General features: G+C 40.5%; 2 protein-coding genes across 2 annotated transcripts; both read left to right on the top strand.

The window, feature by feature from the left end:
* The first annotated feature begins 22,984 nt into the window (after window positions 1–22,984).
* Window positions 22,985–57,866, top strand: LPCAT2 (lysophosphatidylcholine acyltransferase 2). Its single transcript, XM_087740106.1, has 14 exons — window positions 22,985–23,301; window positions 30,692–30,831; window positions 31,880–32,097; window positions 33,431–33,543; window positions 36,702–36,762; window positions 37,786–37,844; window positions 39,150–39,184; window positions 41,511–41,565; window positions 44,840–44,922; window positions 45,478–45,603; window positions 46,750–46,903; window positions 53,915–54,013; window positions 55,820–55,961; window positions 56,235–57,866. The coding sequence occupies exons 1-14, from the start codon at window positions 23,194–23,196 to the stop codon at window positions 56,480–56,482; spliced, it is 1,641 nt and encodes a 546-aa protein (XP_087596232.1). The 5' UTR covers window positions 22,985–23,193; the 3' UTR covers window positions 56,483–57,866.
* On the top strand, window positions 46,942–53,882 carry CAPNS2 (calpain small subunit 2). The gene is made up of 2 exons (XM_087740107.1): window positions 46,942–51,708; window positions 53,065–53,882. Exon 1 carries the CDS (start codon window positions 48,369–48,371, stop codon window positions 49,227–49,229), a length of 861 nt encoding a protein of 286 aa, XP_087596233.1. The 5' UTR covers window positions 46,942–48,368; the 3' UTR covers window positions 49,230–51,708; window positions 53,065–53,882.
* Window positions 57,867–58,251: the final 385 nt, after the last annotated feature.

Genomic DNA, 58,251 nt, shown 5'->3' with positions numbered 1-58,251 from the left:
GTCACGTCATACAGTCAGTTAAGCCACGGAGCCATTATTTCTTCTGTGGTTGTACTTGTAATAGGCAATTCTGGCCACTGCCTCTCTCCATTGCTCTCCTTTTCAAGTCCCTTACTTTGACTTACGCAGAATCCCACCAGAGCAGAGTTCGCTGCTACAGGACAGCAGCTGACCATCCTATTAGGCAAACCAAGTTGAAGCAATTTACCGAGAGGCAAGTCCTGCATGCAAAAGAAAGACAATCAGTCTGTTCTCTTTCTGTGGTCAATGCACTAACTGTTGGACCTAGTCCTCTAAAGAGAGAGAGAGATTTCTCACTATTTGAAGACTTGGCAAGACAAAACGTGCAGCAGAAACCAGAGAAATGAGGTAGAACACGGTGAGATATTTGCTCTACCTAGATCTCGCAGAAAATCTGTTACAGGCATAGGAAATCGATAGCACATCAGGATTTAGGACATATTTTCCTGAAATATGTAGGAGCCAAAAAATTGCAGATAAGCCTGAACTAGACCAAGGTAACCACCTCCTGGTTAACTGCATAAAGCATTTTTAAGAAGGCCCAGCAGGTGCCTAGCCACATCATTTGGCCAGGTTGTTTTTGGCAAGTTTTATACATAATCATGCACACTGAGATTGCATTAAACTGAAGACTTCAAAACAAGGTTACTTTACATCCTTTTTGAAACTATTTTCTCTTCAGGGTAAGTTGATGCTTATCGCAATAGGGTCATGCTTTCAGCAAGTACTCTTCACTTTGTCTTTCTGGAAGATAATCAAGCATTTAATTAAAAAAAAAGGCAAATTTAAACCCTAAAAATTTACAAAATCCTCGTATGAAACTGCAAACAAATGAAGTTGTTCAAGAAGTGACAACTGCAGACCTTCACATTTCTTATTCAGGATCTGAATCTGTATTTCTTCTTCACGCAGGAATCCCCACTGACTTTTGTGGGTAAGAATGTAGTAAAGAGCTGATTCACTATTCCCAATGTTTTGGATCGAGGTGTGCACACTTCCCGACAAAGATGACAGCATTATGCACCAGCAGATTTTAGCAGGGAAATAAAGAATAAAATCTCAAACTTAAAGCAATATTAACATTTCATCTTAGGCCCCTTACCTAGTATCTCTCCAATCATAGACATAAGTATGCACTCGTACACCAACCCAATTTGACAGATGCTCGCAGATGGCATTCTTATCAGGTTACCTTCAGTACAATAAATGCAATTGATTTTTCCACTGTGTTAGCAATTCTTCACATTAAATTATTGAAAGCCACACTCACCAATACATCCAGAAAGCTATTAAATATGGATTGCTTATAATGCTATGAAATCTTTAGCCTCCCATGAAATAGACACTGCAGTGGATTTTAACCTGTTGAAGGCTTTCGGCATGCTACAGCTAATAATCGAACCATGCAAAAGCACTTCATCCGTTTTCACAAGAAACTATGACAGGAAACACAACTACACAGGCAGGGTAAAACTGCAGGCAAACGCTTGTCCAGACAGAGTGGGAAGCTTGCCCGGCCAATCTGACATCCCTTTGTGGTTTTATCTATACCATTATTTTTCCAACTGCTAGCTCCTTAGCTGACACCCTTCAGTAAAAGCAGCAACAAGAGAAGTTCTGGGCACATTTTTTTCAGTTGTGACGTACTAACCCTCCACAACATAAAAGAAACTTTTTTTTTTTCCCCCTCCCTGAGACCAAGTTTTCCACCAAGACAGGCCCCTGCATTTAGGACTGTACGTCAGTTCAGTTTTCGGGGGCGGAGGGGGCGGGGGGGGGGGGGGGGGGGGGGGCAGACCACAAAAAAAACAAACCAGAAAAAAAAGGGGGGAAAAAAAAAAAACCACAACAAAAAAGAACACCGCCTGCAAAGGTGGCCCAGAAAACTGGGCAAAGAAGCCTCCATAAGCTGATGATGCCAACAGCCTGAGCACTGTGGGTTCCCCAGGCTGCACATGGACAAGGATCCCATTTTGGTAGCTCTTCTGCTTTCACAGAGAAGAAGGAAACCCACCATTTTTGAGAAAAGGATTCCATACACTTGTTCCCAACCCTTCCTAAGAGAACAATGGCTCTGTGCCACCATTCTTCCAAGCCACACAGATGCCTGCAAGCAGGCTCAGAGTTACGGTACACCTAGTACCCAAGACTGTCTTGGTCCAGTCATGGCCTCCACCAGTGCTACACCGACTAGAGGGAATCACACAATGGGCAACCCAAAGGAAAAAAAAAAAAAAAAAAAAAAAGCTGTGTAACTAATTCTGCTGCTCAACCACCATCAGAAAAGCACCTTGAACACCAGCTAAGCAAGACTGCTGACTGGTACTGCGCAATTAACTTTCCCAATGGATAGCTTTTCTCCTGTGACCTTCTTGGAAAGCTTAAAAATAGGAACGTCCCAGCACCCTTTGCACAAGTGTGACAAAATACATTGGAGACACAGTGCTACAGACAGCGCTAAATAAAAACTATTTGCACCCACTAAATAAGTTCGGAGAACTTATTTGCACTAATTGACAGAATGCATGACTCCAACATTTAAGCCTGGATTCAATTAGGTGGAAAATCCCATAACTAGATTCAGGAATGTGAAAAGTTCCTGAAAACGCAGGAAAGAATACTCCTAAAATTGAAAGCGGTGTGGATTCTGAAACCTCACAGGGCCTCTGTGCGTGAAAAATGAAAATATTTCTTTTTAAATAATTCTAGTCCTTGAAAAGTTCTGCTCCATAAATTCTAGCCATGCAAAACTGGATGTGGTCTCTGAAAATTAAAACTAACATCATAATAAATATTGCTAAAACATATTATGTTCCTACGGCACACTGGCAGCTTTTAGTGTTCCTGAGAAAACTGTGTCTATTCAAAGGTCGTTACACACAGGCAGTGAAGTCCTGAATTCATGGGGAATTTTTCTTTTAGGAAGTTGAAGTGGTCTAGAGTGAAGGGAACACATGCTTTATCACCTTTTTAAACTTCACAGGTAAACACCAAGCCTAATTCACCTTCCTCCTCTCTCTTCAGAATATTTAATTCTTCCTCATTAGTATTGTAATCACTACCGGCAAAGGCCATGCTCCATGGAACCTGAAGGGCTTAAGAACACACATGTTACAACATCCATTTAGGTGTTCATTTTTGAAATTAACTTCAGCTTTTTTCATGTGTTGAACTGGCCCTAGTTTCTCTACTTAAAAAATTACAGACAAAGTATGAATCATTATCTTTAAGTGTACCATGAATCCTAACTAAATGCTTTGCTATATAGGCGCAAAGACCTCTCAAAGCCATAAAAGAATCCAGACTCCCAGCTCCATATCCCTTCCTCAGCACAACACAGCCCCATAGGAGAACCACCTTCCCACATTTCCTAATCAAAATTTTATGAGAAAAGAGGCCCTCTTTGCTTTCACACTCTTTGTGGGAATACATTCCAGTTTTTCAAAACTGAAAAATCACCAAAAATGGACCAATGAGAAATGCACTGTTGTTTTCAGGTATATCTGGAATGCCACGATTAGCAAACTATTCAGAATTTCTATTCCATTTTCTCATTGAGGAGATGCATGAGTAAAATTAACTGCAGCAGGTAAAGAAGTAGCTCCTAGAAACAAAGACGCTGTTTTACTACCTGTATCTTCATAGAAGATGTAGTTCCCTTGCTTGCCAATGCTAAAATTCTTAAGAATTATACTTGAATAATGGAGTATGACCTGAATAACTGTTGCATAGAGCTGAGCTGCTGTAGGCACCACATGGCACACTGTGCAAATGCCAGAGGAGCCTCTGCAGAAGTTATGGTGGAAATAATGTAACCAAAGTTCATGAGACTTACACAGTCCTACTTTCTCCTAAGTTTAGAAATAGGCTGCATCCTCACTAGACCCCTACATACAATCCCAAGGTAGGCAGCTTATTCAGAAGGGCATTTATGAAATGTGGATGTAAACTAGAAGTGTTCCTGAAGTTCAAGGAGAGAAAAGCCTCTGCAGTGCCAAGAAGTGGCTTTACAATAATTGATGGGTTTAGAGCAAACCAAGGGAGAGTTATTGCAGTTGACAGAGCATTGCTTCTAGTTTGATTTTATTTCCAGCGTCAGCAAACAGGCTGTCATAGACAAACATGTGAAAAGAAAGAGCAATTCTGAAATACTTCACTTTAGGTAAGGTTTTCAGATAAACTGGACTATCGAGTCCAGTAACCGGACAAACAATGCCACTTGCAGGCTAAAATGAATCACTGCACCAGCCACCCTATAGAGCTCGTTCAGTGAGAACTAATGAAAAGAGCCTTCATCAAGTCCAAACCCACTCCTCCCCCACAGCAAAATCATGGCCCCAGAACAAGCCTGTGTACCAAAGGCAGCACAGAAAATAGCTGTATCCCTCTGAGTCCTCGATGCAGAGCAAGAGACTGCCAAGCAGGAGGCTTGCAGGATTTTGTTCTCTGTGTGTCAGTTATTTTGGGGTAATACCAAGCTATTGAAAAAGATAAAGGGTATTTAAACATCAAAAGGAAAGCATGTTTTGTTGGGAATAAGTGTGAAAATGCATTTACAAAGGCATTTCTTTCAAGAGAGGGAGAACTGTTGTGCCCTCCTCCATGACTCTCATATATATTCTGCTATATATACACTCTGCTATATATACACTCTGCTATATATACACTCTGCTATATATACACTCTGTACTCATTTAGGGGAAGCTTTTTCCTTGAGTTTGTCTGTCCCTCCCTCCTCCCCATGTCTCTCATTTTAGTGACCATCCCTTCAAGCCAAAGGAGGAAAGTCATCCAAAGCCGCACAGCCTTCGGCCAGGAGAGGGTGGGGAGGGACTGAGACCGGTTCAAGGCATTTCCTCATTGTAGGAGGCAAGTCCCCCACAGCAATTCCTGCCAGTCTGAAGAGCAAGATCGCCTTTATAGCAGCACAGTGTGCTGCCAGTAAACCTCTGCTCTGGCCCACATCTCAGCAGTGTCCCAGCCATGCACTACTTATATTCCAACCCATTATCTGTACTTTTTTTCCAGACATGCACATTGTTAAATTCTTTGTTCTTTAAACTGATACCACCTGAATGCAATTTTAACAGGTCACCTTACTGCAATTCTCTAGTATAACTCAACACATGAAACTGTTTATTTAACTCTACAATTTCCTTCGCAAAGTCATTTTTAGAGAGTTTGGCATGTGACTAGCATGACAACTTCTCAGCCCAGAGAATGGGAAATTAGGCAGGCCTTGTCTCTACGAATAAAAGGTGTGGCACAACTATGGCATCGTAGTGAAAATATAGTCTGAAATATCCTTGTGTGCTTGAGAATTTAGTAAATACAGTGAGAAATCCTGCTAATTAGGAGCAATGATTGCTGCACACTCACATCCCTGTCTTTGGAGAATGACAGAGGAGGAAGGGTTAATCCAGTCTCAGACTAACAATGAAACTACAGAGCTACCGGCCAATAACTTCACACGTATAGAGGCCATAAGTGAGGATGACCATAGAAAAAGAGCAAGGAAAGTGGTAGAGTAAATGGATATCTGAGATAAGCAGCCACATGGTTCATCTCCACAGAGATCACAGCTCTGTTTCACCCTTGGGAAGCCAGGACTGATCTTGTCTCCCCCTTGTCATCCCACCCTGTACATCACTCAGCACTCGCTGTCGGATCCTGGGGGGGCAGCAACATAAAGCTACGCTTTGAGTGCAAAAATTATTCTTCTCGACCAAACAGCTTTCACAGCTGCTACTGCACTTCGGCAGATACCAAAGCTTCAAGCATTATGGAAATATTAACAAAGTATTGACAGTATAAAATAAATATTTAAGCACCTCAAAACTCTTGAGATTAACTACCTTGTTATTAGAGGGGCAAAGAAGAAGTCTTCCTTCTGCTATTATCTGCAAGGGGGAGCGGGGGGGATCACCAGAAGAGGAATAATCAAAGACAAGGTAACAGATAAATTGCTACTATAGACAGAACTACTGAATTCCATTCCAGCACTTGGGCATGTTTCATACAACTATGGAGAGTTATCAGGATATAAAATCAATTCAAAACATAGACCATGCTCCTGGCAGGCTCTTTACTGCAGCAGATGTTTGTCAATAAACAGAAATTTAACTGTGCCTTTATGGCATTTCATTATCTGGAGCTGAAGAATACCACTAAATACTTCACATTTATATAGATTAATCTGTTCTCCCTTACTGTCTACTATCCATCACGATCTAACTTGTATTGGCAAGACCTCCCAACTTCCCTGATGGGATGGGTGTATACTATTAACATGACAAGGTTTTATCTGTATCACAGAACTGGTGGCTATTCACAAACACATTTTTAGTTTATCAAAATGCAAGGTTCTCTTGTTTATTAGGGGAAAAGAAACATTGACCTAGAATTAAACACAACAGTACTGCATTATGGATAAAGGAGGGACGTTCTTTTCTTCCTTCCTATTTGCATGGCACTTTAAAACAACTCAGTCTTCATGCTGAATTTGGGGAAGGAAGGGTTAAATTGAAGACACCCCCCCCCCCCCAAAGTGCTTTAGAACAGTAGATACCCATTTCAACCTAAACGTGGTACATAAAATTCTGATTGTGTAGAGGCTCAGTATTGCTTTTGTAGCTTTTACTCTTGAAGAAACGTTGTGATAATTTAGCTTGATCTCCTTAAATGTCCCCTCAAATTTCAGGCACTGATTACTACATCTATCACAGTCACTTTCAGATAGGCAACAACCCTTGATTTAAAGGCTATAAACAACGGAAAAATTACCACATCCAATGACTGTCTTTTTAAGTAGTTCTGTTTCCACAATGCTATGAATGACAGCTTATTTTTCATCCAGCACGAAGGATATGAGGAAACCACAGGACATGACTGGGTTCCAAATCATGCTGTTTATGAACTATGTGCAAACATACAAACCCTGGTAGCCGAGTGTCTATCCAAAGCCCTGTATCAGACCTCCAGGGCCCAAGAATTACGCTGTTTATACATGTGCACAAGAATTTCATATCCAATATAAAATATGCTTTCAATGAATTTGTCCATAACGCTCTTTACTCTTCAAGATTATTGACTGCAGATGTGTTTTTAAAATGCGCTTCACATTAGTTTGTTGATGGCAACTTTGTTTTGTAATATTCATTAACCCAGGCTAACCCTGGTGCCCTAAGCAGAAGCTAGAACTACTTGGTCTTCCTGGAACCAAAGCATTTGACAAGGTTAACTTTACATTTTCACAAGTTAAATTAGAATAAATTAAATAATGCAGCTATTAATATTTAATTTAAAAAAAAAAAGTGTTCTCACATTATTGCTGTGTCCATCTTTTCAGGCAAAGACACGAATGAGGTCTCGACTTGTCAACCTCCAGTGAGACTCAGAGTCAAGGAAATGGTTCCTCATTAGAGGAAGCAGTAAAAAGATGCTCTTGGCTTTCATCAACTTGCAGTATTGCATGTGATGGACAGGTAGTGGAATAAATAACTTTAAAACAGACAGACTGTCAATTACTCCATATTAATCCCTGTTCATTTTATCAGTTATCATTTGCCCGCAGCAAAGACTACTTCTAACCTTTCCAAGGCTTCTGACCAAAGCAATACAATGAATGAGAAATAAATACAGCTTACATACAAATTGATTTACACTTTCTTATAATTATTTGGGAAGTCAGCAGCATTTTCTTTCCAAAGTCTCTACACCAGATTTACTCTAACAACAACAACAACAACAAGCTTTTTTCAATTAACTGCATTATAGCCAAGCAACAGAGACAGACAAGTAATTTCCTGAAGAGCTGAGCACACAGTCTACTGGCATGGGTTTCGTCGGTCTAAATATTTTCAATCAAAGCAGCTCTGTATGCAATTAAAAATAAAATCAGAATAAATCTAAATATTTTAATATCAGGCAACATCCATTCTAAAAAAAAAAAAACCATCACATGTTCTTAAAAGTCAACTGGATGGCAACAGGAAACCACAAAAAAAAACTCACTAGAATTCAGACCGTGGGATTGCGTTTCTTGGCATACATAATTTTTGTAATTAAAACCTATTAGTCTTGCATCTTTATACCAAGGAGCAGTTCAAGAGCTTTAAGTAATAACAACAACACTTTCTACATCAAGGCACATTATAAACATGAGCTAATTAATTCGTGGGGCACTTCTGGGAACTGGGGAGTTTGCTGTGGAGCTGAGGAGTCTGAGCTTCCACAGGAAGAGGCACCAGGTCCAGAACGCCACCTTCTCTGAAGAGCTGCAGAGCAACCACAGGCATCTGCTAATCCCTCCCCCTTGAAGGCTTGCATGCCGAGCAACAGGCACGGCAGGGTAGACGAAAGCACGACCGTACTCCTCGTAATTATGGAGCTTCTTAATTTTGGTGCAATTATGGGCAGCTAGTGGTAGACTACTAGTGCTAGCCCAAAAGCCAGCAGCTTTCCAATCCAGCAGCACTAAAGAATATAGCTAGTGTCATGACTCTGCCTTTGCAGAATGTGTAAAAACACTCAAATACAATCTCCCTTTCAGAAAGACAAGGTCAGAGCAATCAGCATTCAGAGTTATTGATAGAAATTGTAAGAATATTTATTGGACTTCTCTCCAGAAAACACGATAGGCACTTCTGCACCTGCGGCAGTTTGTTCTAGCTTATTAGATAAGACGTTCCCAAATGGATAAGGCAATCAACCCAGCACGCAACGGTGTGGCCCAACATAGCAATCAGCTTTTTCTTTATTTCAGTAAGACTTCAACCCATGCCGTACCAAGGATCTGCTCAGTGGCATTTGATTAGACCACTGTGTCACAGGACATCGGTAATTCTTCACATTGCTTTTTCTCTTTAATGAAGCACAACAAGCTGGAACGTTGTTGCACAATTGTGCATGCTAAAATCCCTGGCCTTTTATCTAGAAGTTCCTTAAACATGTTTATTCTCCCCTCAGAAGCATTTAAACTTGGCCACAAATCTCATGCCTAACCATGCTATAACATAGCCTCTTCATTTTAAGCTATCCAAGTATATTCAGAGGTCTTGACATATAATTCAACTTATTCATGCAAAGACAGAATGTTTACTTTGAGATAGAGAACAGGAAGACGAAATCTCAAAAAATAATCAAGGAATTCTCCAGTGTTTCCATTCTTCCTTCATTAAACTACTTTCTTCTATGACATTATTTCTAAGGGAGATGTGCCTTAGGTCTGCACGAAAGCAAGCTACTTTCACGGATAAGCATTGTGATCACCCGTTTTAGCCACAGTGAAACAGATCTCCTAAACTAGCTTGAGAGCCGATCCAACCTCACTGAATGAATCACCAGCAGACTTAAGACGACAGCAACTCTAGCCTTTTTCTAGCCCATGCAAAACTAAGCAATCACCATGGCACTCAATATAATACAGGTAGCAATATTATTATTATACTACTCCCTTACAATGTTCCTCCTTGGAAAGGAGGAGAAAGAGAGAGCTCTGCATGACAGAGAACAGTTGTCTCACCTGAGAAACTACACAAAAGCTCTGAGATGTTATGTGGAGGAGAATAGTTCAAAAGCATAAGCAGAATATAATACTGAAGTGGAGGATCTGCCTTTCATTCTGAAAATATTATCCAAGTGATATTTCTGCAAAGGATGGAGTAACAAACTGGGCATGTTACACTCTATCCTTTTTACTTGTCTTCCCCTTGGTCCTAAATTGTATCAAGAGATACAAATGAAACTTGTTGAAATGACGACCAAGGAAAACCAGTTACATTTGCAAACATTTGTAAAAACAATTACAGATACGTTTTCAAACTTTCAAGGCTCTAGGCCTGATTTCTTGGGAAACTAAAACTGGTGACCAGGAGAGTTAGTAGAATTACTGAGGAAAACTTCAGACAAGGACAACACTGGCCTTGCATTTAGGAAAGGAAGTCCTTTGACACCAGAGCTGCTAGCACTGAAACACAACTGGCAGCAAAGCATTAACACCTCCAGCATCCAACTCCAATGCATTAATAGTTACACTAACCCTTGCCAACCTCTGAGCAGCATTCTAAGAGATACTTCAGGGTAAAGTCAATAAAAACGCTAAAAGGAAGAGGTGAATAAAAAGCATTCTTACGGAAAAATTTAAATGCTTTCTACTAAGGAGTGATAAGCACTCAGAGATAAATCTTGTGCCATACCATATCTGCTAAGAGTGAAGCTATAAAATCTGGAGCAAGACACAAAACAAGAAAGAGGCAAAATGAGCTTATTAGCGCCCTTTTGAAGGTTTTGGCTTCCTCACTTCTCTCTTCGAAACTTGAACATATGTAAAAACATTGTGAAAATCAGTTCTCTGAGGCATTCTTGCTCTATGGCCACAAATGGCAATCCAACAAGCACAGAGAGAGGTTTCAGAGATTTTATTCCATATCTCACGGCCTAAACTGTGTTTTAGCCTGCTTGTAGGATTTACCACTGCGGTGAGAATACATTTTTTAAAGAAAAGGCAAACACTGCTATTTACATAGAAAACACATTTCCCTGCCTACTGAAACACAAGCTCTTAAGAAAAGCACTTACTGAAATTTAATTATAATAAAGCAGTGGTTCAGTAGATTTCAGATATTCATGGCAGCACATTTTCCTTCAGAGGTTCTTTGTTTTGCTTTATCATTCTTGACATTTCATATAGCATATTATGAGCTTTTGCAGAGGAACAGCACTTTTACCAAAGCAGCAAATTGCAGGGGTGGGGGAGGCCGATGCTAAACATTATTAAAAGATCTTCCTTTCCAAAATAAGAAATGAATGCAAAGGCATAAAATCATCTGGAAGCACAAATCCTTTAGAAAAACATCAGAAATAAATAAGGGATATTCTCATTTTTAATAAGAAAGTCACCTGTGCACCTGTCTGTTAGCTCTGCTTACTATATGGGTCTTCAATGGTCAGATGAAACACTGCACCGTGATTTAACAAGACAGTACATATAGTTTAGAAAACTTTCCAGATTTCTGTCATTTATACGTGAAAAGACTCCAGCTGACATGGCTAGAGCACGGTTTTCCAAGACAAATTCCAAGGAGTTCTAAGCCCCCATACCAAAATCAAAATCAGATTTCATTTAAAATACAGATGTTAATATTCTCTTTTGTAGCAACACTGAGATTAACGTTACTTTTAAATCCTGATAATGGCAGCTTCTGGAAATGATTTGTTGCTCTGCCTCTCTGGCCCATTTGGTGACTGCTTTGATATATAAATTGTTAGCAGATCTATACACTCTGAAATTCTTCAGAGCAAAAGCCATGCTTCTTGTTTGACTTCATAACTGTCAGAACTATCTCCCAAATATCAATACATTTTAAACTAGATTTATGTTGGGGTAAAGCTCCACAAATCTCCACCAGGTCTTTTTTGGTTTGTTTTTGTGGAGTTTTTTCCTGTCTTTATTTTTATTGGTTTCTCCCCATCTACTGTCACTTTTCGATTTGCACAACAGCGGTGCACTGTATTTATTTGTAACTTCTTTCATGGATCCTATGATCCATTTTAACGGCACACATCCTTTCAAATTATCTTCCTTTGTTCAATTAACATACTTTATCGTATGTTCACTTTCTGCCAAAAATCCCTAGGCTATTCAAACATTCTTCACTCTGCATGTCTTGTTTGCAGACACCAATGAAGCTAGCAGTTTCCTTAAAATTTCAAATTAATAAAACCCTGAGTAATTAGTTGACATCAAGTGTCTATAATGAACCATTGGACTACCAGGGTGCGGACTGGCACCGCATAATTTAGCCTTCCAAAAATCCCAGATCCTTAGTTTTGGAAACTCTTGTATTTACCTAATGCTTCCTGATAAAGTGGCCTGATCTTCTTCCTGCTGAAATTAGTGACAGAATTGCCACTGACCTCAATAAGAACAAGGTTCCAACACCACTATGCCAAGGCTTTATTATTTCCAATTGTTTTGGTACAAATCACAGGCATTTAGAAATGTGTCTCCACCTCAAAATTAAATCCTTTGGGTGTGCAGCAGTAGATAAAACCACTTTGCACTGCGATAGCACTTTCTGTTTCAACGCATTTTACAATTGATTATGCCTTTCAATCCCTTCAGTAAGATAACTGCATCGTACTGCAGACTGGAAAACAAGCACAGAGTTGCTGTCATTTGTCCAGTGAAGCATGGGTGGAATTCCAACACCCGGCCCCTGCGGGTCCATGCCCCTCTGCTGCTGGGAGGAAGTAAGCTCACAAGTCTCTGTAACTAATCACCATTTCTCTTTATGAGAACTGAGCTACAGCTCCATAATCCTTTGTTAACATCCGCATCTGTGATCTGATTCCACAGAAGAAAAAGAGGTTATTTTTTTACTGTTCAAGGCCCAATACCAGTCTGTTGAACCTGCCTCACATACCAGTGTCCAAAAGCTTCTCCAAGCCAGCTGGGTAGAGCTTAGGCAGTGTTTCTAATCCTAAAGCACATTTCCCGACTCAAACCTTCTTTGAAATAAGGAGTTCCAACGCTTGGGCAAAGCACCTGTATTCAGCATCTGAAATTTCCCTGTTACATGCATGCTCTTCCTCAGAGCTTCCCTTGCCTTTTGGCTTGCCATGAACTTTGACTATAGTCAGCAGAAAAAGCAGGATGTTTATTCTTAATGCACAACTAGCAACAGATCCCTGAAAATCATCAAGTTATATCAAGCCTTTTCCCTAGTGTTCACTCCTTTTTTGCAAGACTGTCGTTGCTTCCACTCTTCCTACCCTTTTCTTCTAAAAAAATATTTCTTTTAACCTCTACTCCAACACTCAGTATGTCTCTCATAGCAAAATTCTAGGCTAGTCCCTATATCATATCAACCTTATCTGTGAGTACCTGTGTAGAAGAGACACTGCTGTGGTCTTCATGGGTCTTGACTGCCAAACAGCGTGAACACTTGGTTTTGCTTTAAATTACCCAGCTTTCTCACGATCGGCAATAAATCTGCAGCATTTGAAAAGACGGTGTCATTCAGGGCAGATTACATTAGTGTTAATTGAGCTCACACACCTGAATTTTGCTGCTCTCCTTACAATCTTGCAGCCACACCTGTCTTACTAACAGCATTAGGATGCCTTCAGTGGTAGCACTTAAAAAGGCATCCAGACATTTGTTTGAGCAAAGCAGCCATCTGTTAACATGACAGAATGGATGAGCTTTGGTCATGTCCAGACTTACATTAGCACACAGGCTAAAATGGACTTCATGGTTTGACACAACCCACCCTGTGTCCTGGGCTTCCCACTGTTTTTGTTCAGTCAGTAATACCACAATCTTCAGCTTTCTACTGCTAACACAAGTTCTTGATGATTTTCTCATCTTGTCCACTGTAAGAAGCCCATAGACTTCAACAAAATTATGTAAGTTGGAACACATCTTCCTGCAGTTGCTAGATAAAAAAGGTTTACTGCGTGCCTTTCTTTCCCCCCTTAATTGTAGTTACCAGTGTCTTACTTTCCTCAGATACCTAAACTGAGTCACAGTCAGTGAGTTGGTTGTAAATGCCTCACTTGCTCTTGCTTTTTTGCTCTCAACTCCTCTTTATTTCTTGCAAATATATAAAAAGAATTGGCCCGTCTGCATGCTGGCTCTCCTACTATTGTGGTGTACTTAAAACTTTAAACAATATGACAAAAATACGACTCGAGTATCTTTCTGACATATGGATGGAGTTCTGGAGGGTGCATAGTTGTGGTAAGAAGGGTTTGTTTTCCTTAGCTGGATACACACGAGTTATACATTACAGTGAGGCATATCATATTTACAATTGAATTTGCCCTATTAAGACTTTCATACCCTCGGATGCATAGCAGAACTGGGGCTGCATCTGCCAAATAAGTTAGGAGACGTTAATGAAGCACACAGAACTCTGCTGCTGTCTGGAGAAAAGCTGATGCTAAACCAACAGACACAGTCATATGGTTTTGTTATATAATTTTGGTCTTAACTAAAATAGCCAAAATGCCTGACTGTACTGAGAAAATCTCTGTAAAGGAGCTTGTGTTTAAAGTGGAGCTCCCAACCGAGGAACTGCTGACTGTGGCAAGACACCTATTAAAACCCTTTGGCTTTGGAGTTGAGAAAAAACAGTGAAGAGGCCATAGACCTTGTCCGGTGATTAGGAAAGGAACAGGGCAGACTTCAATTTCACTTAAATAGAGCAAGCAAGATAAAGCTTTTCTCCCAAAAACTCCAATCTCCATCTCTTCCAAGCTGCGCTTGTTGCCCAGTCACGCTCCTGTTTGCATTGCAGTTGCCAGCAGCACAGGAGAACTGGTGCTATGGCTCAAGGACAACCTTGCCCTTGCACTGGTGCAGCCCCTGCAGAAAACAGTGGTGAGGAGGGGGTGGAGGTGAATTGTGAAGGTTGTTACAGGCAAGGTAATATCAAAATAAATAAGCTAAAGGTAGCCCTGCTTTCTAACAGCTCCCTCCTACCACAGGCCTGAGGTAATCACAGACTGGGCAAGGGGCCAGGCAAGACTGAATCTCTGCAACCAAAGACTGCTGAAGTTGTTGAAAGACAATATAAAGGTGTTTTTGTCTCAGCCACCTGAGACAGCCCCAGAACTCCATTCAGACTGTAGAAAGAGCCTCAAGAATCACGGACTTGTCTTATTATTTAAGGGATATATTGGAAGTCACATCATTTGAGGCTCTTAAACTCAGTTGGACACTGCATTAACACCTTGAGCAAATGCTTCAGTGCGTTGCTAGAGACTTTGGGCATTTATTTATTTTTCATATTAAGACACAGAGTGAAAACATTCTTCAGAGGCCATACTATACCATAAATTATTAAGAATTTGTTCTAATACTGACAGCTTAAAAATTGCATGGACTGGGCTGTGGAACTTCAGAGTTGGAAGAAATCCAGCTCCTTCAAACACAGGAGCTGGAATGAACTCAGGTAACATCAACAGAGACATAAAATAATTTAGTATACTGAACCAGTTGGTCATTTTTCTTTCCCTTTTTCCTTATTCCATGTAAAACTCCTGGAATTATTCTTACTATACAATGCAAAACAGAAGCTATTTAAGGGACATAATGGATGTGAAAGTCAAAAAAAATTAAATATTTTAAAATATAATAGTGTACTAATAAATTATAAAATTGTCTCCACAAATAGAGAAATCACTGTGCTAATGGCAGCTTCCCATACTGATATTATCGCCACAAAAAGGCTTAAAGTTGTGGTCCTTGTACTTAGATTAAATAACATTGCATTTAAAGGAGAGGTTCAAGAGCAGAGATACTTTAACTGAAGCAAGGGATTAAAGTTAAGAAATGGAAAATTCTGATTACCAAAGAAACAGTTTCACTATGAGGAAGAAATAAACATACACAACAACCGTTAGGCAATGGGAAATTCTCCCAAAGAGTATGCTGGAAATTGCATTATTTGAGGCACTTGACATTCATCTGCATTTAATACTTGTAAGTGTACCATGAAGAAAACACTTGCACTTGTAGTGGGGGGAAAATTACAAATAACTTTTCCACATCTACTTTCTACTGACAATAGGACATACAGTGGCATGAAATGAACAGAACCTAGCCTAAACTTCCCATAAAACAAAAGAAAAGGAATCACAATATTTTATACAGATCAGTATATATATATATATATATGAGTTATCTGACAGCAAGCTGCTTTTTATGACATTTTGCAGTAACGTACTGATGACTTAATACAGGCTGGATAGAGATGACTAGGGATTTATCGCCCTCTTGTGAATCGGAAAAAAGTTGCAATCTTTCAGAAAATGAATGTGCAGTTGTTGCTGCTACTATAGAATCCTGTAGTAAAAACATGTCTGTACAATTAATAAACATACATTTGAATCACTAAAGGTAGAACCACTGGTTACTATAATAATCTATAATAATTTTATCAGAAAAGGATAAATTCCAAAATTAAAAATAATTCAAATCAAACCAAACAAGGTGTTTTTTCCATTTAAGCAGGAAGACAGCAATCTAACTTCCACAAAATCCCTGCCTACAGCACTGATGTCAAACGGCACAGACTAGCTCAAAGGTGGGCTAACCCTCCCTGATTGCAGTCCCAAAATATCTTTCAATTTCAAAGGGAGCAGGAGGATGAAAACACCTATTTTTGCCATGCAGGAGAAGAGATGGCCTTTCAGCTGCAATGAATAATCATGGGTCTAAGTCCCACTTTCTTTGCAGACCCCAGTGAAGTTCCCAGAGTCAGGACTAGGTGTGTCTTGGTCCAGCACTCCACAGCAGCTCCAGAAGAAAACAGGCTAACTCAACACTGGGAAGCCATCAGACCTCTGCTGAGTTATTTTTAAAGATCTTCCTCTTTGTAGCACTTCTTTCTTCCCTGCCGCTCTGCACCCACTCAGGGTATTGCTGCTCCTTTCCTTCTCCCTCTCCCTCTACTGTCCCTCTCCTTTCCCGAGAGACCATTGAAATCATGGCAAAAGCCATAAAATGTTCAGGCAAAGCCACCGGCCCTCATATCTCACAAAACTCCAAAGATGAGAGAAAGCAAAGGTCAGCACCAGCTGTTGGACACCAGGGTTTTCATTTCACACCTTACCCTAAGTCTCTGGCCAGCTACATCATCCCTTCCCTCTGCTTTGCCCTTCTTCATGGACCCTTTACTAACATTTGGGGGGGCTGTACTAAATGATCCTAAGAGAACCCTTCCAACCTAAACAATTCTGTGATTTCTTACTCCCACATGCTTCTCTATGTCCCTTCATAAGACAAAGCAGCCACTATCCGCTACCAGCTTCCTCAGGCTGGGTCTATCATGTAACTGTAGGCTTTTCTAGGCAGGCATAGGCCCTTCCTGGGTGCATGCACAGCACATCCACTGTGTTAATACAAATTAATTCTGTTCTTCTATCACCACATCTAATAACAAGATGGCTTTCTCCTGTACCTCTTCAATAAAGAAACTTTACCAAAACTCTCTCCTGAGATTATTATCAAGCCATAATATCAAGAAGCCAAGTGCCATTTGATCATGAATAACAGAGGACTCTCATAATGAGAAGCAAGAATAACACTGTCTTACAGTAATCCAAGAGCTTCTGTCTTGGTTATGCTGCCTTCCCTAATTTATAATAAACAAAGCATAAATCCTATACAAATGAAGGCATCACCGAGTCCTACTAGCGCAACATAATAACCATTTCCATGAAAAGCTATGTATTAATACCACTTAGCATAATAAATATTTAAAAAGATACTGCAGTAAAGAATACAAATTCACCTATGTCTTCCCTGTTCTTAGTAGTGACATTAATAAACACAGCTTTATAGCTACTATATTTAAATGCAATTAGTTCCATACATTTCCAGCTTAATAAGAAATAATACATATTCATTTCTGCTCATTAACAGTCAGTATATAACTCTTAGCTAATGAACATTCAATTATGTTCCCTGAATACATTGTGGATAAATTCTCTTTTTGTTGCTCATATCAGTTCACTTCAATTCAGTTGCTTCTAATTAAAATTCTTTTGCCTCATGTAGACAAAACTGGGTTTTTTGGAGTCCCTGAAGAATTCTTTAAGAGTTCTGTTTTATCTTTATGTACAGTCAGCTCCCTAATTAATGCTTTAAATAGGGTAAACTTTACTGAGGCTCCTGGGTTCAGTTCAAAGGAAAAAAAAAGAAGTTAATTTTATATCTCATTCTCACACAATTCACTGGAGTCTCTCTTTTTCTTGTAAATCTACTTTTTTGTTTTGTTTTCAAGTGAATTCAATAATCGGGAAAGGTGCCAGTTTGAGAACACTGGGAGTTGAAGATCCCCCATCATCAGTCTAGAGCTTTCCTTACCCAGAGAAACAGAAGAGAAATTCTTGTCAAGTTGTCCAGTTCTGCAGCCAGCTCAGGTGAGGAACTTTAACAGGAGGATTCTCCAAGGGGACATACCCAGTGGATTCCCTGAGATAATATTACCTTTATTTTCACTCAGCATCAGCAAGACCCAAAGCTATTTTTTCCTAATTTGTTAACAGAGCTAGCTCAGCAATCTATCTGCCTGTCTAGGACCGAAAATCTAACACAAGTCCTACTTACTCCACTGGGACTAACAACATACAAGCTCATCATTTACTTAAGTGCCTCCCTTTGTGGAGGCCATTATCAGGTACGACTTGCCAACTGAAGTGACTAGGTTCTTGCCCCTGATTTTACTTGCCTTCTGTCCGTTAAGCAGTGTGAGAAAGGAATTCAGTAAAAGCAGCGTCAGGGAACTCTTAGCATGAGGGTTTCCTCTCTGATGCAGCATCCTAGGACATACTCTTGGACTATTTTACCGATACCTATGGGCCAGATTCTCATACTTAACAGACTGGGGACAGCAACTTCCCTCTAGTAAAAACAGCTACAAACAACTCTCAAGTGGAGCGAATCATTTGGAAACTTACCAGGCAAACACTGTGTAAACTCTATGTGTACCAATATAAAGGATGTAACACTAGCACAGAAAGTCTAACATTTAGGGAAGAAGGGAAAGAGGCAGAGAAAGAAATTTCTGTAAAAGGAAACATATAGAAATATCCAGGAGAAAGCTTAGCTTTAGGGGTGTTTCAGTTCTATTTAACATTAAATGAAAACTCCAAGATGCATGTAATTCTGCAACTGTCTTAGAAGAAAAGAGAAAGTGTGCCTGTGTTTCTTAGAAGAAAAGAGAAAGTGTGTCTGTGTTTGTGTATACATGCACGCACATGTGTGTGCCTGCTCGGATGGATACATGTATGCCAGTCAGCACATCCTCCAGTCCACAAGGACCTGAGCACTGTGAAATGAACCGTCCAGAACTGCTTTTCTTGTTTGAAGTGACACCAATAAATTCTACCGAGGCACGTGCAGAGCTAGATTCCCGGCAGACTGAAACTGATTCACGGAGCCCTAACAAATTACACCATATGTTATCCAGCCCATTGAACACTCCCATGGATGGCATTTTTTATTCAATGCTAAAAAGATATTAGTTCTAAAGAATGTTAAGTAATGCTTGTTTCAGTTACCTTCTATAATCAGATCTTTTTTTTTTTTTCCCCAAGGTCTGCCATTTAATTTGTCCTTTATCAGTACAGATCTTAAAACAGTACAGGGCAATTCTAATTTCTCTTCCACAGTAAGTATTTTGTCTACTATTGCAGCTGATATTGTCTGCACGACAGACCACATTTATCCCTGCAGACTTCATCAAGGAGACAAGTATGTCCACAGTGCTTAGCGCTAAGCCTGTACCTCCTCAGAGCCTCACACAATGCCTTTCTGATTCTGAGATACAGCTATCCAAAATGTTTGTGGCTTTTTAGCTCAAAATACCTGTGGCAGCCTGCCACAGTGCCATTTACACAGCATGATACTGAGGTGGTATGTCACATGGCCAAGGCACAAAGACCTTTGAGGGTATATGGCTTACCAGGATAACACTGGAAGACTGTCCCAGGTGGAGAAAGACAAACGTGATGTGACTAGCATTACACTTTTTGGCGGCACTGTTCCCTGGAGAGAACACGCTGTCAGCTGCACCCAGATTTCCTCTTGGAAGACATTAGTCGGCATTGTTCCAGGAGGGAAGTGAACTGGCATTAGGGCACCATGGCCTAGAAAGACAGACAGACAGACAGAAAGTAAGAAAGAAAGAAAGAGACAATGGAAACACATTGAGAATCTATTTCTGTTCGCATACCCATTTTGCACAAATAGTTCACATTTAATATCACAGAAAGAAAGAGGAAAATCAGAATGGCGCTTTACATGAAGAAGTTTTGTAGCTAGTCCTTGAGAAAAGGTTGTTGTTTTTCTTACAAGCAGTTAACAGATGCTGCCCTAACTTTTCTGTGCAGCAGTATTATGCGACTGTGGCCACGAGATGGCAGATTTTTGTCAAATGCAAGCAGGGAACAATTCAAACACAAAGCAAGTTTTCAATTTCTGTATCAAAAAATGCCTTAGCGAGCCTGTTTTATAAAGGTAAGACAACAGCCCTAATCAGAAGAATTAAATAGGGAAATGCTAAAAAGGGCGACTTCTTTTAGCTTCTGGTTCAGCTAGGAATTACTGACAGAAGATTTAAAAAAAAAGTTTGCAAGGATTTCATATTCTGCAGTATACGGTTTTGTCTAGCCCACGTTTTATAGAATTGATATATACTGGAATTACTTTGAAATTACTATAGGTTTATTAAAATCATTATGATAAGATATGTTGGAGTGTATTTTTACAAATATCAGGAAGAGAGAGTAAACTGTCCCAAAGGCAGCTATGATGGGCAAAGATCTTAGTCCAACTTAAACTGTATATGTAATTTATATTAAAAACTATAAAGCTGTGTCTGTTTATATGAGAGAATAATCCCTGTCTTACGCTACAGAAATGTTTACTGGGGTTTTATGTATCACTAATATGATTCACGTGGATTGTATAGGGAAGCTACACCTGCTCCAGAGCCACTATTCTTAAAGTTTCTAGGCAGAATCAAAACAATATAGGGTAAAGCTTTTCAGGGAAAGTATACATCTTTCTAGTGACCTGCAGAACTAAAGCTGTAGCTTCAACCTAGAGAAATAATTAGTAGCAAGCTAATGCTACTGTTCCCTCACCGCCTGTCTCTAGCACCATATGCACCTTCTGGTGAAGGAAAGATATTGACGTGATTCCAGACATCAGTTTCACAAGACTTTGGTGGTGTTTTGTGTTAGTGGACCATGGATCAAGGTTCATTTACAATAGATTCACAGATTAAAAAGGAATTATTATTCAAAAGAGATGCTGACATCAATTTAGACAAAAGAATTACATGTGGTCGCACCTTCTCATGTGTTCTGAACATCAAAACTTTTTTTGCACTGTGTTTGTATCTTGGTGCCTGTGATGTTAAGCCTTTTTGATGGTGATATGGCTAGTCAGCGTTAGAAGAGTAAAATATTTATAATCAATATCATTGTTTTTAACAAACGTACAAGTCACCAGAAACATTCTTCTACATAATAAAAGCATGTCTGTAAAGCCAGATGTTTTAGTATTTCCCAGTTCTAGAGGTAAGATCACTATGATAAGGACAAATGCAATGTTTCTTATAACTCTGTATTGTAAATGACAAGTAATTGTTCAGAAACGGATCTAAGTGTTATTGTGAATCACAGTGTGAGTCACAGGGTAAGGCTAGTGACAAAAAAGCAGAGACTATACAGGGATTTATAAATATTATGTGTTAGATGTATTAATCCTTCCTGCCCACTCAGTAGCACTGGTCAGTCCTCCTAGGGAGTAGTGTTTCCAGTTTGGGTACTTCAAGAAAGGTGTGGACTCCCTGGAGAAAGGCCAGAGGAAAACATTAAGAATGATCAGATATCTAGAAACTATGACCAGGGAGAGAAAACCTGAAAACACTAGATTGTTTAGTCTAGTGAAGGCTTGAGAGAATCGTAACACTATACAAGCCTGCAAAAAGTAGCTGCAAAGACAAAAGCGAATAGTTCTTACATCTACCAAGAATGGATATAAATTGCAATGAGAAAGACTCTGCTCAGATACAGAAAAAAATGTTTCATGATATTACCAGAGAAGTGCTGGAACAGATCAGCTAGGGAAGTCATGGGGTTTTAAGAAGAGCTTGTACAATCATCTGTCAATAATGATGGAGGTAGAATTGATCTTTCTCCTCTGGAGCCAGCCCCAGCCTTACTTTCTGTGACAATTGTGCTGATCTGGTTTGTAGACAGCTCTCGGGTTTTTCAGAGCACAGTGCTGGTTGCAAGGATTGGTAATCACAGGGAGACCCTGGAAACCAGCCAAGGGAAATCCTACACTCCTCAAGCTTCCATTATACACAGGCTTCAGTTAGCCCAAATATATCATTATGATTATTCCTTAAGCACCTGCAATTGCAAAACACAAATAATAGTTTTACAGTAATTGTTTTATTAATTCTGATTATATCTTTGTGGAAGCAATCACGTCAAACTGGGAACTGAACTATGAGGCATTTATAATTATTTTAGTTACAGCAATACAAACAGTCCAGCAACATACAGACTAATGTTATGTTAGGAAGTACCAATATTTTTGTGTGAAGGACAGATATGAGAAAGGGAGAAGCACCATAACGAAACAAAACATCTGAACTAATGTCCTATATGAGGCCAAGAGCTAGCGGTCTTAGACCAGCACTCTCTGTGCACAGAGGCTGGTGGCTCACCCCCACCACCGTAGCGGATTACTGGAAGAACCAAAAAGCATGTTTCCTAAATATGGTCAGGCTGAAACTTCCTTGTTGGTTGAAACCAGAAGCGGCGGTATTTGCGTTCGAAGGCGCATGACTGGCAGAAGGCGCTGGAGAATGGTGTTTTACAGCACTCCTCAGCCTGAACTGCCCCTGCGCCTGGCCTGCGGCCTGAGGCAGCCCCTAGCGCATCCCTACAAGGCGGGCGTGGGGGAAGAGATCCCATGTGAACCCAGCACGCAAAGAAAGGCTGCAGCGGATCTCCAGACCTCACCTACTCAAGACCAGAATCTCCGTATCAGCCTTCTGCACTGGTGGAAATGCATTCTTCTCCTAGAAACGACTTCAGCTGTATGCCATGACGGCGTTTGCCACTTTTCTCTCTCAAATAACAGACTGCATTGACCCTGGGTCGTCAGTGCTTATGAACAACGCAACCACCGTATCACACAGCAACCATCGCCTCAGCAAACAGCGCTGTGGTGTTTATAGGAGGCGTACATGACTATGGTCAGCGCGGAGCGGGCGCGGAGGAGAGGGCGGACAGGGCTCCCGGGGCTGCCTGGCCATCGCGGCGGGCCGGAACTCCCAGCGCCTCCCTCGGGTGTCCGCCAGGCGGATCCCGCCCCAGCACCGTCTCCTCACGAGGCGCGCGGCGGGGCCGGTGCGGCGCCGCCGGCAGCCGAGCGCGGCCCAGGGCAGCCTGGCCCGCCCTCACCTGCCCTGAGCGGGCCCGTCCCGAGGCGGGGCTCCCCGCGGTGGGCAGGGCCGGCTGAGGCGGGCCGGGCCGGGCCGGGCCGGGCAGGGCAGGGGTGCCGCGGCCCCCCCGGCGGCTCATGCGCAATCGCCCGGGGTGGCGGCGCGCGGCGGCGGCGGGAGCGGCGGGAGCATGGCGCAGCGGGTGCTGCCGCTGCCCAGGCAGCAGTCCTTCTGCCCGCCCACCGTCCCCAACCCCTTCGTCCACCCGGGGCGCCTGAGCGCCGGGGACAAGCTGCGGGTAAGGCTGGCGGCGCGGGCGTGAGAGGGCGCCGGGGCGCGCCCTGCCCGGCGGGCCGGGGCCGGGCGGGGGCTGCCCGGTGTGGGGGTGCGCATCAGTGCGGGCGGGAGCCCAGCCGGCGGAGCGGCGCGGGGGGCGCACGCTGGCTGCGCGGCGTCGGGCGCGGTTTTCTGCCAGCTTGTCTAAAGCAGCGTTACTATCGCCGCTCTGAACCAACGGGTTGTCACCGATGCGGAGTGAAGGTCAACGGTCGTCTTACAAATACCCCTTCCGATGGGAGAACGCGACTGTGTGAGTCAATACTGTGTGAAACTGCCGCTTGCTCCGCCGAAACCGCTCTCGGGTCTGACAGGAGCACGGGCGCCGCTGGGGCCTACCCCGCCGCCCGGTCCCGCTGCAGACCGCGGTTACGCCCCAGGGCTGAGCAGTGGGGACAGCAGCAAACCTGACACTCAGTTGCACGTTTACAGCGCTTATCTTTTCCAGGAAAAGGCATGTAGTAAGAATACTTCCTTCCCAAGTACGGCATAGTTTGCTTCCTGATCTAGTCTGGTGATAGAGAGCAGAAAATGAACAGGTTATATACATGGTCAAAGCAAAGATGCAAAAGGTGTTCAGCGTAAAAAAGTCACTGGTTTTTGAAATTAAGTTCTTCAAGCCGTCGCTCCTCAGAGTCCACAAACTACATGCTTGCTCTACACACACGCGCACACAGGCTTATCGACTTCAAACTTAAACTTCTAACACAAGATTTGCAACAAGGTTTGGAAAAGATTTGCATGATCATTACAGATAACGCATGACTCCTAGAGAAAACAGGAGTCCTGTTTGACTCCAGTTTGCATCCTGTTTGAATCGCAAGAACAAAATACTACCCATCTATCCATCGCGTCAGGTGCCTCAGCTCTAGAGTGAAGACGATGATACTTCTCTCTGATATGATAACCTAAACTGGAAAATAACTTTTTACAGTAATCCTGTTTCAGATGCGTAAGTCACTTTAGGCTGATTTTAAGCCTGGGTGGGGCGGAGTTAATCTCTTGGTTCCATATTGCAATGTGGACAACAAAAAAGGTATCCCCAGTTCCACTGGGTTACTGACTGGTGTCACTGGGTGAACTGAATTAGGCCTCTGAGCTGAGTGCTGTCCCAGTACAGCTTGTGTACAAGCGCACACGAGACTTACAGGGTACTTTTACAATTAAGAAAGCAAACAGTATTTCTGGGCTTTGGTTTTTAAAAACATTCTCTTTAAAAATTGAGCTGATGAACCAAATATGAACTGACATCTCAGTGAGGTCAAGGAGGATGTCAGTTTGTAGGTGAACTTACAGCATTTTCTGCTGATTGTTATAAATATCTGAGGTTGATGTGCAACTGAATATTTTATGTTTCATATAGCTCTTCCTCAAGTTATAAACAATGTTTGCCCTGAAGGTAGCTGGGTGGAGGAAACGTGAGAAACCTGGAGAACAATTTCAAATCCTTTTATCCCCTGTGTTTTACTAGCAGCCTGAAATACATTTCAAGTGCATCTCAACCAGTAGCTGTAGGTATGAACCCCAGGGTAAAGAAACCAGTTTCTTAATAAGGTTCCAGAAATGGACAGCTTTCTGTGCTGGTTGTTCATAGAATCATAGAATCGTTAAGGTTGGAAAAGACCCTTAAGATCATCGAGTCCAACCGTTAACTTATCACTGCCAAGTCCATCTATACCATGTCCTCGAGCACCACATCTATCCATTATTTAAATACCTCTAGGGATGGAGACTCAACCACTTCCCTGGGGAGCCTGTTCCAATGCTTGCCCACCCTTTCAGTGAAGAAGTTTTTCCTAACATCTAACCTAAACCTCCCCTGGCGCAGCTTGAGGACATTTCCTCTCGTCCTATCACTCGTTACTAGGGAGAAGAGGCCGACCCCCACCTCGCTACAACCTCCTTTCAGGTAGTTGTAGAGAGCAATAAGGTCTCCCCTCAGCCTCCTCTTCTCCAGGCTAAACAACCCCAGCTCTCTCAGCCGCTCCTCATAAGACTTGTGCTCCAGACCCTTTGCCAGCTTCGCTGCCCTTTGGACACGCTCCAGCACCTCGATGTCCTTCTTGTAGTGAGGGGCCCAAAACTGAACACAGTACTCGAGGTGCGGCCTCACCAGTGCTGAGTACAAGGGCACTATCACCTCCCTGGTCCTGCTGGCCACACTATTCCTGATACAAGCCAGGATGCCCTTGGCCCTCTTGGCCGCCTGAGCACACTGCTGGCTCATATTCAGGCGGCTGTCGACCAACACCCCCAGGTCCTTTTCCGCCAGGCAGCTCTCCAGCCACTCCTCCCCCAGCCTGTAGCGTTGCATGAGGTTGTTGTGACCGAAGTGCAGGACTCGGCACTGAGCCTTGTTGAATGTCATGCAGTTGGCCCCGGCCCAACGATCCAGCCTGTCCAGGTCCCTCTGCAGGGCCTTCCGACCCTCCAGCAGATCGACACTTCCACCCAGCTTGGTGTCATCTGCAATCTTACAGAGGGTGCACTCGATCCCCTCATCCAGATCATTGTTGAACAGGAACGGCCCCAGTACTGAGCCCTGGGGAACACCACTCGTGACCAGCCGCCAACTGGATTTGACTCCATTTACCACCACTCTCTGGGCTCGGCCGTCCAGCCAGTTTTTAACCCAGCGTAGAGTGCACCCATCCAAGCCGTGTGCAGCCAGCTTCTCCAGGAGAATGCTGTTCTTTGTAATGGATGCACAGACTAGTTTCAAAAGCTTGCAATTTTACGCTACAATTACCATCTTAGCTATAATAAATATATCCCACTTTTTTCCTTCCGGAGGAAGGGATGAAAAACATGTTATGTCTTAAAGCAAGATACACTCCATACATAACTCCACAGTGCACCTGGAAGGAAAAGTGCCCAGCTGGGTCAGGGCCCAGTGCTAGTGAGCTTTGAAGCAAAATTGCAGTAGTCACAGAATTTTAAAGCAAAAAGACACAAGATGCAAGAGAGAGAACCTTTTTATACTGTGTGTTCCTCCCTTCTGTTCTTTTTCCCCTATAGCCATAGCGACTAGGATACTTCCTACTGTCTGCTTTATCCTGTAAACAGCTGCTCCTCTTGCCCAGCACTCCCTATCAGACCAGCTGGGAATCAGAGCCTGACCAGACAGTGTTACTATAAACTTCAAAAAAGAGAAGTGGCCCTTCTCTCTCCATTTAAATCAAGTGTAGTGTATCTCCATTCTTGCGTGTTAAAGGACTGTTTTGTCATATTCCCCCTATTCTATACTATTCCTTTAACATACACTGATAAAAACAGATACAATTTCAAAGCCCCCTCTGGGAGCCCAAAGCTGGATTTTCATATGTTGGTGAACTCCTTGCATGTAAAGGCTGCTGTCCCCTGATGAATGGAGCTTGAAAGTGAGACAGGCTAGCTGTTTGCATTTCATTCAGCTTCAAATACAAAAATAGGCTGTAGCCAGACGGAAAAGTGGAGTGAGAAGATTCTACAATTTTTTGCCAGTCCTTGTATTGCAAATAGTTTACCAGCCAATGAGATTTTTGTCTTCCTCTAGAATGTGCAAAACAAGGATCACTTGTGCTGTGCTAAACATCTGCAGGTGCCAAACAAGAGTTTAAAACAGTTGTTCAAATACTTCTGGTTTCCATCCTCTGACTGAAGCTGGCTGCAATTCATGGTTGGGATTTTTTCCTTTTTTTAGTTTTAGGTCTGTTCATCCTGACTGCTCACTTGTCCTCTTAACTTCTGAACTGCACTGCAAAGCACAAATACTAATTAAGTCATGACTAGGTTTTCCTTTATTCAGAAGAGGTGTTCAGTGGATTTATGTAATGGTGAACTATGTAATGGCACAACCAGCATGGTAAAAGCAAGATTACTTTTAACTCTGGGCATGGAAGTAAGCAGCTAGACTGCCTGGCAGAGAGCTCTGACGCTCATGGAAGACCCCGTCTTGCTACGCGTGTACTGCTTTGGGAGACAGTCCATCTGCTCAAAGTTTCCGATGTCAGGGGAGTTCAGCTGGACCTGGGCTTCATTCTGGTCCCCAGCCTGCTCTTCTGCTGCTTCCTAGATAAATTGTTAGCAGCTGAAGTTGAACAAAATTTCAAACTGGATTGTGTGGCTTTCTGAGAGACTTGCTTTTCCCCTTCCCCGGGTCCTGACATCAGTGACAGTGTAATCCCATGTATTGCTTAAGGGTCAGTCAGCTGTGGGAGTGCGACCCGGACAGCAAGGACTACTGCAGGTGTCTGCAGCAACTGCAGTGACAGGCTATGCAGTTGTTGCAGATACCTTAAACAGAAAGTACACAGGTGATTCCAAATGTGGGAAACGGTTCTTTGGATGACTCAGAATAATTCTGTCTTTGTGATTACTGTATACAGAAGCTGGAGTGGCTCTGAGCCTACTTAGTAGTTACTAAACTTTGAACCTGTATTTTCTTCTGTATATTTTTCTCCTCTACTTTTTCTTTTCTAGCCTACCTTGACCTTTCTCTTTTCCGTCCTTTTCTTACCCTACTCTGCAGCTGATGGAGCAGAAATCAACTCTGCCTCATTACACAGTGACCTAGAAAGCCAATAGCTTGCATCAGCAAATCAGTACCACCTGCGCATCTGCCTAAAATAGATTAATGAATTTATTAAAGTTTTGAGGAAACGATTGTTTTGCTTTTGCTATTGCATCCTTTATTTTTCATTGTAGGTCACTGCATAAATATTCTTTTTTCATAAAGAAAAAAGTTATTTTAAGTCAAAACACACTGATTTATGCTTATGCAGCCCATTCTGCATAACTGAAGGCAGCTGAAATGTTGAACTGGGACTATAGATCATAGTACAAGAGGACACATATGGAGAAAAAAGGACACATCTGATTTTGGGAGACAAGCAAGGAGTCTTGGTTGGTTTAACTTGCTACCTGACATTTTCAGATTCACCACAGCTGGCACCAAAGAGAGTGGTAGCAATAGATCTCCAGGGCCAAATTCCTCATACACAGCTACCGAATCCATTTCTGTAATCCAGAACAGTCCTTTTCTTGTTGTCCATAAAGTTATGGTTAAAATTCCATAGCTAGTTATATACAGCTTTTATATATATAAAAAAAACCCAAAACAACACATTGTATGCTTCAAGAAGGAAATAGTCATACCTGAATGTTCAGATCTCCTGGAGATGTGTTACATGGCAGTGCTTACAGAACACAAGCAGCAACACCATATAGCTGCTTCTCATCCTTATCCTAATTTACACTCTGTATCCACTATCATGTTCGGTCTGTTGTCACTGTGTCTTTTGTAACACAGAACTGAGTCCTGAAGGCCCAAAATTCCTGTTAATCCTCGACAGTATCACAGGGTTTAGAGCCAGAGGCCAGAGCCTCTCCTGAATATTGATAAGAGGACGCTAAGAGGACATTATGTGAAGATGGAAGGAATTTGGTGGGGCGGGAAAGGACCATGTTGATGAAAGGACAATTAGAACCAACCTACTATGTTAAAGAATTGGATAAATAATACTCAAAAGATGCTTCTATTCCAAAATGTGCTACAAACATTTGTTCCTTTTTGAAGAAAAGAGATAAATTAAAATCCATTGTGTTACTTAATAATCATAGCTCAAGTCTATAAGTTGCAAACTATTTTGTAAAACTTACATATTATTAAAAGCTTTGCTTTTATTGTACAGTAAGTAGTCATTGCTAAAGAGCTGACTAGAAAGGCTGATTTTGAGAGAGGAACACTGTTGTTCAGCTGTTGATTTTCCTAAAAAAAATAATAGTAAGCTCACAAGCATAAACATAACTCTTCTTCAATAACTTCTACCATACTTCTGAACTGGCTGAGCTGTCAGTCTGTGATCACTGATGCACTCTCATACTAAGTTTTTGAGGGACTTTTAGAAACAGCCCGAATAAAAAAAAAAACATTCGTTATTACAGTTCTGGTTGGGTGTGTATTGTTTTACGCGTATGTATGCACACAGAGCTGATCCTCATCAGTGAGTGGTAGCTTAGCTGGATTAGGTACCAAAAGAGATGAACCGTTCACAAGCTTACCAGGAATGCTAGGCTATGCCTTCCGCATGCTAACACGGCTCACCTGCCTCCCAGACCTGAGCTTGCTCAATCTGCATAGTGCTGTGTTGCGCCATAAAGGCTAACCTTCAGGATATAGTTTCTAACCTAATGTACTGGGGTAAAATAATTAAGAATTTCTTCCTGCCCTGCCCAGTACCGCAGCTGCCTGTTAACAACCTTGTGCCAATACACGTTTCCTGGAGCTGTGCATGAAAAAATGCAAGCTAAAAATTCCTTAGGGAGGGCTGGGGGTGATATTTGAGGATTATTTGCAACCAGGGCATATTAGTGTTTCTCCTTCACCCCACTCCTTTTACAAATGCATATGAAGAACTGAAGAAGCAGTGAATTGCAGTATTGGCTTGGATCTGTTTTATACCAGTTTTGCTACCTAGCTTGGCTGTCTGTGACCGTAGCAGAACTCTCTCAATAGTTTCTTTTGCTTCAAGTTAAAGCAAGCTAATAACAGTTTCCTGATTGTGGGGAGGAAAGGGAACTAAGCTTTCTCAATTTATTCTGAAAAATTCAAGGAGGTCCTAGCACAGAGGTTAATATCCAAGATGCTCAAACAGGAGGCAACAAGTTAATCTTCATAATCAGAAGGGTTCTGCTGTATGTTTACTGCGGGCAGTGAGCAAACCACTTCCAAAGGCAATAAGCCAAGAGCTGCTACAGCAGCTTCAACAGCACTGTAAAGTCTGAACCTTTGCCTTAAACCACAGGTTCAGTTTTACTGGAAACTCCATTTTGCTTAAGTCCCAACTAGGGGAAATGAAGTTGTGTTGCATGTGCACTGCTCCAGGCAGTAGTAGTGAAGATCACTTGCAGCAATAGTGTGACTCAACACAAGATTTGTCATTTTGAAAGGGCAAGAGTCCATGTTAGTCATCTTAACAATCCCACTTGGCTTCTAGTTACAGAAGGCTTCTGTAGTGGAGATACCTATCAGCTGGGCAGGCTCATCTGAACTGGTTGTATGCTGCAGACCAAGTCTAAGTATAAACTAAAGCCAACAAACTCTGTTTACCCTCTCTGTCTAACAACATCCAAGCCAAAAACTCAAATACTCACATGTTCCAGTTCTACCTGAAATGGGAATCCAAAAGTGAAAATGAAATGCTGTGAATGGCTGACTTCCCCATATGAACACTGGAATCATTAATGCTTTCCTTACTAAATCACATAGCAGTAACATTAGTATTTTAAAGTCCCTACAATGTAACTACACAGATATCAGTGTCATTCCTGTTGATACCATTTCTTAAGATTATTCCCCTCTTTTTTTCTAGACTGTTCTTCAGGGGATTATTTTGCTACCCCTCCGTGCCATATGCATTGCATTCATTTTACTGCTAGCATGGCTGTTTGCATCAATTGCAACTTTCCGTCACCATGGAAAAGGATCTGTGCCACTTAAAGGATGGAGAAGGTAAAAAATGACCAATATTTGTGTAAACTCTGTGCTTTTTTTTTTTCAATAACACAAAGCCAGTGTCTAAAGCTTTTTTTTTTCCCCCTCTTGTTCCTTTCTTCCTTTCGATTAAAGTGGAGTCCTCAGTGAAATCTTAGTTCTACCCGTTTAGGTGAAGCAACTTTTTGATGAGTGTGTTTTACAATAATGGAGCTTTTTAAATGGGTAGATTTTCAATTGTCTCGAGGCTAAAACAAATCTGTATAAAAATCTTTATAGACTATTTGTAAGCAGGACTTATTTTAGTAATAATACTGATACGAATATTTGAGAAAAGAAACTCATTAGAAAAGTATTTGGTAATGTTACGTAAGCTGAGTTTCTGTGTAGCCTTTGTCATTCCTGCTATGCTATAATTTATGACAAAATTAGCTTTGACAGCTCCTCTCTTAGCTATGTTGCCCTTGAAGGAGAATTTTACATCTGCCTCTGTGGGTTCTGGGTTTCAGTCGCTCAGCTTCTGACCTCAGAGTAATGAAGTTCCCTCCTAGTTGCAATGCACTGCAGCTGCACGCAGGAGGAGGAGACGCAGGAGGTGAATTCTAACAAGGCTGAGAGATTACGCAGGGTCCCATGAAGGGAACATGTTCTCTGTTGAGGGAGCATGTTCCAGTAAGGGAACATTGTGATAGTAAAAGAACAGTATCAGAGTTAAAGGACACCGAATCTGCTAATTACCCACCCTCCCCTCTCAATAGTGTTATGCTACAATGCTACAAGATACGGCAAGAGAAATAGCATACCTGGAAGGAGGGTTTAGTAAGGTGCAGTACATTGCCTTATCTTTAAAATTCTAATCTGGTTTCAACATGAAAAGGGGATGCTCCCTTCCCTACTTCCACTTCTTCCCCTTTAGCCCCACACTCTCCCGGTAAGTGGTATTGCTGCCCTGTGCCTGGCCCCAGTGCTGGTGAGAACTGGGAAATCTTTCATGGGCTTCTGTTTTAAACTAGAAAAGAAATACTAACTGTAAGATGGATGATATTTTTGTGTTTCTGTTTACAAGGAGGATGATCCAGACAACCCTCTCATGCCTAACTCGTACCTTGTTCTTCGTAATGGGTTTCCAAGTTAAAGTAAAAGGGAAAATAGCAAGTCTGCCGGAAGCCCCAATCTTTGTTGCAGCTCCTCATTCAAGCTTTTTTGATGCCATTATTTCTGCCCTAACTGGAATGCCATCAATAGTGTCTAGAGCAGAGAACCTGTCAACTCCGATATTTGGCAGTAAGTATTTATGAAAAAATAAAATGTTAGAAGTCAGCAATTTGACATGAGGCCAAAAATCTGATCTCTGAAGTGATTTAGGGGCAGACTTTTAAATCCTTAGGTTCCAAAGATATCGACAGATTATTTCCAGTGAAGTCCCTGGGACAAGTTATCTTTTTGAATTGGTCAAAATGTCTAAAAGTATGCTGTTTCTTTTCAGATATGCAATATAATATCACTTTAAATTTGCTTTATACTGAAGGCATGTTTCATAACTGCTCAGGCTAGAGGCTTTCTCTTAAAATTCTCCCAGTGGGTAGCTTGAGAAATCTGTTCAACTGCTGTCTTTTAACAGTGTGGCCCACAAATGTAGAACATGGATTAGCAAAGGTTTTTCCAAATAAGATCCAAACTACAGCAGCCTGGAAAATACCATATTTATCAGTTTGAACTTGCAGGCACTGTTACGGACTTTTTAATGGGAGTCAAACCAGGAAAGAATAAAAGAAGTTACTCAAAAAGGAAATGCAGAGAACAGAAAAGATCAGATGACTCATGCTTCTATTATTTTCTCTTCCCTTTGGCACAAAAAGAATTCCCGTTTGCATTATTACTAGAATCCGCTGTAGACTTTCTTCTGGCTGCATGTCTCTTATCTCTATAGGACTCTTAAAAGAATAAGCCAACAGTAACCCAAAACTAAACTCAGCGGGCAACACAGAGAAGTGTCTTTGTAGGAAATAAGCTAAATGATAATATGTTGACCTTCTCTTAAAAGCATAGGAGTGGGACATAGAAGATAATTCTTCCCCAAGTTTCTCATCACATCTGAATAGATCCACACATTCTGATGTAGACTTCTGACAAAATGAGTTTTTTTCTTTTTCCTGTAATTTACACACAAGCTGTGTATGCTTTGTAACTGAAAAAGGACTTCTTACTTCTTCAGCATAGGCTCAAATGACTTGTTGATTCCAGTCTGCATGAGTTAGGCCTGAGTGTGGCTCATGAGCAGAGACCTGATCAGGTCTTTTCCTTAGAACTGTGTGGAAAGGCTCAGTGAAAGATAACAGCAATATTAGCAGAATGTGTTTGGGTGAATATGGCATGTTTATACCTACTGTAAAGCTCCTCAGCTGGCAGTGTACATATATCTTCTGTGTCTTCCTTCCTGTTTTGCAGAATGAGGACAATAATAATACTCTTCTTATCTATTTTGTCTGAAAGCTGTTTGTGCAGAGTCTGTCTCCTAGTATGAGAATAACAAGTTTTTTGCTACAAGGGAGCCTTGAGCCCATGTGTTTTCTATGCACTAGCATAAGACAAATAAAATTTTTTATCTCTTTCACAGCAATTTTAAGTTCCCTTCAGCCTGTATCAGTTTCTCGTCAAGACCCCGATTCACGAAAGAATACAGTCACTGAGATAACTAAGCGGGCATTATCAAGAGGCCAGTGGCCACAGGTAATAAATATACTACTACTATTCTGTTGTGTATTCATATTCTACATTCACTGTGCATCATAGTATCACAAATGCCCAGCTGAACAGGATTCTGTTGACGTACAAAGAGGAAGTCGGCTCTCAGGTATATGACTGGTGTAGGAAAGGAAGACGGGAGGCTGGTGCCCAAAAAGTTTTGTCATGACAAATGGGTCAGTTAAAATCCAGCCAGTACCAATTGCTGTTCCAAAATGCAGATGCTCCTGGCCTTCTCTTTTCCCTATTTAAGTCTTTACGTGCTGTCTTCAGTGTAGCAGATGACTTCGATTGGTGTATGTAAATCCGTATTCTCAAACTAGCTCATGTGTGAGAAGCTATTGCAGAGCTGTGCTCACAACAGTTTCGGGATGAGCAGTTGATGAGATGAGTAACCCGGGCTGTCCAAGCTCCAGCATGAACAGTACTTAAGCTTGAAGCATCAGTTTCCCATGTGAAGAACAGCTGAGGTGAAACTCAGTTCAATCTTTTGGTTAATAACGTAGTAAAACCAAGACTTTTAGATTGGTCTGAATTGTGGTAAGATTTTAATATAGAAGCAATAGTTACTGATTCTGCACACTGTTTCCCATGGTCATTACTCGGCAGCAAGCTGCTGTTGCACTTCTAGGCTTTGGATGGCTTTCCATCCTGAAAAGCTAATGGAGCAGGGGTTGCTTTAGAGGGAGGAAAATGTTGAGGCAGTAACTCTGCTGCTCTTACGACAGGCAGAGGGCTGGGATGGAAATCGCATCCTTTGCAAGAAGAAAAACCTGGAACAGTTGTGAACCTACTAACATCTCATTTGGCAGTGCCTCTCTGCTTTCTTCTATTGCATTGACTGTGGTCTGATGTAGCCTCCAGATACTACAAATACAGTATGATTGCCATGCTGCTGCACAAATACAGTCAGTGATATAAGACCTTTCTTCAAAGATATCCCGTGTGGATTTGTGTATAAATTCATGCTTTGTGTTCTGAATTAGTTCTTAATTTGTTTTCTTAAGGGTTAATTTGCTTAAAATAAAAAAATTTAAAAACTCAAAGAAGTGACTGGTTAAGTAGCTAAAGTCACAAGATCTGTTCAGTCATAGTTGGCTACCTCCTAAATGATTGAGAAGAGTTACCTTTCCCTTCACTTTTGTTCCAATGAACAGCTCTTGAGGAAAATTAAGAGAGGCCAGTGAAAATACAGACTTTGGTAGCAGGTATCTCTATGGCAGCTAGACCTGAATGCACTGCTCTGCTCTGTGAATAGTCTCTAGAAACAGAAAACATTCAAGTGTAACTGCTTCTCATCCTGAGGGAAGACCAACACTTGCCATTTTTTTTGGAAATGGCATTATTTAGACGTTTCATGTCTCATTTTTACTTAGCAAGCACCTTACAAAAAGGTATTTAGTCAGTGTTTAGGCTACTTTAATTTGACTCATAAATGCATTTTTCTAAGCTGCCACAAATATTTTTAGAGCCTCCATTATTTTTTTCACTTTGTCAATTATATGGAGGATTTTAAACATGCACATGTCAAAGCTAGGAAGGCTTTTTTTGTAATGCTGTGCTTACGAACTACGCTGATGCCTATGATTTGCTAAACTGTTATGGATAAAGTGATTCCAGCAAAGCCCTGGTAGACCTAATCTTTGCTGAAAACAGCATGGGGAGGAAGGGGGAATTAGCTTTACACCAGTTCTGCACTTGGGCTGGAAACTAGATCTATATTACGGCATAAATAGTCTATGAGTCAGGTAATCTGGGAATCTCCAAGACTGAGTCACAGCAGTACTACTTAGAGTATCACTGGGTGATTCCTAGTCCTGTGCCATGGCCACACCTTCCTCCTACTCTTTTTTTTTTTTTTTTGGAGAAACTTGACCACAAGGTGATGTCTGTCATGTTCTCTTCAGAGTGCCTGGGCTGCATTCTCTCAGCACAACAGAAAAGAAGGAGTAGCTGGATTCCCCATTCCCTCCGCCTAAAACCAAAACACAACAGGCTGGGCAGCACTTGTGCTTATTAATAGCGTGAGGTTCTGACTAGTGCTTCTCCCAGCCCTGTACCAAAACAAAGGGGAAGGAGGCAATGATTACTTACTCTTTGGTCAGTCACTAATATGTGTTCTGGGGCTTATGACATATTCTAAAGGAGAAACATACCCATTTTTGTGTCCATAGCACCAGCGAACAATTTCTGATTACAGATGCATAGTCAAAGACTAACTGTAACTCGGTATGTGCAGCTGTGTCTATCATACTTTAGAACAGCCTCTGTCTCTTGGGTATAACCTAATGATGCCCTCTTTGATCTAGCCTTGGCCTGTTCATTTGGACTGAAGTGGGAGCACACCTTGAACACTCTTTTGATCCAGACCAGTTCTTCTGCTGAGTTTTTTTTGGAATGCTGCTTATGATCCTGTAGTGATATGGGAAACATAAAGCTTCCTTGTATTCCATAGGGAGCTGGATATGGTGTGTCACACTGCAGCTCACTGCGCATCTAATCTAGTATCTCTCAGACACTAGTTCAGAAAGCTTCTGGGTACTTGGTGTATCTGAGTCATTCAGGTTCAGAGGCTGCGTGGTGGTGTGTAATGCCTTCAGAGCTCTGCATCACAGAGGCCCATAGTCTCTCTGCCTTTTGCTGCTCCCCCTCAAGCTGTGATCTTCTCATCACAGCTGGCATCTCGACTCATGTTGATAGCATCTGTGCCTGTAAAGGCTCCAGTACCTCACGCACTTCATGTCAGCCCAGACTCTTGATGTTTATACACCCAGCAGTTCAGTAAGGAGCTGCCAGCAGAGGAACAGTTCTCATATCATTACCAACACTGAACATTTCAACTGAAACACTGAAAGCCTTTTGTACTGTATTTCTGAACTGATAAAGGCCTTTCTCCGGAACTCCTCTCTTACAAAGCATTTGTTTCCAAATCAAGATGGATCAGGTTAACAGGTTAATATTACTGTGAGCATCCTTCACTTATTTGTTCATTTCCTTTTGAAACAGTAATGGTGTTCTTGTGATGCAGTGTAACATGTCACAGAGCTTGCGTAAAAAGTCAGGCTTTATGTAACTGATGCTGAAGTATAATCTTTTTATGAAATGTGTGTGTATATATGTATTTCTTTCTCTTTAAATCCAAGATACTGATTTTCCCAGAAGGCACCTGCACAAACCGATCCTGCCTGATCACATTTAAACAAGGTGAGAGATTTTTGTCGCAGCGCTGTTGGAAAATAATGTGTGAAATATTAATTTGGTAGTTCTAGTAAGGCCTATACTTCTGCAGGTACATCATCCACAACAGCACTGTAGTAATGTCTTACATCATTAAAGTTTCGGTGGCATTAACCCCACTATTTTATACTAGCCAGTTTACTTTTCTGATGTTTTCGTATTTTGTAGGATGCAAAATACCTATGATGTATACAGTTAGTTGGTTGGGTTTTTTTCTGGGTACAGTTTTCATCTAATTTATTTACCCAGAAACTTGACTGTGATTATTATGAGATGAACTACCAAAATACATGCTACTTATGATGTTCTTTTAGCTCAACTTACAGTTGTGCCATCTGAGATTCCTGTAAATTTTGCCATGAAAGACTTAGGAACCAAGTTATGAAATCTCTTTGTGTAGTGCTTAGCAAGAGAGGCCAATAGATTATTTTTAACACAGGAAGGTACTCGATAGCATCACTGATCATTAGATTGTTGTGCTGCACTTCAGTTAAAGCCATATTGCTCTCCTTTCTTACTGTCGTACAGTGTTTTGGGGAGCAAAGTTACAAAACCAGTACTACATGCTCAGATCCATATCACTTATGAAGATGATCAGAACAGAGGAGGGTTCAGGAAATGCTTAATAGCCTTGTGAGCATCTAATCCTTTGAAATGAATGCCAATCAATGGGGAGATAATACACAGAAAATGAGTTTGAACGGTCCAGGAATCTTAGGCAGATTTCTCCTTGAAATAGAGAGTGACCCTTTTCTGTCCTGACATCTTGCTAGTTGCACTGCTGATTTAAAAGAACACAAAACCAAAAAACCAAACCCTGACCCAAAAAAAACAAAACCAAAAAAGTCACAACAAACAGAACACTTCCCATTCTTCTCGCCTGTCTAAAAATTTCTCCTTCCAGATGCCATGTATTACATGAATCACTTAAAACTCCCAACCGCTGCACTAAGCTTAGTCTTAACAATCAATTCTAATTTGTGGTTGCAGGTGCCTTTGTTCCAGGAGTCCCTGTACAACCTGTGTTGCTCCGATACCCGAACAAGCTGGTAAGCAGAACATTCCTCTATCACTAACTAGTAATATGGAAGTCAAAATCCTGAGTTAAATGGTACCTACAGTAAATATTTTGCATTGTAACTGAAGAATCTGTTGACCTGATCTTTAGATTTGGAGAGCTCCTGGAAGCAGCTGGTCCACAAGTGTCACCGTGGTGTAGTTGCTATTCTGATTGTGAAAAACTTACTGCTGGGCTTCTTAGCTATAGTTAAAGTAAGAGGGAGCACGGGGAAGTGTTGCAGCGGAAGTTAGAAACTTCCTGCAAAGCCACAGAGCCTGTACATTGAAGTCTAAAATTCACACAGCTTCCGTACTAGTCATCATTTTTTGTTAAGCTCAAAATACTCTTACCGCAAAGGGGCTTGCAAAGTTTCTCAACAAAAGCAAAGCCGAGTCATTCAGTACCTCCAACGCCGCCTCCTTCAGGCACCTCAGGAGGGCAGCGTCACCGATGGTTCTTTTCATGCAACTTTCCCTTGTTTTGCCAGGTAAATGTTTACACTTTCTGCCAAGTATCAGGGTACAGACCTATGGCTCTGCTTCACTGACAGGTGTAATGCTGGGACATGAGTCTGGCAACTTTTTAACTTTTTTTAAATTATCTGGTCAGCCAGCAAATCCAGAAAAGACCAAACTTTTCATTCCTAATGACTTTTAAGATGAAAAACAAGTGATTGTTATTGTTGTTGTTATTTACAAAGATTCCTTTGTAAAATCCTTTTACAGATCAATTTCAAAACAGTGAAGTGAACCACTGAAGGGGACTGGTATTGCATTTCACTGATAGGATTTAAGGCTCTGCGGTATACATTGTAAAAATCATATATAGGAAGTAATAAACACAGAATAAGAAAAAAAAAAAACAAAAACAAAGCAAAAAAAGCAAAGAAAAAAGCATGATAGATTACCTACACAGAAATGTCCTTAAAAACTAAATCAAACATATTTATGAGGGTGCCTTTCTAAAGGGACTGGTGAAGTCCTCTGGAAAAGTCTTATTAGATTATTTTTTTCCTACTTCTGTTTGGATCAGAATGAATGATTTAAAATATCTAAGTAACTATATAAATTTTATTCCCAATTGTTGATATTATCAAAAGTCTGCCATGCTTATTTCCAGATTTTTAAGGCAAGGAATCCTAGTCACCCTGATACCTTTATTTATTTTCATGACAGAACTATAAAACCATCATCTGCTTTTACTAAACTTGTGCCTGTTTTATATTTTAACCTATCTGCTCTCTAACTTCCATCTAGCTTTGTCATACATTTCTGTGTTTTATTTTTTTCCTTAGGATACTGTGACCTGGACATGGCAGGGCTATTCATTGTAAGTTTCTTAATCCTACTGAAAATTACACATGGAATATTCCCCCCCGTTGCTAAAGTCTGCCAAACAGATTCAGCTAAGCCAAGATGCATGTTCTAGATCTGTTTTTATGAGGGGGAAACACTTGGGGATAATGCTGTCATGTAGTAGATTTTGTATCTGAATGGCTAGGGAAAGGGTTTGCAAATGGGGAAGCATTATTCCCAGCTCTGCCACCGATTTGTTTAATTTTCTCCTGTTTTGCACATTACACCAGAGCAAAAGAAAGACTTGAAATTCTTTTTCTTTGGGGAACAATCATAGTCATCAAAACCCATAGATGTTTACCGTTTCCTACATGGTATACAAACAAGAAAAAATAGATGTTATTTTATCCCCCCTGTTTATTCATCCATCCATCTCATTTTAAGAGTCATAGGAGAGTAAATGAAGAAGATGGGGAAAATTAATACTAGTTTTGCCTATCTTTCCCCATTCTAACATGTAGGATTCTTCTTTAGATTTTTATTTTTGCCTGACTCAACAAAAGCAATTGTCTTGAGATCCCAGCGAAGAGGCTATATATATAGTATCTGACACTGAAATAATGAAAAATTATTTTAATGAAAAGTATTTTTCCATTTAGGCAATGGATCTCTGTTTATCTCTCAACATAGGTGGCCTTCTAATATGCTAAAATATTTTATTAAAGTATTAAAAAACCTTTATAGCTGCACTGAAAATACTTTTCACCTTATAAACATTCGTTAAAACGTGGATTTGCAGAATCCATATACCACATTTTCATGTGGAATATGCCACATTTTCATGTGGAATATGGAGTGTATGTAAGTACAGTAGTACTGATTTACTAAGTGACTAAAATTTTTAAGGCAACTAATTTTGAAACATGTCTGAACTAGTAGAGCAGATCATAAGCGCCTTTTAAGCTATCATTAGTTAATCCCAGCACCTGCACACTTGTGGAATGGACATTATGAAAGCTGAGCTAGATGAAAATGTCCATCTCATTTAGTTTCCCAAGAATTTTTTGCTGCTATTATTATTATTGCTATTACAGTTATCAGCATACAGAGAGTAATGAATATTGCAAATTCAGTAGCATACTACAGATTTCCCATATGAAGGATTTATGTTGGAAGATTGAAAAGAAGCTATGTTTTCAGTTACGAGAGATGGTGTAGGAATAGGTGAAGAAAGAAATGAAAGCAGAGGCATCCCTGTGGAAGGGAGGAGGCTGCCCATTCACTAAAAATTGAGAACTGCTCTAAGCCTGGTGGCTGGATGATGAAGGCTCAAATCGAAACCTGGGAGAAGATGAAAGGAACAGGAGAAGAACATCCCCCACGCAAACCTGCAGATCACAAAATGCAGAACTGTCACACTCCTTGTAAAACTTCCTGGACACTGCGGCCAGGAGGGGACAGTACCAGTCTGCTTCTCAGAAACCTCCTAACCCAGTTTCTGCTTTCACTTGCTACTACTTTCTTTCTTTTGTGCCTTACTGGGAGGAAAACCTAATGTTATGTGTTAGAAAATTCCTGCAGAAAGTAGAAAGGATCCCTTAGTTCTTCTTGTGCCTTTTCCTTTTCTCTTTATTTTGTCCAAAACAAGAACAGAAGAAAGACTGCTTGAAGGTTTTCTATTATGATTTACCTGATTTAAAGTAAAAAGCAAATGTGCATTTCTGCTTAAAAATCACAGTGAAAAGAACAAGTCAGAAGTGGAAGTGATTATGCTTATCCTCTTTTGCAGTTTCTTCCTCCCCCTACCCGTTGGTAGTAAAATTTGTGACTTTTTCTAAAAGCACGGAAGGTCCCAAACATACTGACACTTCATTAACACATTTGTGTGAACACTACTATAATTTGTAAAATGGCTATCAAATACTAACAAATCCTTGCTTCAGTTCTGCAGAAGGAAGTTACTGGTCCCATTTTGCAGATGAGAGAATAAAAGATAAAGCTACTTCTCAGAATCAAAGCTCTTAATGCTTTAAAATCCAGGATGTATTCACCTCTTTAAAGATAAAGTAACATATATACATTTTGCTGGCCAAAGAACTGTATAGTATTGTTACTATGCATGACAACAGACACCAAGTTGCCTGCCCAGTGAGCAAGCAGCAGGTACATGCAGAAGCCCTGTAGAAAAAAATGTTGAAAGCAATGTTTCAGGGAACTTCACTGCAAGGTACTTAAAAGCCTTCCCCAGTGTTGGCTGTGTTTTTCTCAGTGCTTTAAAAAGTTTCATCTACTGACGTGCAAATACTTTGTTTTTAAGTAAGTAAAGTGTATTTTTCTTCCTCTTTCTTCCTTGCCTGCAGAAAAGAGCTGTGCGTAATGACACTGTGTCAGCTCTTCACAAGAGTAGAAGTTGAGGTAAGAATTAGAAATATTTTTGTACTAAGATTCAGCAACCAGGGAATTTATACTTCAATATAAATGCATTATTCACATTATTGGTCACTGTTAGTGAACAATAAACAAATGTCTCAGAAACAAGAACAGAATCATGGTGAGTAATATATTTAGATTTGTTGTCCATATCTGTGTATCACTTAATCTGATGAGTTCCTAAAAGAAAGCTGTCAGAAATGCCTTTATTTTTAAAGCATTGTGAAATCATTGCTAATTATCACCACATGCATTTGACAGATGTTAAAACTAAGAATTATAATATGTTCTGTTAAAGGTAACAAGTTCGCTTTTTCCCACCTTCTTATTTCCCTGCTCCCTTCAAAGTATCCTTGTCTTCCTCACAGTCTTCCCAGACTGAACTCTGAAAGGTTTCTGCAACGAAGAGCTTGCTTAAGGACTCCAGTACTTGCACTGGGGAGAAAGCTGAGCCTTGTATAATGAACCTGTTCCCTTGATCATTAAAATCAGCTGCACAGCACAAAGACAGATGAATGACAACTGAAACAACATACACACTTCATAGTGTCAGTACACTTAGTCTAACTGCTCCCCGTCAAAGAGTCGACATTGGAAGCACAGTAGTGAGGAGCCACATAACTGAGGTGCAGTCAGTTTGTTTCAGTGTTGGACTTCATATTCCTTACCAGACCACAGAGGATTGTCAGTGTGGACTAAGTTGGTTTAGGGACCTGAGGAATGGGAGAATTTCAGATAGGTTTTGCTGTTTATTTGCAAAACACAGGATTCAGCAAAGTTGTGCAAAGCTTTGTAAATACAAGCAGTGTTGCTACTACTAACAATTAGCAATATGGTCTTTGTTGTGAAACAATGAAATTCATTTTAAGGGAGCCCCTTGTTACTGTGTAGTACATGCAGTAGACACATATTTATAGAAGGTGTACTAAAGAGGCAATTATCCCAATGATTTTGTACAGAAGGACATACCTATGTAATTCATATATGTGGGAGCAAGAAATAGTTAACATAGCCCTTTCAGTAGAAGGTTTATTTTCCCCTGCTTCAGAACAGAACTCAAACTTGCCTGTTAGAAAATAAATCTCATGTTGCAAAAGATGAAACTGAAATATGAAAAAATATGCGGCTTTCACAGCAGCATGTGTCCCCAAAGCGGAACTAATTTCTTAGCATCAATGCAAAAGTCCTTCCATTTCTAAAAAGAAAAGGGGCAGATTTGCCTGGCGAAGGAGGGACTCAGACTACTCCTTTTAGAAGCGCACATTTCTGTTGCTGGCCCATACTGTGAGGAAGCAGCCCTTCCACTCCCATCAGTCTTGCGCTGCCTCTACCAGCAGTGATGTATTCCTGTAGTCCAAGGGAGTATGTGCATGCGTGTCTAGTCATATTCTAACAAACTGGATATCAAAGATTAAACAGTGAACCTGGCAGTCAGTTTTAGGGCTGCAAAAGATACAGCATTTGGCAAATTCTGTGAGAGACTAGGTCAAAAGCAGATCAGAGAAGTATTTTTGCTACTGAAAGAGCTGTGAAGCATTTTTCTTACAGTACTGGAATTTGACAGGGAAGGTATGCTTACTAGTCTTCACCTGATAAGCAGCTGGGTGTGTGCGAGATCATGCATGCCACCACAGGTGGCCAAGAAATCAAATTCTTCATCTCCAGCTGTGGTTTCTGGCAAATTGGTTTTATGAATAATTGTAGGTGGGTCTTTTGAAGGGGGCAGAGGTGGTGTTAAACCTACCAGAAATTCAGGTTGCTGTCTGAGCAAGACCTCAGCCTCAAATGATGTAATGACCACTTTCAAGACCATGACCCATGTTTGCATAGATAAACTTCTCGGAGTTATGACTTCATCTCACCCAGCGATGACAGAGTTTTCTGTGTCTGTACAGTGTGCCTGTGCTTCCTCGATATAAGAGTTACGTGACTTCCAAAGGGGAGTTGTGTAAGCAGGGACATATGTCAGACTTGAACAGAGCTGGCAACGGCTTATAGAGGGAATGAAATCTCAAACCATGATGTGAACAGCTGGACCCCTGCTGTCCTTACAGGGGAGAAAACTTTTAGCTATAAACAGAAAATTGTTATGGCTATTTGACAGATAACCAATTCCATAAACTTACTGTTTTTAATCATAAAGAGGCAGCATTCCTTAAACACAAACATAAGAAGGCTGTTTAGAATGAACTGCATTTATATGGACAGTTACTGCTATATTAGTGCATCAGCAGCAACTGCAATATAACTGAAGAAACATATTGACACATAATTAGTAACTGTGTCTTCCAATGAACCATGAGCAACACCTTATACTTATTCTAGAATTGCTGTATTCTAGGATTTAAGGGCAAGATCGCAGGGTGGGGAGTAGCAGAACTGAAATAAATGATAACCGTAACTGAGAAAAGGCACGGTAAACAGAGCTGCAAGCAAACACTGTAGACTGAGGTACAAAGAACAAAATACTCTCACACACACTACTTTGCAAACAAACAGATGCTCACTCATGCCATTCCTCTATAGTACATTTTTAGTGTAATGCTACTTCAACTTCTTGCATATTAACATTGAATAAATCCTCAACAGTAAATGTGTTGCAGTTTAGATATCTGGGGTGTTTTCTAGGTTTGGGAGGAGAGGGGGTGGTTTTGTCGGGGTTTTTTACTCTCTGCTTGGAGTTCCAAAATTGTACAGTATTTGTATCCAGTTAGTGCTCTACTTACAATACAGAACTAAGATTCCTTAACATTTTTACCATGGAGGAAAAACTTACAGGAAACTTATCAGTCCCATGCTGACAGATAAAATTAACAGCTATGAGGTGGGACTGCAATGTGTATTTAAAAACAATATAAATCTTACATAGACTATTCCAGTATATAGCCTCACTTATAACGGATCTTTGAAAAGGAGTGTACAGTATTTCAGACTCACATTCTTACCAATGTAGCATTTCATTTTCTAACCAAGTATGTATTTATTATACCTTCCTTCTTTGGGGTGTTGATTTTTCATATTAAAAGAGCTTCTACCAATCTTTAAGAGGCAGGTTTGGACCAAATCTTATTTGTGTGGCTAGGGCAGAAGAGCCCGAGTGGTTTCTAAGGTGGCTGAGACCTCTAGTGTCCGGTTCCTTCATTGCATGGCTGATTTTTTTGCTCCTGTTTTTCCCCCTTTCCAAACAATAACAAGAAGTTATCCATGTTGCTAATAAAGTGGTGACTATTCAATTGATTTGATAACTCATCTCTTTCAGTTTCTGCCTGTTCATGTTCCTACTGAGGAAGAAAAGAACGATCCCATTCTTTTTGCCAACAGAGTCCGGCAAACCATGGCAACGTATGTAACCAGTCATGAATAAAATCTTTGATAACTATTCTTTTATATCCAGCAATTCCATATATATCCTAGCCATAAAGTACAATTTAGTCAAGTCCCAGGTACTATATATAGGAATTGCTGTAGATATTCACTAAGAGGTGTCAAATTCATACACTAAAACACCCTGATTGTTTTTACGTGGAGCATAAAGAAGGTTGTCTTACATTGGAACATAGTACCTTCAATTCATGGGAAGCTGGAATAAATTGCTCCATTATTTGTTTGGCAAGAATAAGTGGGTGGTTTGTTCTCCAACGTTACTGGGCTGCATTTACAAGACTGTAAATCTTAAAACATCATGATGCTGCCATAATGTAGTTCACACAGTATGGTTTCACAGTTTCATAAAATGGTATGTATTGCTTTATCCTACTTGCAGCAGTGCAAGAATGAATTATCATTTGTTTTGTATTAAAGCATTAAAGCCAAACTGAGACAGAGAAGGGAAACAGTCAACTAAAAGTAATTTTAATGTAAGAAATTGATTTTTCTTTTTCTTTAATTTTGTTTCAGTGCTTTGAATGTGCCAGTCACTGATCACACTTTTGAAGATTGCAGACTGATGATTTCAGCAGGACAACTGACTTTACCCATGGAAGCTGGGCTGGTGGAGTTCACCAAAATTAGCAAGAAACTCAAGTAAGGGAAGTTTAGCTGTTGGTAGCATAATTACTGCAGCGCTGCAGGTGCTGATGGCCATCTACAAAAGGATACATTACCTGACAACTGACTTGGCCATGCGTAATATGGTATATTTATGTATACAATTTACATACATAAACTATATGGAAACCGGAGATGAGGAAAATCCCAGTAAGAACTAATCCCAAATAATTTCTGTGGGCAGTGTTACAAGAGGAAAAATGCATTTTTCTAATCTTTTATGGATTTATCTCACCAAAAGGTGAGGAAGGTAGAGCAGTACCTGTTTTAGGCACTTGATGGTAATCTTGGTGCCCAATTTAAATTGCTTTTATGGAGATGCACAGGCAGTGTGTGGTAGGAAGTAAAAAACCTTCTTTCCAGCCTAAGACTTCAGCCAGTGGCTTACTGTTCTTAGTTGTACTGCGCAGCCATGTTTCCCTAGTGGTGTTGACTTCTTCTGTCTGGATACAGTGGAATTTGAGGACAGAACCACTTAACCACACAGTAACTCCATCAAATAACCTGGCGTGGCTGTGGTCAAATATAAAGTATGTGCGCAGGGAATCTTTACTTATTAAATATTTGCTATTTATCCATTTATAGAACTCTGTCTGGAACAATCTTCAATAGTTACATGGCAATCCTAATTATTCCTACTGAGATGCAGTGGTGCATTTCTGCAGAGAGATCAGATACTTCTCAGGCTGTAGCGATACTAGAGTTTCGGTAGAAAGTTAGCTAATAGAGCTGAGATCTATTCCCTTCTTCTAAGGAAATATTCACCCTAGAGCACGGTGCAGCAAAATAATGCTGCACATGAATTTATGGTAATGAAAAACTCTCTGCTAGACTAGCCTAGTAGCTGGACAGATGATTCTAGGTTTGGGAAGTTACTCTGAGGAAGTCTGATATACCCCAGCATAGAACTGTCTGCTTTTAATATTTATAACCAGGGGGAGCAGTTCTTAATTGGTGATTTCATATAAAATATCAGGTTAGAAGTACAGCATTTCTAATGCTGTACACACATGCTCTGTTTGGCTGTTTTTCATTGTTGAACATTGTAATAACTCCTACTGAAATTCCATCTGTCCAAGATCTGCTGTATAGAAGTATCTCCTCTCCCTCATGTTTGCATAGCCTAAAATGGAATCATGTCAGAGAGCAGTTGGATACCTTTGCTGCTATTGCAAGTGCTTCCAAAGGGGGAAGAATTGGAATTGATGAGTTTGCAGAGTACTTGAAGCTGCCTATTTCAGATGTCCTCAAAGAGCTGTTTCTACTCTTTGACAGGGTGAGTAGTTGATTAACTGACTTGCTGACAAGGTTTTGTTAAAAATCACATACCAAAAGGATATTTAATTCTTTATGTCCAGCTTAGTAAATGCTTCTTGTTAGCAATTCCTGTTTGAATTAGGAAGGCAATTCCTGTTTGAATAGGCAAGATAGGTGACTCTTACAGTTTCCTTCTTAAGTTTCGTTGGAAGAAGGTTGGTCAGTTTGTAGCTTGTGAGATGACAGCCATCTCTTGGACCAACTTGCTGCACCACCATCAGATGATAATCTTCATGCTGGTAATGGCTGAATATCTCCTTTTGCCTACCCCAGATTTTGAGCTTATGTACACTCTGACACCTTAATTAACTGATGTAGTTGTAAGTAGATAATTTAAGGCAGATCGAAGCTGACTAGAGTGTATGTTCCTGCTGTGTTTGTGAAGGGTGCTATTAGACATTGTAAGGACTCCTCTTGCCGATCTCCAGCCATAAAGGCGGCTATCTGTTAATGTGATCATTTAGGCTTTCCTCCATGGTCAGTGGTGATCTCTTCCATTTTCTACTTCTCTCTGAAGATGAGGAAAATTGCTCTGTGGATGCACCCCTCTGACTATACCAGAAGCATCAGTGACTAGAGTGTAGCACAGAATTCATCTTACTTCTAGGCATCCATTATGTGCTGCAGTGCAAGCAGCATGTTGTACTGCAAGTGCTTATGAACTGGAGTTTGTTTCTTATCGTAGGAGCTCTCCCAGCTCAGCGTCACTCTTCCTGATCAAGTTAGCTTTGGCAGTACACCTGTCCTTGGGAGGTCATTGCGTTGTATATGCCAATTAAAACTGTTTCAGGATTTTTGCAGATAAAAAGGTTTTACAAGCTCTAAAATAGAGAAGAGTCAAATGTATTTCCCTAATTGCTGAATGCATTGAAGCTCTAGCAGAGCTAGGTACTCATCCTTGCTTCATTCTTGCCTCCCCATCTTGGACCATTGGCTCCTATGAACATGTACTCTGAGTCCTGAAGCACAGTACATACAATACAAATATGGTGTGGCAACTAAAATAATTAATGGCAATCATGACTCCTTTCACTTTCCCTGTCTGGCACAACAGCGTCAGTGACTAGAATTAGCAATTATAGCTCAATTCGCTAAAAAGCTGAAGGCATCAAAGTTTGCAAGAACAGACAAGACACTAGTAAGCTTTCGCTGCATTCATCTTTAAGGAGACCAGCTTAATTGAGGAACAGTCACACTGATGTGGCAGGGCTCTTTTCAAATTGCTTCAATTATGAGCACAGGTATTTTGAGACTTCTGCTCTGTGGCTTTCAGCCTCATCATTATTTTTTTTTTTCTAAAAAGATTCCTCAAATCACATAAAGCTAACTATGCAGAGAAGAAAAAAAGAAATAGAGGCGTATCAACAACTGACAGAAACTACTGAGACCTGAGGTAACTCTGGCAGCTGGAGACATGCACAGACATGAAGTCTAAGCACGCAGATAAAGCTGTGTTTTGCCCAGGCTCAGACGCAGTACGGCTTTGGAGAGTTAAAGAAGCACTGGATCTGAGTGGCTCCCTTCAAAAAATCTTCGCGATGTTCCTTGCTAAAGCTTTGCTGAGTGGAGGAAGCGGTAGTGGTCGTGGACAGAGCCTTGCACGTGGCCTTGGAGGTCTCCGAACAGGAGGTGGACATGGAGGAAATCTTGCAGGACTTGTTGGAGGTCTTGTCAATCTTATAAGTGAAGCAGCAGCTCAGTATAATCCAGAGCCACCTCCACCTCCTCACAATCATTTTACGAATGTGGAAGCTTATGAGAGTGAGGAGATCAGGCAGTTTCGTCGCCTTTTTGCCCAGCTGGCTGGAGATGATATGGAAGTGTGTGCCACAGAGCTAAGGGACATCCTGAACAAAGTCATTTCCAGACATCAAGACTTGAAGACAGATGGCTTCAGCTTAGACACGTGCCGTAGCATGGTTGCTGTCATGGACAGTGATACAAATGGCAAACTGGGCTTTGAAGAGTTTAAGTATCTGTGGAACAACATCAAGAAATGGCAATGTGTATACAAGCAGCATGATACCGATCAGTCAGGCACTGTTGGGAGAGCTCAGCTGCCAGATGCCTTGAAGGCTGCAGGGTTCCACCTGAACGAACAACTCAGCCAGGTAATTGTGCGCAGGTATGCTGACGAGGACGGTAGCATGGATTTCAACAACTTCATTAGCTGCTTGGTACGACTGGACAGCATGTTCCGGGCCTTCAAGTCCCTGGACCAAGATGGAGATGGGCAGATCAAAATGACCATTGAAGACTGGCTGCAGCTGACCATGTATTCATGAAGGCATAGCAGAGAAGAATAAGCTTCGTCTGGAAGAAATACATGGAAGACTACAATCCTGTACTATAGAACTGTAGTCTTTTCCTTGTTTTAAGGCAGATGTAGCTAGTGATAGATAGCTCAGCTTAAAGTGTTGGGATTCCTCTTGTGCACGCATTAGTCTGCTTTTCTGAAGGGTTTGTATAAGCTGTCAGTTGGACAGCTGCGTAAGTCTGTCTCAGAAAACTATCTCTAGTCTCTGAAGGAATATGTTGAAGGATCAAAGCTTAGTTATTTCTTCACATAAAGTGGCTTGTCTATAACTATTATATAAAAAGCTCGTAAGTTTGGTGTTGCTGTGTGATGTTACTGGTCCCATTTGTCAGCATTCACTAAGCTGGAATAAAGCTCTGCTTGCCTGAAGGCAATCACTAGTAAAGAGAGTTGTGCAGTTATTTTTAACAAGGGGAAAAACATGAGAGTTGCAATAAGTATAATGATCAATGAATTTACATAATCATACTTAATTTCCTTCCTACATCTGCTTTTTCATGCTTGTCTGCTGAAGCAAAACCTGAGCGGTATTGTCAGTTCTACCTCCTGGCCAGGACAAAATTGAAGACTTCTATAAGGCTACTTTTACAACCTTTTTCTCCTTCCTACAAAACTAGTCTTTTCTCTCTTTCCTTGAAGCCTTATTGTAATTATAATGAAAACAACTTAAAATACTACATTTATATTTAGAGAAGCTTGCTGTAATAATGCCGTCACATAGCAGACAGCCAGCCAAAATCAACCTCTGGCTATCTGAGCTAAATTTTATCAGGGTGCAGCATCCCACTCAGGCTAGTTACGCAGTTCTGTAACAGATGTCAATTTTTGAGTAAAAGAAAAAGGAAAAACGTGAACTGTCAAAGGTACATTGCTTTGAATTAAGAATTGCATAGTTGATGAAAACAGCTCTTGCGCTGCAATGTAACAAGGCAGATTTCTCAGCAGGGCTCTGCTGCTTTAAAAGAAAATTGTCTAGGGTGTATACTAGCTGACTGGAATGTGAAAGGATGAGCAGAGTAGCCCAGCCTGTGCCCTACAGATGTAAGAGTCCCCATGCCCCTGCCGCTCCCCAGGGAGACATCAGTGACTAATTGAGAAATACCACACAATACCTGAGGGCGTCTGAATACTAATGGAGTACTGTGGTTTGGTTTTGTTTCTGAATTTCCATAGCTTTGATTTCTAAATCTTGCAGTTACACGTGGCAGATTGTATTTTCCAAACTGATGAAATCTCCTCCCTGGTATACTTGCAGAAGCCTTTTACTTGCAACTTAGGAAAAAGTAACTTACAACTTTTGCCCAGGCTTTTTTCCTCCTGCACTTTGTTTAATACCAAACTGGGTGACAGAAACAGTAAAAATATGTGTATTGGCCCAAATTGTGATGAAAGAGGTCAATTCCTTCCTCATGGCATTCACCCCCCCTCCCAGTTATTCAATGGAAAAGCACAAAGTGCTCCACAGTGGCATTTGGGCTCTGAGTAATAGAAAACTGAGCACAAGGGAAAGTGTGATAGATAACGTCTAGGCGAGTACCATCCTACCAGGTTTGTTTCAGAATTTCCCTCTCTGACTAGTTAGAACTTGCATATAGCAACAGGCAGTGGAAATTTTGGAGTTACAGCCGTAGCCTCTTAGATGATGAGCCTGGATATGAACACGAGAGGTGCATCTGCAGTTCCTCCTCAAATGGTCCAGTTGTAGCTTCTCTGTGGTAGCCCTGGAAGTGACTCTGGGTTTACTTAGCTAATCAGAACAGGAATGACTAGCGCATACACATACACACGCTTCATTTTTCCTGTTGCCTTACATGGTGATAAAAAAGTTTTGGCGCAGCAGTACTTTAAACTTTATTGACTGCATCTGTCTTGCAGAGAGCTTTGCCAACTGCGTAAAGCTAACTTATTATCTGGCCCTCATCTCCTTGTGCCACTCTAAATGGAGACTATTCATGACAATGCACACTTTATTTCCCAAAGTGTAAGATTTACTGTATTATATAAAAAACCCAACAACAAAACCCTGGTTACCATAGCATGCTATAGTGAAAATAGTAGCAGAAAACTAGTTACCTTAAAAAAAATAAGGATTGTTGAGGTTACATTACATTTTGGTTATTTTGTGTAACATAAATACAAATATATAAATATTGATGTTCTACTTTGCTATTTAGAGAATTGGAGCTCAGCTCACATGTTGCTTCCTTAAAATATTCTTGCGTGCACAGGCTGCAAGCACAGCTAGATATGCATAGAAAGACTATTGCAAGTGCTTGTTTGCAGTGGTGCTACACGAGCACTGAAGGCTTTCCTGCATTTTCAGTTTAACTCCCATCTCTTTTTCCAAGCAACAACGTTTCTCCTTAACCAAAATGCCAGAGCATTTGGAAGTTAGCCAGCATCCTGGGGTTTAGCAGAAGTAGTCACAACGTGATCTTGCAAGTATAGTAAGTTTATTTCCTACTCAGATAGCTGGCATTCTGCGTATCAGGTTGCACTCAGTTTTGATTACGGGGTTTTAGCGCTTTAATGAAAGTAATATGACCCTTATTAGCTCTTGACATTTTTCCATGTGCAGCCAAAGCTGTGTTAACTGATTTCAGAAGTTGTTTTTTAATGAGATTATTTTATTTAAAGTTTACTTCCCAATTCTTTTCCTGGGATACTTATTCTTAACTTTAAAAACAAATTTAAAAAATATTCTAATGGCATCAAACAATCCTTCGCCAAGAATACAGTCTATAAAACTGTCCAAAAATAATATTCCATTGAACTTTGAACAATTATTATCTACACTCTTGCTTCAGTTGTTTTAAGAGTTTAGGTTTGTAATGATACATTTTAAAGTTAGATCTATTATTGTCATGAGAACTATCATGTAGCCAAAACATTTACAGTCAAACTCTGCAGCACAATGAGAGCACAGATTTGTAAATAAAATAGCATTTCTGAGAGAACATTGTCTTTTTCTAATGATTAAAAACTGTCAAAAGTTGTATCGCTTAGACACACACGAAAGTAACTTAAAGACTATTCATATTTTTGCTAAAAAGTTTCCTTAAAATTCACAGGCCTTTAAAGTGCAAGATGTTGAAAGGTTGCATGTCTCCAAAAAAGATTGGTTAGACCATCACTATAAAGAAAATAACAGTTGTCTGTGCAAAACAGTCCTGAATTGGTTTTGAAGGCTAAATAAAATTGTATCTTAGCAGTTTTAAATCCTGTCAAATATACAGCTTGATAAAGAAAAGTTAGTGCTGAATCCATTATTACATATATTCTGTTAATCAAGGACTATCTTAAGACCTAAATTCAGAAACAGAAATCCCTATTTCATAGAACCCAAGATTTTCAAAGCGCTCTACAGAGGAGCCTTAGTGTTTCTCTACTGGCAAGCTCCATATTCCACTATTCAGCAGCAGAAAGCCAAGAACAGAAAGGTTAAGGTTGGTATGCTCAAGTGGGCATTAGGAGTTGGTAGGAGAGCCAGAAATAGAATCTGGATCTGGCTGTTCACTACAGATTTACCCAGGAGACCAGCCCTCTCGTGCTTGGCTGAAAAAGTTTTGTGCTGTCCTCAGACTTAAGGAGTCCACTTTTTTAAAAATCTTTTTCTTCTTGAAATGTACAACACATTATCCACAAAAGGAACTCATTTACACTTTTGTTTGCTTTTAAAATGTTTTTGATGAATGCCCTTATTGTGAATGTTCCAAACTATGAGCTACTAGTCATCTATACTATGCTTTCATTAACTACTCTGTGTCCCTTCACCTAACACTTATATATGGCTTCTTCCCCAGACTGGATGTTTCCCAAAACCCTCAAGAAACTTTCGGTGTGGTCAAAGGAACACTACTGACTTAAGCATATATGTCAACAGGCATCTGCCATTTTCCCTATCTGCAAATATAATGCAGCTTACATAGAATTAATCACGAATCCCATCAAAGCAAGCTTCAAATGTCCTGCTGATGTAGCTTTGTAGATAACACATTGAAATGTTCGTTCAGATCAAAACTGGAATTATCAGAGAGGCTGTTACAATGAATTCATTGCATTTCTGGCTTAAAAGGTAGGACAATGTATTGGCTTCAAAATACCATGTAGGGCAATGCATTTGCTTCAAAGAAAGGCTTAAGATAGACCATGTAGCTTTACTGCATCATCAGGCTGTACTTTCACCGGCATATACTTTATTGCTGAAGGTTCTTAGGAAGAATTAACTCAAGGCAACAGCCTCACTGTTGGCCTGTTTATTCTAGGATGTTGCATTTGTCTTTGAACTTTAGCAAGTGCCAGTACTACACGAACTGTTACAGTTACCTTAAACACACATATTCCAATTCTTGTTAGAGGCTTCTGAGAGGTCATATACAAAAGAAAAACTTGTAAATTGTTTTAAATCTTTTTTTGTTTGGGCATTTATAAGATAGAAATTGATATCCAATTTCTAGCTATTGAAAATATATATATTGCTACTTCAGCCCTAGTATTACATATATTTAGTGAGCTGTTAGTACTTTTTCCAGGAAGAACAAATACATCTAGTGTTGTAAACTGTCTTAGTGCATGTTGTACAGTTGATTTATACTTTTTAAAAGTGATTTGCTATATTAACTATAACTACTGCCATCCGTATTTTGGTTACAGAATGGAGATGGCACCATCGACTTCAGAGAATATGTAATTGGTTTGTCTATTCTTTGTAACCCAGCCAACACAGAAGAGACTATTCAGATGGCATTTAAGGTAAGTTCAATTTAGTGTAAATCTACAAACCTGACAAATCAAGACTGACTGTAAATCTGTTAGCTTTCAAATCATAAGTTTATAGCTTCAATCTGTTATGCAAATGTGAGTAATACTCTTAAACCAATTGACATTTAGAGTGTGAAGGGGAGGGAAAGAATTGCAGGCATCAGCTTCATAGAAAAGGGTTTCAAAAGCCATGTGAAGGCACTAATGAATATGTAACTTGGCAGGCTAACTCCAAAAATGATTCAGCAGCACTTGCGGTTTTTTTGCCTGAGGTTTTTTCTGCTGTGATTCTTCAATGTCACAAGTAGACAACAGATGGAGCAATATCCTCTTGTGGGTCAAGTGCTCAGTAGAGTCACTGTTGTTAACAAAGAGGAGGGGGGAAAAAAATCAAGGACTATTCAGGACTGGCACATCCAAAATTGGGCTGCATCTAAGGTCATCTATTGGCTTGTACTATGGTGTCCTGGTAGTACAAGCAGTCAAGGAGCAGTAGCTCCTTTCAGATCTCAGGTACAAGCAGGCAATATGTGACCAGGGATGCCCAGGTTGTGAATCCCTGAATAGGAAAATGCTCAGGTGACTTTTTTTTTAGTAGATCTTTGACACAGATTCAGTTATTTCACCTGCTAATCTGTTCTTATGAACCATATTGAACAGTATATTGAGATATGGATCACATTAATCTTAAACTGGATACTTTATAGTACTGATGCGTACTCGGGAAGTACCAGAATTTTTATGGCAATCCGTTACGTACACTGGCTGCTTTACAGAGAGAAGTGCTACAGCTGTTCAAAGTGATCTGTGCTTTTTCAGGGATGTTTTATCACTACAGATTCCTATGAAGAAGCAAGCCTAGCAGCTATTGTTGCTGTTCCATTCTTTTGTTTTCTAGACTATACTCTTCAGTATCTTAACAGTTGCGCTGATTATAAAATTAGTAATTTGTTTTAATTCCCAGTTTCAGCGGGAAACGACTGGTTCAGCTGGTAAAAGCCTGTTTCAGTCTGAAATGAAACTATGGGTTTCCTTTTGCTACTTGTTTTCGCTTCCACTAAATGTACTTTCCTTCACAATGGGAAAGTTTGCCTGTAGCCAGTACTTAAGAATTACAGCCATCCATCCCTTGTATTTCTCAACGGGTTGATTCATAGCAGACGCTTACCAGCACTGTGCTGGGAAGGACGGGATGATCAGTTGTACCTCTACTGCCTGTATTCCAGTCACCAAAATTCCTTGTTAATTACAATAATTCCTTAGTGGGTGACAGATCACGTATACTAAAATGTAGGTATTTTATGTCAGAGCATAAACTATGGCAAGTTTAATCTGATGGCAGATGTGCCATAACTTAATGAAAACGAAGACTAAAACCTTTCAGTATACAGTGGCTGAATGCAGTAGACCCTTAGCATAGCTCATGGTGACAATTAGCATAAACCTTTGTTTATGTTTTGTTTTTATCAGTTTTGTATGAGTTTTATTACTGAACTAATGCTGTGAGGTCTTTTTGTTGTTGCAGGTTTGCTACATACTTCTCCTATTAGAAAATATTGTAATCCCAACTATAGCATGTACATTGCTTTGCTAAGTGTCTGCTTAGTCTTATTCCAGAGAAAATACATAAAATCTTTAGCAAGAGAAAGTAGCTGAGATGCAACCGGTCTCTTCAAATCCCAGGCATTGTTTGCAGATCACCTCTTGAATAGAAACCTAATAGGGGTGGCTGATGTGCACAGAAGGTTCATAGGCAAACTGATGCTAAAGTATTTCTACACATAATGTCTTTTCCAGCTCTTTGACATGGATGAGGATGGCACTATAACGGAAGATGAGTTTGCTTGTATCATTCAGTCAGCTCTGGGGGTGCCTGAGCTTGATGTTTCTATGCTCTTTAAAGAAATAGATGCAGATGAAACTGGGAAGCTGTCCTATGGTAAGTTACATCCTTTTGTAAGGAAGAGCACTCTGATAGTCATATCAACAGTGAGCGCTTCCTACCTTTTTTCTCTGTGAAATTATCTGATGGTTCTCATAATCTCTTTCTGGGGAAAACTGCTGAAGCACGGACCTAGGTACTTTGTGTGATTTGCCTGAGATGCTTCAGAAGAAAGTAACTGGAGATCAGCTTCAGTAAAAGGAGCAGGCACTGAAATTTTCTTTGATTCTGTTGCTGCACTATAGTATCTGTATTTTTTATGTTTTTCAGATGAGTTCAAGAACTTTGCACTCAAGCATCCAGAATATGCCAAGTTGTTTACTACATACCTAGACCTACAGAGATACCAGTTAGACGTGTTGGAGGAGGATGACATTGAATCACCTGAAGTTAAACACAGTCCAGTTAGAAAGAGTACAATCCCAGTCTCAGAAACAACACCAATTGCAAGAAATAAAGTCTGTCCTGAAGGCAATGGAGAGGATAACTCAAGTACCTCTGACAAAAAGGATGACTGAAAAGAGTTAAAGAATTCAGCTCTTGAATTCTACGGGACTTTTTTCCCTAGCTATTCATAAGCACAGTTGATATAAAATAGAGATGGAAGTTACAATTAAAAAAAAAAAAAAGTTTCTTTTTTTACTTTCATGTCAGGAGGAGTTATTCCTGTTGAGTGTAAGGGAAAAACCACTGTAACTATTCTGTCCTTGATGTCAGTATCACAATACTGGGAATGTTGTTCACTGTCTTCCAAGGTCATGCTTCCACAGAAGTAACAGATGTGCTTAGAGGGGTAAGAGGCTCCAGCACCGCAACGACCTCTCAGAAAGGAGTCCACTTGTGTAAAAACCAGTGGAATTTTTGGTGCTGCTCAATTCCTCTACATTCCCAACATGTCTTAAGGGAAAAAAATGATGCCAGAGTGTTTTAATTTGCAATATCCCTTAGCCTTTCTCAAGCTTCTGAGAGACACATATGAGTTAGAAGAAGCTGAGAGTTGAAGCTGGTGTTTTCTTTTAGCTGTCCTTAGATTTCTCTTAACTACTTGTGAACTGTAAAACCTAAGCTTCTGAACAAGACATGCTGATTCACTCATGTTAAAAGAAACAGCTTTAGGCTTAAAGGCTAGTTAAAGATGGAAATGGCTGCACTTCTAACAACAAAAAACTAATTGGAATTCCAAGATAGCAGCTCACAGTCTACAGGAAAATGCAGACAATAAGACCCAAGAATTAATGGACTATTTCAAAATAAATAGAAAGTTGTTTACAGTAACAACTGTTCAGGATCACATTAGGAGGAACATTTCAAACTTCAGCATGTTTTTATTCTAGTAATTATCAACACAGGAATGTGACCTTGCTCTGCAAAACTTAAAAGGCAAATATGCTGTCAAGCCATAGTTCTAGGAGTTAGTATCTGCTCTAAAGTTGTCTCCTAGAAACCATGTTTGCATTACTGTGCCATTACTCAATATGTTCTTAGAGTTTGATTCAAAACCAAGCTCTTTCTAGTCAATGATTTGAGCATGTGTTGCCTCAGTCCCCTCTAGTGCACTGGAAACTGGGCCTTTACCTTTTTCCGTCCTTCATCTGAATGCACTTTATACATTATTTAAAATATATAGGTATTTACGCAAGTAACTTCTAAATAAAAACTTGGAAGAGGTGGAATGATAGGATATTTTCAAATTAAAACTGAGATGAGCAAAGTCTAGAATGTCTGGTACCAAAAATAACCAATTTCCAGCCGGTTTTGTGTGTGAAATGGTAACCTCTGCCTTTAAGTTATTGCTTGCGTTGTCTGGCTGCAAGTTCATTGCAATGTTTAATCTTTCTGTGTTTATAATTGTGCCTATCCTGATGTTTCACATGCTTAAAATAAATCTATATTTTTAAAAGACTTTAGAACAGCTAAGTCTTTTTAGTACAGTGGGAAGGGTACTCTGTCTACCTTAAGGCGCTGGGGGGATTTCCAGGAAATCATCCTCATGATGTCTTACCTTGACAAACACAATGCAACCTGAAGTTGGCGTTTTTAGTTCTGAGTGTGAGGGCACTTTTCTTTATGGTAAGGGTAGAAAAGTAAGGACAGGACTGCTGCTCTTCCAAAGAGTTACTTCTGCTGACTGTCTCAGCAAGAGAGGATGCGATATAAAGGTTTGCAGGTACTTGGAGAGATACCACCGTTTTCTGACGGAAAATAAAGCATTGCCATGTACAGGTAAAATGAGTGGCCTCAACCATAGCTGAGAAGTAACAATCATGGCTTTGTGTAATATGAACGT

Source organism: Nipponia nippon, unplaced genomic scaffold (genome assembly GCF_047370975.1).
Source record: "Nipponia nippon isolate SJK-2023a ecotype South Korea unplaced genomic scaffold, ASM4737097v1 scaffold_7, whole genome shotgun sequence".
NCBI lineage: Eukaryota > Metazoa > Chordata > Aves > Pelecaniformes > Threskiornithidae > Nipponia > Nipponia nippon.
This window is presented reverse-complemented; position numbering and strand designations above follow the sequence as displayed.

What these genes read in the sequence shown, in the direction of transcription:
- CAPNS2 (XM_087740107.1), top strand. Translation starts at nt 48,369, where the DNA reads ATGAAGTCTAAGCACGCAGATAAAGCTGTGTTTTGCCCAGGCTCAGAC.
- LPCAT2 (XM_087740106.1), top strand. Translation starts at nt 23,194, where the DNA reads ATGGCGCAGCGGGTGCTGCCGCTGCCCAGGCAGCAGTCCTTCTGCCCG. An exon ending in GTCCGGCAAACCATGGCAAC is followed by an intron (nt 44,923 to 45,477) that starts GTATGTAACCAG and finishes ATTTTGTTTCAG; the next exon opens with TGCTTTGAATGTGCCAGTCA. An exon ending in AAAATTAGCAAGAAACTCAA is followed by an intron (nt 45,604 to 46,749) that starts GTAAGGGAAGTT and finishes ATGTTTGCATAG; the next exon opens with CCTAAAATGGAATCATGTCA.